General features: G+C 36.8%; 1 protein-coding gene and 2 pseudogenes across 2 annotated transcripts in view; 1 reads left to right on the top strand and 2 right to left on the bottom strand.

Annotated features, from left to right (window-relative positions):
• LOC113075932 (intersectin-2) overlaps positions 1-16,968 on the top strand; it is a 34,949-nt gene extending 17,981 nt beyond the window's left edge. Inside the window, exons 15-39 of one of the 2 annotated variants that reach the window (XM_026248580.1) lie at positions 78-165; positions 306-445; positions 1,875-2,011; positions 2,095-2,843; positions 2,944-3,068; positions 4,921-5,078; positions 5,489-5,579; positions 5,666-5,862; positions 6,192-6,235; positions 7,115-7,281; positions 7,369-7,414; positions 7,488-7,609; positions 8,691-8,787; positions 8,862-9,056; positions 11,091-11,212; positions 11,870-11,976; positions 12,054-12,237; positions 12,698-12,796; positions 12,925-13,092; positions 13,773-13,985; positions 14,092-14,213; positions 14,571-14,653; positions 15,479-15,562; positions 15,637-15,810; positions 15,939-16,968. In XM_026248580.1, coding sequence (XP_026104365.1) covers positions 78-165; positions 306-445; positions 1,875-2,011; positions 2,095-2,843; positions 2,944-3,068; positions 4,921-5,078; positions 5,489-5,579; positions 5,666-5,862; positions 6,192-6,235; positions 7,115-7,281; positions 7,369-7,414; positions 7,488-7,609; positions 8,691-8,787; positions 8,862-9,056; positions 11,091-11,212; positions 11,870-11,976; positions 12,054-12,237; positions 12,698-12,796; positions 12,925-13,092; positions 13,773-13,985; positions 14,092-14,213; positions 14,571-14,653; positions 15,479-15,562; positions 15,637-15,810; positions 15,939-16,096 — 3,870 coding nt within the window. In that variant the 3' untranslated portion in view covers positions 16,097-16,968. The remainder of the gene's footprint in view (positions 1-77; positions 166-305; positions 446-1,874; positions 2,012-2,094; positions 2,844-2,943; positions 3,069-4,920; positions 5,079-5,488; positions 5,580-5,665; positions 5,863-6,191; positions 6,236-7,114; positions 7,282-7,368; positions 7,415-7,487; positions 7,610-8,690; positions 8,788-8,861; positions 9,057-11,090; positions 11,213-11,869; positions 11,977-12,053; positions 12,238-12,697; positions 12,797-12,924; positions 13,093-13,772; positions 13,986-14,091; positions 14,214-14,570; positions 14,654-15,478; positions 15,563-15,636; positions 15,811-15,938) is intronic. The other variant, XM_026248581.1, reaches the window with a different exon arrangement.
• Positions 16,969-20,780: 3,812 nt separating this feature from the next.
• Positions 20,781-41,230, bottom strand: LOC113075931 (phosphatidate phosphatase LPIN1-like; annotated as a pseudogene).
• A 2,412-nt stretch (positions 41,231-43,642) lies between these two features.
• LOC113075927 (protein GREB1-like) lies at positions 43,643-59,426 on the bottom strand (annotated as a pseudogene).
• Between the last annotated feature and the right edge of the window lie 12,663 nt (positions 59,427-72,089).

The raw sequence follows: 72,089 nt of genomic DNA, 5'->3' as shown, positions 1-72,089 counted from the left end.
TATATATTTAAACTACATTTTAGATTGCCTCACAAGAGCATAATAGTAATCATGATGACTGTATGTGATTTTTGCAGGAATTTAAGAGCAAGTTGGGACAGTCGACCATAGAACAGCAAAAACTCAATGACAGACTACGCAACCTCAATCTGAACAACCTCCCTAGTAAGACGCATTTGGCCAATTATGCCCCCCCCCCCCGATGTTGAATCTTAAAATTATAAGAATAAATCTTGTTCTCTGTTATTAAGAGAGCACCACCAATTTTTATGTAGTTGTTTAACTTTCTTTTTTTCTTGATTCAGCTGCGACAGTGAAAACTTTACGGAGTAATGTGGAAGAGAAGGATCTTACCTGTCGAAAGCTTAAAGAACAGCTTAATGCTTTGGAGAAGGAGACTGCAGTTAAATTGGCAGATATGGATCAGTATAAGAAAGAAATCCAGGTAAGCCTTTAATATCACTCAGCCCTGACTAATTAATGCATGCAATCCATTCAGAACAGCACAAACTGATCCATATGTTTAGCTAAACTAGTTACACTTTACAAGGTGCTAATTGACACTTTAATTTGAGTGATATGAAAATATTTAATTCCCCAGATATTTAGCAAATCTTTCTTAACCGATGAGTGCTAACAGCATATAGACTCTTCCTGATGACTCTAATGCGAATAACCCCTTATGCTTTTGTCCCTGTGTCTCTATCACTAGCTGTAGAGCTTTTCTGTCTGTCTGTCTACTTGTCTGTCTCTCCCTGGCTTTCGCTGCAGTTTGAGGAAATGGATGACTGCATGCTTAAAGGCCTGCTCTCTTTACTGAGTTGCCTCAGCAATCTCTTCTTCCTTTTGAAGGTCTCTTTTTTTTTTCCCTTTTCCTGCTCACTCTCACTGTGGCAGCTTCACCTTTAGAATGTTTCCCAAGGATCTTTACTGTACATATCATCAGGGATGGATTGAAGACATAAAATAAAATAAAATAAAAAATCATTCACAAAGCGTTTTACTTCCATAATGTGACAAATTTCTGGGTGAAACGATTTATTCACAATTTATCAATTATTTATATATTTATTTAAAAAAGTGTCCGTTTGGAGCATCATTTTAGCATCATTGTGATACTGCTATATAGTTTTTATTAATATTTTGAACCAGGGTTTAATTGTATGTATATATATATATATATATATATATATATATATATATAAAAGAAACTATAAAATTAAAATAAAAACTTACAATTGAACCAGGGTTTAATTGTAAGTTTTTATTTTAATTTTATAGTTTCTTTTATTTATATATATATATATATATATATATATATATATATATATATATATATATATATATATATATATATAATTTTTTAATTTGTAATTTTCATGTAGTTTGTAAAATTGTATTAGTTTCAGTTTTTTTTTTTTTTTTTTTTTTTACTAAATGAAAATTAGAAGTTTCTTTGGCAATTAGCTGAAATTAAGTTTTAGTTCAATATAACAGCACTGCTTTAGACTGCATTCTGGCTTTCAAGTCAACATGAATCCTTTTATTGCGATGTACTTCTGATTGAAAATGGATGTTAAACTAGTTTAAATTGATTTGGAATGTAACAAATTATGCATTACATATCAGAATGTAGTCAGATGTGTGAAAGTTTTGTAAGAAATAAAAAATACCTTATGGTCTTAATGACATTTTCACTTCAGAAGAAAACTTTGTCTTGGTTAAAAGATAAACTAAAAAGTCAGGTATCAGTGTTAAGAAAGTAAATTGGGTAAATTATTGATTTCAGTTTAATCTTAAGGTTGTTTTGGGTCTTTGCTACAATGGAGTACAATTGAGTTTAGTGTGCCATAATCTTGTGGTTTGTTAATTAGGATCTCCGAGAGAGCCAGAGGACACAACAGTCTGCTTTGGAAAAACTATGCACTATTAAGGAAGAAAAAATCAGAGAGCTAAAGAAACGCAAGCAGGAGGAACTGGAAAAGAAGAGGAGAGAAGAGGAAGAGCAGACGTAAGTATCTTTTTCCTATAGTATACTCGCACGTACATGGAAGTATTCAGGATTTCACAAGCAAAACTTCTTTCCCTATAAAGACGCATCAAACTGGAGAAGGAGCGGCAGTGGCAGGAGAAACTGCGGCGTGAAGAGGAGGAGAAACAGAGGAAAATACAGGAGGAGAGAGAAGCCAAACTTCGTGAGGAGGAGGAGAAGGAGAGACAAGCTCGTTTACAGGCCGCTAGAGAACAAGCTGAGCGAGAGCACAAAGCCCGGGAGGAGGAGGAGGAGAGGAGGCGCAGGGAGGAGGAGGAGGAGGAAAGGAGAGAACAAGAGCGACGCAGACTCGAGGAGAAAAGGAGGCAGGAGGAGGAAGAGGACCGCAGGCGGCGAGATGAGGAAAGGAGGAAACTGGAGGAGGAGAGGAGAAAACTGGAGGAAGAACGGAAAAAACTGGAGGAGGAAAGGAGGCGGCAGGAGGAGTTAAGATTGGAGGAGGAGCGCAGAAGAGCAGAGGAGGAGCGGAGGAGGAAAGAGGAGGAGAGACGGGAAGAGGAAAGAAGAAAGGAGCGGGAGGAGGAGGAGAGGAGGAGACAACGTGCACAAGACGCTGCCAAGAGAGATGCAGAGGAGAGAAAAAGAAAAGAGGAGGACCGGAAGAGGCAGGAAGAGGAGGACAGGAGGCGTCGGGAGGAGGAGCAGAGGAAACAGGATGAGGAGCGGAAGAAGAAACTGCAGGAGGAAGAGGCTGCAGCCACAAGACTGGGAGACAATGAACAGAACAAGAAGAACACTGTTAAATCAGACATTGTCGCTGCTCTTCTGCGCGGCCTGGAGGAGAGGAAAGGTAAGGAAAAGTGTACTGTGACTTTAATAATCAACTCTCATGGCTAGTTTGGTTATCTCTGAGTTGATTGGAGTTAATGAAATTATCCTTGTGGTTTCAGGCAGCAGACATCCTCTTGGCACACAGCACAGGAGATCAGCAGCACTGACGACGTTTAAAGCCCTCTACCCCTTCACTGCCAGAAACGATGAGGAGCTTTCCTTTGAAAGCGATGACCTGATTGAGGTCAGTTTGAGAGCAAATCTCACAAAACCCCCCAGTGGTCCGGGATACAGTGTACATTTTAGGACATCCTCAGTCTATCGGTCATGTGACAAAAAGGCATCGTACCTCAAGACTGAAAGGATTCAGTTGTCACGAAAAAATAATGTCAGGTGTCAGGTCTCATACAATTAGTCATCGGGCGAAACGGACTCAAAACCCTGATAAAATTCACAGCTTTTCCTGTTTAGGGGTAAAAAGTAGTTCAAAATATGGGACCAGTGCTACAGTAAGCGAACATCCCAGCACTGTGCACGCTGCAGAGAGCGGAGATTAGAAGAATATGTAATTATGTGCTGTGAGCTTTCCTCTTGATTACAAAATAAACACAACAAAATGACAGCGGAAAGAGGCAGTTATGAAAACATCTGATCATCATAGTGACACTAGCTCTGCAAGCGGCACTCCAGTAAAGGCACATCACATTTAAGCATATTTATATAGCAATTTATACAATCGATTACTAGGGACTGCTGCTTTTAAACATGGAGAAACTGTGACAGTATGGCTTTCGATTAGAATTACAACTTCTTTTCTACTATAAAGTAGATTAAGGCATTTTTTTTTATTCGGTTTGCTTTTATACCATCATAACATCATCCTTAAATTGTCTTTTTCTTAATCTCCCGCTCCACAATAAAATGATTGTGTGTGTGTGTCTGTGTCTGTGTGTGTGTGTGTTTTGTATATAATTTATTGGCATATATTTTATATATTTATATGTAATCCTCTGACAATGTACTTTATGTAAATGTCATTCGAGCATTAGAGAGAGAGAGAGACTGAAGTCAAGCAGTATCTGATATATTTTCTTACAGTTTTTATCATGTTTCACTGGTTATGTTCTATACAGGACTCAACATCCTGTTTGACATTAGTCAGCAGAAAAATTGCAACCGGCTGAATGATCTGACATTAGACGCGGAACAGCTAGCTGTTTCTCTAGTAACCTCTGTACACAAAGTTGCCCTGTGCTTATAACAATGCAGTGTAATAGACCCAAAAATCTCTTTAGCTTCACTATAGTTTGGCAACATACAAGTTAACAAAGTTACATGTTTTTTTTAGCAAACTTTCCTAAACGTGCTAATAAAATTTGCAAATAATACAAATGTACAGAATTCTAAAGTCTTATGCACGCAGATCAGAAGAAATATAGATTGAGACAGGTAGAGCATGTGACGTCACATTGAGGCAGGGCAACGCTAAACTTGAATCCATCTGAATACATTTCGCTTGATGAGTCTGTTTTGCCCGATGCCTAATAGCACAAAAGTGAAAGTCGTGACATTTGACAAGCATGGTAACCCATACTCTGAATTGGTGCTCTGCATTTAATCCATCCAAGTGCACGCACACAAGACCTGAGACCTGAAACCTTACAGTCTGAGCCGTGATGCCATTTAATCCAATGGCTGGAGCATTTTAGTCTGAGTCATGATGCCTTTCGTCATATGACTGAGGTATGAGGATGTCCTAAAATGTACACCATACCATGGCTTTATTTGTTCACTCCAAAATCTAAAGGACAAAATGTAAGGTGCTAGATCATGCCTTTCCTTTATTATATTTTGAAGAAAATCAACCCTTTATATACAATAAATTAATTAATTAATAAATAAACAATATTACATTGCATTATTATTTTTGATATAGCTTGTTGTCCATAAGTGTCTTTCAAAATTATAAATCTGTAAAAATGTTTCATTTGTAATTTCATAATCCTTTTTTTTTCTCTCTCTGTTTAAAGTGATTGTGATTGAATAGCATAGGGTTCAGGTTTAGAGTTTACTCAGCTGGATTTCTGTTTGTTTAGGTGGATGAGAGCATAGAGCGAGAGCAGGGCTGGCTGTACGGCAGTCGGCAGGGGAAGATGGGCTGGTTCCCTGAGAGCTATGTGGAGAAGCAGGCCAAATCTGAGGCTCCACTCGTGGCCAAACAAGCCCTAAAGCCACAGGTCTCCATCTCTGTCAGGTGTGATCTCCAATCTGACGACCTCATACTGTTCAAATGCTTCATTTACATCTCTTGCACAATCATTTGTACACACTTTCCCCTATTTGCACTAACAGACAAAGTGCATGTGGGTGCCGAGCCATCACAGAAAACATTCACAGCTACAAACCGCATGTCTTTCATATGAAACAAGCAAAATGCATTTTGAGTACACGTTCACATCAAGTCCTTAAGTATAAAATATTATGAAACGATTTTTCACATGAAGTCTAATGCAATGTTTTCGTTATTCTCTGAAACAAATAGAAAAAAAATCTATAAATAAAAGGACTTTGTGTGAAAGAGTTCATAAAGATGCACTGATTCATTTCAAAACTTGAGCATGATGGTAGAACATGTAGAATATTCTAAAACCCCTTCTTCACCAGCAAACCAAGTGACGGGGCGAGTGGATCACGGCTGAACTCCGCTTTCACCCCCACTCATGCCACAGGCTCCGCCTCTTCCAACCATGGTCAGGTATGCAGGATCCTTTGAGAATAATGACAATGTAAGCTACAACTTCCTCATGATAAAATGCAATGACATTTGCTGCATGGTTTCAGGTGGTGGGGAATGTGCAAGCTCAAGCTCTGTGCTCATGGACTGCAAAGACCGACAACCATCTCAACTTCTCCAAAGATGATGTAATCACAGTTCTGGAGCAGCAGGAGAACTGGTGGCTTGGAGAGCTCAGTGGGGTTCAGGGGTGGTTCCCCAAAACCTATGTTACAGTGCTGAGCGCCACTGATGCACAAGCAGAGTAAATACACACACTGTGCTGAAGTGGTTAAATATCAGTAATAACAATGCCAAAGTGTGTAGCTGTGAGTGTTACATGTACTTTGTCTGTGAAAAGTGTAAATATGAAATGGTTTGTTCAAACCAAACCAAGTGTTTCTTTGCATACTAAAACTCACTGGTGTACAGAGGTGCAGATGTTCCTTTTAAAAAGACTAATTCTAATGTAGTGTTGCTTTACTTTCTGTGTTTGAGGTTGTTATTAATTTGGCATCTAACAGCTTTGTCCTGAAACACTTTAATCATCTAATTTGGTGCTTGTTTAATGCTATATTTTTCTTTCCCCCATAGTTCCACTGAAGGATCTGATACAGCAGATGTATCCAACTATGAAGGTAAGAAAAAACTGAGTTTGTCCACCAGGAAACTTTGCAATTTTGAGACTCTGAAGCAGTTTGTGATTTTTCTCTTACAGCAAGAAAATATATAGTTTTTGCAATACTGCATTTGAACAACATGTTAAGTCATTTACGATTATATATTCAGGAACTCCAACAACATGTAATTTTGTGCATCCCTAAAATTTGCACTGTCACCTATTAATTGCATTTAGTTTTATTATTTATTAAAAAGTTTGGAGTTGGTAAGATGCTCTCCACTGCATTTATTTTATTAAAAACAGTAATATCTCAAAATATTGCTGCAATTTAAAATAACTTTGGTTTCTGTTTTAAAATGTCATTTATTGGTGGCAAAACTGAATTTTCTGAATTCCAGTCTTCAGTGTCACAGGATCCTTCAGAAATCATTCTAATATGCTGATTTGCTGCTGAAGAAACATCTCATACATTTTTGAAGAATAGAAAGTTAAAATGTTTTTTTTTTTAAGTGGCAATCTTTTATAACATTATTTATTTACTGTCATTTGTGATCAATTTAAAGCATTCTTGCTGCGTAAAAGTATTCATTTATTATTGTTTTAATCTGACCCCAAACTTTTGAACAGTGTAATTTATGTAATTAGTTCTCTGATAATTAGGTGTTTAGTGTGATTTAATTAGTCCTTGTGGGTGACCAAAACTTTTATTCGCGTGGATGTGTGTGTGCGTGCATGCGTGTGTGTGTGTGTGTCTGTGTATACACTATATTAATTTTAAGTATATTTTGTGTCTGTTATGCTTGTGAAGACATCACAGATTAATCTCTTGACATCAGTATTGTCCCAGTGTTCCACGTTACCCTGAACCGTGTTTGTATGTTGATACTGTCATCAGAATATGTGGCGCTGTACACTTACGAGAGCCCTGAGCCTGGAGACCTGACCTTCACCGAGGGAGACACCCTCCTGGTATCAGAGAGAGAAGGGGAGTGGTGGAGAGGCAGCATCGGAGACCGATCAGGAGTCTTCCCCTCCAATTATGTCAAGCCAAAGGAGACCGATGTAATTTTTATTTTTGAATTTAAGGATACTGGCATTTATACATGTTGTTATTTTATGATAAAAAAAAAAAAATTTCCCCCTTATTAGACGTCAAGTCTCCCTGGTAAACCTGGAACACCTGGAAGGAAACCAGGTAAGTAACAAAGGATAAATTGCTGTAATTAATCAAAGTTATTTAAACCTATAACATGTTATTTTGTTTGCAGAAGTGGCCCAGGTGACCACTGCGTACACGGCTGCAAGTGCAGAGCAGTTGAATCTAGCCCCAGGACAGCTCATCCTCATCCTCACCAAGAACCCCTCCGGCTGGTGGCTCGGGGAACTGCAAGTGAGTGGACAGTTTATTCTTAAAATTTTGTCATTAATCACTTTCCCCTCATTTCATTCCAAATCCGTAAAAGCTCAATTCGTCTTTGGAACACAATTCAAGATATTTTGGATGAAAACCGGGAGGCTTTTTACTGTCCCACAGACTGCCACTGTCAAAGTCCAGAAATGTATGAAAGACTCACTCAAACTGCCTACGCTCTTCTGTGTCAGCGTACAACAAGGATGCTCTGTTTTCTTTCAAATCAAAGCATAAATACACGTAGAAACAGTGCATCCTTGTGGCGCGGTAGGCAGTTTGAGTGATGTGCTGAGACACAGAGGAGACAAAGGAATTGTTGAATAAAGTTATTATTTTTATTTTCTTTGCTTAGAAACAGTATTATCGTCACTTCAAAACATTACAGTTGAAACAGTGATATCAAATGGACTATTCTGACAATGCTTTTCATAATTCATTCTGGACCTGGACAGTGTAACTTACTTGGCAGTCTATGGGACATTCAAAAGCCTCCCGGTTTTCATTCAAAATATCTTAAATTGTGTTCAGAAGATGAACAAAGCTTTTATTGGTTTGGAACGACATGGGGGTTAGTGATTTAATGACAAAATGTTCATTTTGGGGTGGAGTATCCCTTTAAATGAGCCATTACCGCCGCTTGTGTTAATCAAGGAACTAACAAAAGAACAGTTTTTAATAGTTTTACAGACTTTTTCCATGTATGCAATCATATGGCCCATACTGGTTAGGATACATTGGTTTATATCAGTTGAATATATATCTGTCAATAGTTATATCTGGAATTGTACACACAATAATTGATGATAATTAATTTCATGCTTAGGCCAGTTACCAGTAGTTAACCAAATTACTCACACATTTTTATCATAATTTTCGAATTTTGAATTTATTTTGACAAAACTGTGTGTGTGTATGTATGTATATATGTATATATATATATATATATATATAAGTAAATGTATTTTATTTACTTCCTCAAGCAAAATAACATTAAGCTAATTTGATAGACAGACAGATAGATTAAAAATTCTGCATTTTTTGTTTTTGTTTGTGTCCTCAGGCCAGGGGGAAGAAGCGTCAGAAGGGCTGGTTCCCTGCTTCACACGTCAAGCTTCTGGGCTCAAACAGTGGCAAATCTACACCTGCATCCGCGGCTGGTAAGAAACGGTTCAAGTTTCCAGGGTTGATATTTTTAATTTTTTTAAATCTCTCCTCATCGCTCTCCCTGTAGTCGGCCAAGTCATCGCCATATACGACTACACCGCAGCAAATGAGGATGAGCTGAGCTTCACGAAGAGTCAAGTTATCAACGTGCTGGACAAAAGCGATCCTGACTGGTGGAAAGGAGAGCTCAACGGGGTCACAGGCTTGATTCCTACCAACTATGTGAAAATGACCACCTCTGATTCTGACCCCAGTCAGCAGTGTAAGTAGAGACCCATAAACAGACCAGTCTATTTTGGTTCTGTGGGTTTTTTTTATTTTTTTTTACATCATGCCAGTTTTTGGTTGTGTTCACGACTATAAAATTTGCTTTAAGAGTCTTTAACTTATTTACATAGTTAAATTGGTTTAAGATGATTTAATCTAAAAAAAAAAAAGTTGCAGTCTATGCTTCTTGAATGTGGGTGTTTATTATGCAATGTTACAATTTCACTACATTATTATAATGACATTTTGGTTGATTTTATTTTTGCCGTTATACTGAAAAGGGTATTTCCAATCTTGAACTGTTGTATATGTAGTATCTAATCTAATGTTAGACTTTTCTTCTCGTCCTCCATATTTAGCCACACGTTTATTTCTCTCACAGTTTTTTTTTTTTCCCCCATTCGACTTTTTTCTTCTCATTTGTGTCTTTCTCTGTAGGGTGGTAGCACTTTTCCTTTCCTTCATCCATAAGAGACCCACTATCCCCCTCTCAAAGTGAAGGTGGTGCTGAAACCATCATTTATTCACCCTCTCACCTCCCTGTATCTTTCCTCACCAGTCTCTTTTAAACTAAAACAAGGCTTGTTGTTTAGTCGACTGGTAGTCTGGACCAGTCTTAACTGATTATTAGGGGCTTAGGGAATCTTTTTTTATAGTTTTTCTTTTTTGAATTCTCTTCAAGTTTTGTTTGCCTGAAGTTTCTTTAAAAGTAGCAGCTTCTTTTATACGGTCATTTTGGGACTGTGAGACATCACTGTAAAGCTGTTGCTCCCCAGTTTGGTCATTTTCAGAGACGTTACATTTTAAGAGATGTTACAAAGTGTGTAACTGCCTCATTATGTCATCGCAATCACAGTACTGATCCACTGTACATGAATACGCTGGCTATAATGCAACTTTAAGCTTAGTATCATTAGTCTCTGGTTATTGAAGGCGCTTTGACTTTTTAAAGAACAAAGAACTGTCACTTTTTTTTGAGGCAGTTTCATCTTGAATCTTTAGATGCTTTTCACTGTTTTGCATCTGTTGATTTATTTTCAGTTTGAGATCAATGTAAGAACTACAATGAAAGACAACTTGTGTTACAGTCTGTGGTGTATTTGGAAATCTAGTTCTGCTGCAGATGCTGTTTTTAGCACAATGCTTTGACCTTAGGTGGTGGTGTTACAGATTTACTGCGTTTTATGCAATGTTTGAGCATGACTCGTTTCTGTATAAACAGATTTGTTAATATTATATGGGAAACGATGCAAATAGTTGTGAACAAATGTTCGCCTCAATTTTATAGAATGTTATTAGTAATGCTTATAAAATATCTAAAATACTTGGATCTTGTACTTATTTGATTTGAAGAAATCTAGACATTAAAGTGTTTTAAAAAAACAAACATCGTTCAGTTTTAATATTTGTAAGAGTTAAAAATAAAATAAAAAACACTTTCAGGTATGCATTTTTTAAAAACTAAACAAAAAGCAATTTTATAATCTACAGTAAAATATAACTAATTTAATGATGCAATGATCTTATTGTTTGATCATCAGTTAAAAGTGTCTGATATATTGGACCACCTTAATTTGCGGTGACTTTCTGACAGTATTCCTCTAGATAATCTTCACTGCCATCTAGTTACGTTTGTCCTGCAGTTGTATTATGGGTGAAAACAGATTGAATAATCCTGCATGCTAGCAGTGTTCATCACAGTAAATGAGCAGGTTCATAAGGGACAGCTCATAAAAATGAGTGATCATTCAGGGGGTAAACTGCTATTTTTAAGGCTGTGGGATGTGGACGATGAAGACACCACTAAAGGCAACCCAGATGGTCAAACAGACAGACCATCAGCAGGTAAGGATTCACGCTGGAGCGGTTTGAAGTGTCATCAACACATTTCCATTATCCTGCTTTTGAGTGCGCTTGAGTGTGTTAGGACTAAGGTTGTTGAAGGATCCCCAGGAGCCGTTAATGTGTGCGTGTGATTTGTTGTGTATATGGGCTTCTGGGTGAGTTCACCTGTACCGTTTTCTTTTAGGGTGCACTGACCTGAGCACTCTGGATTCAATGAGCCCGCGGGAGAAGAAACGGCAAGGATACATCCATGAGCTCATTGAGACCGAGGAGAAATACATTGACGACCTACAGCTGGTTCTAGAGGTACAAAGTCACCTAATGAATTTATTTAGTATTAGTATTATTAATATTTATGTTATTAAATGAACATTAAAATTTTCAGTTGACTCATGATTTTAATTGCATAAATATTAATATTAAGTAGTGTACTGTAATAATATAGTACTGTAATTAATAGGGAAATAATATAATAATGAAATACTTTTTTTATTACTTTATAAAACAGCTTTTTATAAATTAATCTGTGTGTATGTGTGTGTATATGTGTGTATATATATATGTGTATATATACTTTTTGGGGGAAGTCGTGGCCTAATGGTTAGAGGGTTGGACTCCCAATCGAAGGGTTGTGGGTTCTAGTCTCGGGCCGGATGGAATTGTGGTTGGGGGGAGTGCATGTACAGTTCTCTCTCCACCTTCAATACCACGACTTAGGTGCCCTTGAGCAAGGCATCGAACCCCCAACTGCTCCTCGGGCGCCGCAGCATAAATGGCTGCCCACTGCTCCGTGTGTGTGTGTGTGTGTGTGTGTGTTCACTGCTCTGTGTGTGTGCATTTCGGATGGGTTAAATGCAGAGCACAAATTCTGAGTATGGGTCACCATACTTGGCTGAATGTCACTTTCACTTCACTTCACTTTTATGAAGATAAAATTATATTTTTGTTGTTGCCTGTCTTAAGGTCTTCTACAAGCCCATGTCTGAATCAGGACGTCTTACTGAGGATGAAATGAGCATGATATTTGTCAACTGGACGGAGCTAATCCAGTGCAACTCCAAGATGCTCAAGTGTGTGAGGTTAACTTGGAAGTAATCTTATCTTTTACCACTCTGCAGTGTATCATGCGTGATGTGTGTATTGTCAGGGCTCTGAAGACTAGGAAAAAGACGGGGGGTGAGAACATGCCTGTTCACATGATCGGGGATATTCTGGCCTCTGAGCTGCCACACATGCAGGCCTACATCCGCTTCTGCAGCTGCCAGCTGGACGGTGCCACACTGCTGCAACAGAGAACCGATCAGGAGCCAGACTTCAAAAACTTCCTTAAGGTAGCCTCACATATATCACTTTTTTTTTTTTTTTTTTTTTTTTTACAGATTTTCAGGACATTCATGTATTGATATATATGTGTGTGTGTGTGTTTGTGTGTATATTTATAATGTTCCCCTTTATTTATTATGTCTTTATTTATTTATTTGTATTTTCGGTTTAATTATTTTAATGAATTTCTTTATTTATTGAATTAATGCACTTTTTTGCAGTGCATAGTCCTTCAGTATGGGGCAAACATTTTTGAAAGTGCATATATCCCAAGTAGTGTAATAATACAGTGCAATGTAAAACAGTGTGATTAAAATATAATTATTAGACTTACAGATGATTAACAAAAACCTTTTATGACTCTTAGTTTTTGCATCATCAGTGTGAGATTTTGGAATGTTTTTTTTCTTGGTAGCAATGATAATTTCAACACTTTAATTATTTTTATTTATTTATTTATTTTTCCAGAAAATTGCTACAGACTACCGTTGTAAAGGAATGCCTTTGTCCAGCTTTTTACTCAAACCTATGCAACGGATCACTCGCTATCCTCTTCATATTAAACATGTGAGTAAATAAGTGTAAACAGCTTTTATTTTAGATCTGTTTTGTTATACGTATGATATATATATTGATAGTTGAAAATGATTAGCACATTGTTAACCGATACTTAATTGGTGTGTATCTGTGTCCAGATCCTGGAGCACACTCCAGAGAGTCACGTGGACCATGTTCATCTGCAAGAGGCTTTGGAGAAGGCAGAGCAGCTGTGCACTCAGGTGAACGACGGTGTCTGGGAGAAGGAGAACTCTGAAAAGCTGGAGTGGATCCAATCCCATGTGCAGTGTGAAGGCATCACAGAGGTAAGAAACACACCTTTGGAACGGTTTATATATACACATCTTTATTCTGATCAAAGAAATTTATGTTCAAAACATGCATTACAAGATCAGTCATAAGCTATCGTCTGGCTGTACATTACCATTCAAAAGTTTGGAGTCTGTAAGATTTTTTTTGACTGCTTTTGAAAAGGTTTCTTACGCTCACTTATGCTACATTTTTTTTTTTTTTTTTTTACAAAAAATTGAGAAACGGTAATACTGTTATATGTTATTACAATTTAAAGTGATTATTTTCTGTTTATCCCATGGCCAAGCTGAATTTTTAGTGGTCATAACTCTTCAGTGTGACATGATTCTTCAGAATTCATTCTAATATGCAACATTTCTTTTTATTGACCGTGTTGAAAAGAATGGGGTGCTTAATATTTGTTTGGTAACAGTGATATTTATTCATGTTCAATAGAAAATTCAAAAGAACAGCATTTGTTTGAAAACATTTTTATAACATTGTAAACTCTCCCTTTTGATCAGTGTAATGCAACCTTGTTCAATTAAAATTTTTAATTTCTTTAAAAAAAAATCTTACTGACTGAACTTTTGAATTGTACCGTAAAATGTGAGGGATGATTGGCTGGAAGACTTGGGCTTAAATGTTCATATAATGCTGTATAATAGATTTCTTACTCTTCTATTCTGTCTAGAATTTGACTTTTCACTCTCTGACCAACTGCTTGGGTCCGCGTAAATTGCTGCACAGCGGGAAAGTGTATAAGACCAAGGGCAATAAGGAGTTATACGCATTTCTGTTCAATGACTTTCTGCTGTTCACTCAAGCTGTCAAGCTGTTCACTTCCTCAGGAACAGACAGACTCTTTAGCCCCAAATCTAACACCCAGTACAAGATGTATAAGCAGGTAGGGTTCCACTCCTCTTCACAGAACAGTGCTCTTTTTTGGTTAAACCTTTGAACAACAACATAAGCACTGGGATATTGTGTAATGTGTATGTTTGTGTTCCCAGCCTGTGTTCCTCAATGAAGTTCTGGTGAAGCTTCCGTCAGATCCATCCAGCGATGAGCCTGTCTTCCACATTTCCCACATAGATCGTGTGTACACACTGAAGACTGAGCACATTAATGAGAGGTCAGTTTAAGCAATCGCTCTCTTTATCAGTCTTATCAGCAAGCCGCTATTTACTGGACACATGGGACATTTGATGAACTGTTAAAGGAATGTTGTTATTGCCACACTGTATGGGAAGAGAAAAAACAACTGCTTTTCATGCTGCTGAAATGCCAGCCCAAGTGGAATTGACAGAATTGACAGAATTTTAATGCAGATTAATCTGTGTGTGTGTGTGTGTGTGTGTCTATATATATATATATATATATATATATATATATATTAGACACACACACAAACGCACATACATACATACGTGTGGATTTTCTTAAATTGTAACAATTGAAAACATTTAATCTCTTATTGGTAACTTGTTAGGCTTGCATGGGTTCAGAAGATCAAAGCAGCATCAGAAGCATTCATTGAGACGGAGAAGAAGAAACGGGAAAAGAGTTATCAATGTAAGTTTTATTTATGTATGTATTTATTTATTTATGGACCACTGAATATGAGTGCAGTATATTGATCAAAAGTGACATTAAAGAATGAAATGCCTTTGTTTAAATAAATGCTTTTGTTTTGAACTTTCATCAAGGAATCCTGAAAAAATGTGTTGCAGAATTTTCACAAAAATATTAAGTAGCACATTTGTTTTGTGCATTGATAAGCATAACAAAAAAAAAATTGAGCACGAAATCAGCATATTAAATGGGGGTTTAAGAAAATATCGATACACGTGAGTATCGCAATATTTTGATTGGCGATACTGTATCACTTTTCAAAAATGGAATATCGATATTAAATATAAATATAAAATCGTACAAGATTCATGCCAGTTATTTCATTTTGAGTTTATATCCCCACCGTCTTCATCTCTGAACAAATCCTCAGTGTAAGGAAATACTAGCATTAGGGCACGCCACACAAAACATATCATATCACAACCCCGGTATCGTGATATGTATCGTAACCACAGATTCTTGGCATATACACCATTGAAGGATCATGTGATACTGAAGACTGGAGTAAAAGCTGAAAATTCAGCTTTGCCATCACAGGAATAAATTACCTGTGTATTAAATAGAAAGCAGTTATTTTAAATTTTAAGAATAATTCACAATATTACTGTTTTACTGCATTTTTTATCAAATAAATGCAGCCTTCAATAGAATAAGAGACTTCTTGCGAATAAATTACAAGTTCTTACTGACCTCAAACTTTTGATTGGCAGTGTATGTCATGGTATTTAAATAAATGTAAAGAATTATTACAATACTTTTTCACAGCTCGATCAATGAAAGCAAGTGGAATTGGTCGCCTGCTTGTCACCATCTTGGAAGCAACAGAGCTAAAATCTTCCAAACCAAATGGTGAGTGGTTTAATTAAACAAATAATAAAAATGATTAAAAAAAATAGTTTAATACTTGTGCAATTTGTTTTTAGGAAAGAGTAATCCATACTGTGAAGTGACCATGGGTTCTCAGTGCTACACTTCCCGGACCATCAATGACACCGTCAACCCCAAGTGGAGCTTCAATTGTCAGTTTCACATTAAAGACGTGTATCAAGATGTCCTCTGTATTACGATTTTTGAGCGGGAACAATATTCACCAGATGGTGAGTATGAAAACTAGCAAGTATAATACTATTTCTAAATTATATCATTGAATTATTCTTAAACTGAGCTCTCTTTAAATTTTAGAATGTATTAATACACATTCCCATTTGTCTTTCTCCCTTTATAGAGTTTTTAGGTCGCACTGAGGTTCCTGTAGCCACTATTAAGAAAGAGCTTGAGAATAAAGGTCCGTCCACTAGGAGACTGCTGCTTCATGAAGTTCCCACTGGAGAGGTTTGGGTTCGGCTCGACTTGCAGCTGTTTGACCACAAAGCCCCCAAATGATGAGGAGAGAGGATGTCCCTGTAAATCTGCACATCAAGCACAGCTTCTCACCACTAGCTTCTCAAGATTTTCAAGACTAACCATTGCCTTAAAATGTTCTTAACTACTGAGGAGCGTAGACATGGATGTGTGACCATGAGGAAGACGAGTTAACGTTCACACTTTTGCCAAGTTTGATTTTTGACCAAGTGACATGGGAATGAAAAGGGATAATTATTTTTTTTTTTTGTATTGCCTAAATAATTTACCACTGGATGTAGAGATATCTCAGGACCTATATTTTGCTTCAAATATACTGTCTTTATTGCTGTACAGAAAGCTAGATTTGCTAAATCATGGCTTGCCTAGATCTGAAGTTGATGAGAACTTTTTTTGAACTTGAATATTCTCATCAGCAACACTAAACCATGTGGTGTTGTTTTATTAATTAATTGTCCATCTGCCTTACCTGCCAGTTCATCCATTTAACTTCACCATGGTAGAATTAATTTGCACCAGCCGTTTGATCTTCTATAAAATCTTATAACTGTGTAAAATGGAAGGAACTTTTCTGCAGAGCTTACTAGTTGTTCTGTATGAAGGTACTCATGAGGTGATTAACCAGGGATGATTGGTTAAAGGTCTAATCTCTGTTGATTTTGTGTGCTTGACTGAGTTTATTTATGTTAATTTATGCGTCTTGGACTATCTGCACATTTTACGCTGCCTACGATATCTGGATTGCCATAAAGCATTCAGATAAGGTCTTAATATTGTGTATTTTTTTGCAGTTGTAGTATGGACGTTTACTCAAGAGACCGAGTTGCTGAGTGTCTCTCCCAAGTTTTATTTGTTTTTGTTTTAAATATAAATGTAATAAAGTTTGAGTATTTTGAAAGTTTTTTTTTTTTCTTACGTACATTTTTTTTTTAGTATTAGTTTTGAAAAAAGGTCTAATATTGTATTTTTCCAAAAGACCTCACAAAAAGCTATGCAACAAAATCAGGTTTCATATGCAAATAAAATTAAAATGCTGTAAAGTATACTGGATGATTGTCTTCACTTCGAAAGAAAACACTATTAACTTTAAAAGGGGAGTTTATTTTTTTCTCTGTAATATATGGTCATAGTCATGAATATTAATTAGGGTTCTGTTGATATTCATGAGGGGCGACCAAACCAGTCACTTCAGCAACACATTTGTGAATGTAGCCAACATACGTCTTGAGAACTTCTGATGTAATTTGTTAATGTTACATACAAATATGAAACCATTTCCAAAGTTATTAGAAGAACGTATCATTGACACATGTTGAGTGCGCAGCGATACTGGTGTCGAAAACTGGCGACGTAACGGCTGCGTTCAACTTTACAGTAAGTTTACTGCAACCCTGTGCGTTCCTAACAGACACACATATGTTATTTTAAGTTTTATCGATAATATTTGTTTAGAACAGGCGTGTCTATTTAGGTGAATCGCTTCAATCTCTTCAAACAGGTGTGTCCAGAACAAACAGGTGTGTGGGAGGCCGTTTGAGACGAAACTCATAGAAACACTTGCAATACACATAGAAAACTTGCACATACATGTGAATAACTTTCTATCTTCAGACAGCAATAAACAACATCAGTTTTAACAATACTTTTAAGTTTTTTTTTTGAACTGATCCAGACAAAAATGTGCATCACTTTTTCAAAATGTAATCACATCAGAATGTATTCACTGATTTTCTATATTCTGTGGCCTGATATTGGTGAGAACTGCACTGTACGTCATCGTTGCCAAATACTCAAAGAGCATGTATCCAAGAGTCTGTGTGGAAGCAGTTGAGAAACTAGGTGTGCTAAAATTTTTGCCAAAAGTTTTCAAAATGAACTTCTCTGCTCTAGTTAAACTATTTTATTTTATTTAATACTAATGTTTCTATTCTAGCTGATGTTTCTACATGAAAAGGGAAAATTAGCTCAACATATCAGAACGGAAGAGGAGAAGCTATTCAGTGTGATTGTAGTATTATTGATGAGACACTATGAACTGTAAATCTGCTTAGCTACAGAATCAACAAGGTACTGTAGGTTGTTTAAAGGGGGGGGGGGGGATGCTATTTTATGCATACTGAGTTTTTTTATACTGTTAAAGAGTTGGATTCCCATGCTAAACATGGACAAAGTTTCAAAAATTAAGTTGAACGTTTGAATGAGTATTTCTGTTCCAAAAATACTCCTTCCAGTTTTTGATAAAGTTTCGGAAAGTTTTTTTCGAGTATGGCTCTGTGTGACGTTAGATGGAGCGGAATTTCCTTATATGGGTCCTAAGGGCACTTCTGCCGGAAGAGCTCGCGCTCCCATATAGCAGAACAGAGACATTCACTGACCAGAGCAAGAGACCGAATTGTCACAAAAGAAGTGTGTTTTTGGTTGCGAGGGCAAGACAACCCTGCACAGATTACAAAAAAAAAAAAAAAAAAACATTAAGGGACCAGTGGACGGAGTTTATTTTTACAGAGCATCGACGTAGTTGTGCAAGTGTTTTTGTTTGTTCCCTGCATTTCGAAGATGCTTGTTTTACAAACAAGGCCTAGTTTAACGCAGGATTTGCACATCGTTTATTTCTTAAGGATGATGCAATCCCAAATAAAAAGGGTCACGATTGTGTGTTGGAACCGCAGGCGGTGAGTAAAACTGCTTCAAATATCTCTGTGTTGTTAATTTAGCTATCGGCACGTAAGCACATCAAGTAAACCTTGTACACCTTTAAAGAAAAAAAAAAGACGACATAAAGAGGAACTTAGTCATTTTCCAAAACCGCTAAGCAAATATAAGCCCCTTTCACACTGCACGTTGGACATTGCCGGGTCGCCTTCTGTGTGAAAGCAACCATGTCCCGGGATTGATTACCGAATTGAACCCGGGTCGGGGACCTAGTAACATTGCGGGGTTCGACCCGGGAGGAGCGCTGTGTGAACAAAAGCCAGATCTAATTCTGTGTCGAAGTGATGACACGCGTTATCGCGTGACTCTTTTACCGGCTGTTTTGAAGGAAGATCAACGTTCGCGACGGAAATCTATGTGCAAACTGTAATGAAGCAGAGATCAAGTTAGTTCCTCACTTTCCGCGCTGACACCGAGATCGTTTGCTTGCTTCAGTGAAAGTATAACGTGCCTAGCGTTGTCGACTCGTACATTACACGTCACACGCTGATGTCACGTGTCGTTACGGGATCTTCAAGGGTTGTGTGTGAAAGCACGCACATATCCTGGGTCATCACTGGCAGTGTGAAAGTTCAAAATCTAGCGACCAGGGAAAAATTGCAGGAAAACTTTACCCCTGTATTTGCTGGAATGGCAGTGTGAAAGGGGCTATAGAGACGTCCTGCTGTAGTCGTTGCTGCTGCTGCTCTCGTTCAGTTTCAGCCTCGGGATCTGATTCTGGATCATAAATAAACGGCTGAATCTGACTGTTAGCCATGGTTTGTTTGTCACAACTTCCAAATGCTCTCAACGCAAAAGCCTACTCACACTTGTGATTCTTTAGCTCCGCCCACACGTCACGCCTACAGCTGCTCGTGTTTTTCCGAAAAAAATCGGCACAGACTATTTTTCTCTTATAAATATAATAAAATTAAAGACTTTTTGGAGATATGAAGGATGCAGTACTACTCTATAGGTTGAGTGGAAATGAGCATTTCACCCCCCCCCCCCCCCTTTAAGTACAGCTCAGACAAACAAGGAAGCATGTTTTTTGATTCATGTTATGAGATTTTAATTTACTTACTGAGATTTGGCATCTTAAAATATACATGCAACCAAAGTTTTTACATCTCGACAAACAAACTAACCGCCACAACCTAGGCAACAAGATCTTTCACAGAAAGATTATAAAACTCCATAGAGACTGCAAACAGAACAAAAGCTATTGCAACTGAATGTTATTGGTGTTACAATTCAAGTGAACAGAAAACATATTACACAGTCTTATATTATTCAGGTTTCTTTTTTTGTTTTTTTGTATAAAGTAATAAATCTCAATGAACTGAAGATGTAAGACAGGTAGAAAGAGCAGAAACAATCTACAATGTTTGACCTGATCATTCACAGTGTTTGTAGCAGTCATCTGACATTATAATCATTTTGTATTACGAACTGAACCAATTAGAGATCAGTACAAATTGCATTTTCACGTTGCACACATACATTTCATATACTCTTTTTTTTTTTTTATTTTTTTTTTTTTGCGGAATAATAAGACGGTTAACATTAAAATACACATAAATCAATCCCTAAAGCCCCTTCATCATTCATGCATCACATCAGTGCTTATTTAATGTGCTTCTTTATAACCATGGAAAACCACAGACTTGAGAATACACAAGAGCTTGTCCATTTATGCATCACACAAGTCTTATATTTCATTATACAGTGCTTTTATAATACAGTCCGTTTCATCCTTTAATTTAAAGACAAAAACAATACACAATTGGGTAGAGGTGTTAGTGGTGGTAGAATATAAAGATTATATATATAAAAAAAATTAACAATAGCATTCAGTATGAATCGGGAGATTTTATATTCTTAATTACTGAAATAAGCAAAAAAAAAACTTTTTTTTTCTCAGGTGTGTTTTTTATATATATATATATATATATATATATATATATATATATATATATATATATATATATATATATATATATATATATATATATTTATTGAAAGGGATTAAGATGTAATAGATATCTCGTTAATATAAAGGAATTAATACAGGTAGGAAATACTTCATGACCTGAGTGATCTTTGCATTGAGGTTTGCTTTTGTCTAGTTTGTTTTTCTTTAACATGCTAATAGGTATGAGGTATGACAAAATCAGTTCCTGCATGATTCATATTTGCTGGTAAGAGTTGCGAACTTAACATACACACATATAATAAGGAATGCAAAGTTACCTCATAATAATATGTTTTTTGGCAAAACGTAAAGTGTGTATATGGTAAAATGTTGTCCAGGATGACACAATTACACCGATCCACTTGCATTTGTTGTTTTGTTGTTAAGGAAATGGAGTAGTAAAATAATTTATGAAAGGTCACTTTAAGTTTTAAAAGAGTACCTTGTGTAAATTCTGTATCACCTGAGATATACAGTACTAAAGCTGGCTTTTATACCTACAGCTGAGTTTATTTATTATTATTATTATTATTATTATTTAATTTAATGAAAATCTCTCATCATGTTTTAATGCTCAAAAACGTTTTATACTATGTACTAAAATAACTGTATTCCCTCATATATCTTTACTACCTTGGAAAAAGCCAATAGACCATTTTTTTAATAGCATAATGTAATTACCTTGGTTATGAATAATGCATTTGGCACTTTAAAATAGCTGTAACCTCATTAATAAAAAGTATATATATATAATAATATCCTACCAGATTCAGATTATTTCAAGTTAAAAAAAAAAACTAGCACAAACTAAAAATGTAAAATAATATTAAAAGGACAGGCAGAGGGCGGCATGCGGTCTGCAAAGTGCTAAGTTGCTTGTGCGAAGAGGAATACCTATGGCAGTGCAGTGTTAAGAGCTGAGTTTGTAGGGCATTTGATCTTTTTTCAGCTGCTCTTGGCATGTTGATCCTGCTTGTCTACCTCTGGTAACTGCTCTCTCCAGAAGGTGAACTGGCTGAAGGTGTCTGAACAGGGGAAGTCAGTGGTGTTCCCTCTTATCAGAAGAGGGAAGACATGATCCACAACCTCACACAGACGTTCATAACTGTAAAATACACAAGAATATATGAATTAATTTACTGTCAGACTGATAAACTCCAAACTATTGGACACCTAATGTTAGTGTATAACAAGAATAATTGATAATAATGGAAATTACAAAAATATTAAAATGTGAAATGTCCAGATGCATTAATTATAGGGGTGTGACGAGATACTTATCCCACGAGAGGAGACGAGACAACTGAAAAACACAAAATGCAAAAAAGTAGGTGCATTTTGAAATCAGATGGTACTTTATGAAATTAAACATCTATTTTAATATTTTTTTCTATTTTAAAAGATTTTTCCACAAACACAACTGACAGGCAAGTAGTTGCACAATATAAATAGTATAAATATAATTGACAACACACACACACACACATATATATATGATCTTGGCTAATCTTAACTGATCTTAACGTCTGTTAACTAATGACTCAAGCAGCCGTTTGCGCCGTGGTGATTTTTTAAAAAAATGGAACGTAGGCCTATTTTTACTTTGCACGTGACTGTTTTGAAACCGTGTTTAGACCCATGTTTCCCTGTGTCCGACCCGACCCGAACCCGTATCCGACACAGTTGGATATTTTTCACCCGTTTCAGCCAAATTTGGTTGCCAAATTTTTTCTAGTTTACAAATTCCATGACATTCTGCGTAAAACTGTGAATTCTGTATTTATGACTGGAATAAAGAATACATTGCAGAATTTTCCTGCTTATCATGCGGCCACTTGCCTGATGTGAACATAATATACCAGTGGTGAAAGGACCAGTGTAATGCAAATATATCTGAAAGCTCTGCATGAGGATATTGTCACGTGGCACGATAACTCATCACACCCCTAATTAATTATATTACGGTAACGTGTGATTTTTCTATTTTATTTATTATTCTGTTTTTTACAATGAGAAAAGAAATGTTTTCATCAGATCCAGAACAGTTGCATTCACTTACGATGATATGTTGGTCTTTGCATGTTCTTGGATGAGCTCTCCCTTAGGATTCACAGTGAATATTCTGTTTAAAGGCACTCCAACCTCTTTATATGAATAAACATCCTGGAGAGAAGAACATTCGTTAGAAATTTGGATATGCGACCCTGGACCACAAAACCAGTCATAAGGGTCTATATTTATACATCATCTGAAAGTTAATTAAATAAGATTTCCATTAATGTATGATTTGTTAAGAAAGGACAATATGTCCGAGATACAATGATTTGAAAATCTGGAATCTGAGGGTGCAATCTAAATCTAAATATTGAGAAAATCTCCTTTAAAGTTGTCCAAATTAAGTTCTAAGCAATGCATATTACTAATCAGAAATTACGTTTTGATATTTTCAAGATAGGAAATTTACAAAATGTCTTTATGGAACATGATCTTTACTTAATATCCTAATGATTTTTGACGTAAAAGAAAAAATCAATCATTTTGACCCATACAGTGTATTTTTGGCTATTGCTATATATATACACATATAACCCATTGACTTAAAGACACATATATCAGCTGAAGGTAATGTTAGCAGTTGTTGCTACTATTACTTACTGTGGCTCTGTTTCCAAAAGCAGCATAGAAGGGTTCTGTGTTTGGATAGAACAGGTTTTTAATGTCGGTCAGACATTCAATTTTAAACTTTTCTGGCTTCTTCTCAATGACCTCCCTGAAATTAAAAGAAAAAAAATCAGTTACAATATGGCATTCTCACAGTTTTGTAAATCCTATACATGTTTTGTGTGTACAACCTGTGAAATGCAGAGAACAGACTACTGGGACTAAGCAGCACAGGTCCCATGGGTAGCATGGTGCCTCTCTCATTAACCCAGTGCAGGTAACCCCGGGTCATATCAGCCATGCCAATCGCCCGAGCTGAACAGTACATAAACTTGTAGCCATTCCTGATGCCAAAGATAATAAGATATATTAGACATTTCAAAGTGAGCTAACATTTAATAGATGTGCAGGCTCTCTATGTGGTGTGGGACTCACTGGCTGACTCTGTGGTAGAGACGGGCAATGCCCTGATGGGTCCAGTCTTTACCCAGAGTGGGTAAAATGTGGCCAAGGGTGTCAGACCTGAAGGAGATTTAGAAATTTAATCCGACGAAACCCATTACATTGCCATAAAAAGTTGTCTTGAGTAGTCTCACCTTGTGATGGTGCCATCAATATCTGAAATCACTATCTTGTCATCCCAGTTCCACAGATAAATCATGCCCTCACAGCGGCACGTGCCCTGGTACTGGGTGGTGACACTGAAGACCACATCATTGGGGCCATCTTTTAAGTGCAGACTGGCCTGTAAAGAATATGTTTGTAGCGTGGGTTTCTATAGCATAGTCTGTGACTGACTTTACAGGCTTTGTGGAAAATGAGATGCTTACTAGCTCTTCTGAAGACAAACGAAGAGTCTTCCTGTAGCAGTGGCCTCCAGTGCTGTGGAGAACTTCAGGCTGATTGCTCACAGGATTCTCTTTAGCACCTCCACTGTCATCTTCACTGGATGATGATTCATCCTTCAATCTATGAAAAACACCACCAGCCAGTCCACAGTTAAAATCAAAGTGTTGTGTACCTTATAAATAATCTACATTCTCAGTATTGGATGTGAGAGACCTTAATGAAAGACATGTTCACACCAATATGAACGTTTAGTGCAAAAAATATGGTGCAATAAACGTTTTAATTTGAATGAAAGGCTGTCAATGTATCTGTACAGATACAAAAATGTGCATGCCATAATGCAACACCTTTTAAAGGAAAGTAAAACAATCTCATTTCCACTGCACCTCAAAGAAACTGGCCACCCAATAAAATGTAGTGCTCACAAACTATTTTTCTGTACTCTTTTATTTGGTGTTGTGTTATAAACACCATGCTGTTTTTGGTTAGAATATATATATATATATCAAGTGCAAAAACTGAACCAAATGTTCATGCCAAAAATTCAAGCTAGTGTTGGTGTGAACAGGACCTAACAACATCATATTTATAACTTCACTTAAGCTGAAAAATTCTCAAAAAGTGCAGAAGATGAGCCTGTCATCTAATAGCCAAAAACTACAGTTGCAATCAAAATTATTTGACCTGCATGGCATTTTGCTGCAACAAATTTTTTTAATGAAAACAATTTAACAAAGGCATCAGTAAAGTATTAGAGAAAGTTTGTTAAAACACCTTTTTAGTGATTATGAGAATGGAATGCTGATGAATCATGATGAAATTCAAATTGGCTCTAAACGATTCTGTTCAAAATTATTCAACCCCCCAAAACTCAAATTTTGTGTAGAATCTTTTATTCTTTAAAATCACCAATAAGCGCTGTCTGTAAGTGCTTAGAAGCTTCTGTCACCTCTCTACTACAGTCTTGGCCCATTCATTGCCTGAAAAAGCTTCCAGATCACTGCTTTCACATTGACCACTGCTTTCTTTAAATTCAACCAGATATTTTCAATGAGAATTAAGCCTGGAGACTGAACAGGCCACTTAAGAACATTCTATGACTGATCCCTGAACCAAGCAGAAGTAGATTTGGATTGTAATTTGGGATGAATGTCCTGCAGGAAATTCCACTGAACATCAGCTTCAGTCTTTGCCCCAAAGGCATCACAATTCTTGTCAAAATGGCCTGATACTTCAAAGAATCCATGATGTCCATCATACAGTCATGGTTTCTACTTCCTGCTACAGTTAAGAAACCCCATAACAGGACTGATCCACCTCCATAACAACACTGATCCACCTGAGCTTTGCCTGTTCTGCAGTAGACATACAGCTGATCCATGGATCCAAAAAGTTTTGACCAGTTTGGTCACATCACCCCATACAACATTCCCCCAGAGCTCCACATGCCTACACAAATTGATTTCATCAAGTTCAAGTCTGCCTTTTGTTCTTCTTGATCAAGAGTGGTATTCTGCAAGATGCCTCAACATAAAGGCCACACTTGTCTAGTGTTCTTCTTACACGCTGCATTGAAATGGTTTTCCTCCTTTCATCGAGTCATCTTGCAAGTCTATGGCTTAACATTGCAGATTTTCTGATTAAACATTTTATGATATTGTGCTTTTTCTTCAACGCCCTCAAAGGTTTTCTGGTAAAACACACTTTAAGCTAATGAAAAAGGCTGAGAACTGTGTCTCTAGGAGTTTTTAATGTCTTAGAAATCTTCATATAGCCTTAGCCTTTCTAAAGTAATACAATATTTATTCTCTTTAGCTATTGTGAGATCTCTGTTGACATTTTTGGTACTCAACTTCAGCACATGCATGGGCTAACTGTATGTATGTGTAACAGCTCAAGCTAACTCTGTTTTTAATAGAGTTTCTAAAAGCTTAATTGTGTTTTGAGACTGTTTTTTTTCTAAATATGATTCATTAGGTACCTGCTCACAGATGCTGTTCTTATAGAATCCTCTCCACCTTCAATCTGGTCAGATGCTGATTCCTGTTGCGGTATGAATGATAGTAATTCTGTTACATTTTGATTTGCGTGCTTTTTTGCATATATAATATTTGCAAACCTGCAAAGTCTGGAAGTATTGGAATAACATTCACTGGTAACATTTCACCATTATATTCAATGCACAATTATTTCCTATATAAAATAATGCAAACATACGGATTTGGAGCTGTTGTTTCTGCCTCTCCATGAAAACCACCAGCGTCCTCCTTTCTTGGGCATCTTCTCCTTCATGATATTCTCCACAGTGGCCTGGAGCAAATGCACAGAGCCCCTGATACTCAAAACTCAAAAACTAAATGATTAAATGGATGACTGTGATTGAACAAACATGCAGCTAATAAATCAACAAAAAATTCATAAAGACGTACAGGACTAGAGCCGAACACACTAGGAAAACAGTATGTGAAGAAACCAAGAGCAGAATAGACATAACTCAGGCAGGAATACTTAGTGCAATGGTGCACAATGGGATGGGATGGGGGAGATCAATTAAAAAAAAAGAAACGAAAAGCAAGGAGGAGGGAAGAGACAAATTTAAATGCCCTGGAGTGCCATGAGAGCCGGGGTGTAGTATACACAAGGACTTTAAAAAGCCATGAAACACTAGCTAGACACTTGAGAAGACAAACAATACAGAAACAAAACAGTATTTTCAATCACTGTGATGTATTTCATCATCTATTTAATCCATGCTATGCATTTGGTAATAGTTAGTAATGAGTTTTAAATAAAAAGGTGTCCAAATAATTATAAATATTAAAAAGTGAGACACATCCAATGATTTTTTTTAATTGTATATGCAGGACAATGATGTTTCCAAATGAACAGTTTCTTTGTTTTAATCCACCTGCAGGGGGCACATGAATTCCACCCTCAAATACATAAAGTTATTAGTTTAATTGCAAATCACTGTAATTTATTTATTTCAAATATTTTACTTCGAATGGCATTACTATAATGTCTGACTTTGACATTAACAAGTTCAGATGTTAAGCTTTATTTAAACTAATATAAGACGACATGGTCAGTGTTGGTTGAAGAGCTGAAGAGCTTTATGTACATGAAGGTGTTGTTTATGCAGTCCTTACCTTTGGCAAGGGCTTCTGGAAAACCTGCATGGCGAGTACAAAAGGAGCAGCTGTGGTCCAGTTATAATACCTTTGTGGAGAGAACAAAATGTGTGAAATAACTGAGAAATGTAATAAATGACTTAAGTAAGAGTATTTTGTCAGCATTTTAATAAAAGACATTATATATGTTTTTAGGATTTAAGGATTATGACATACTTGGTGCCAATCTTTACGACCAGGTTTGGATCATCAATGATAGATGGATTATCTGCAAACTCCTGATAAGATATGGCTCGTTCTTCGAATTCCTCTGTGAATGAAAGATTTAATGGCTTAGTGACTTCCCCAGCAAATAAAATCTAGAAAAAACTGGATGTTAATACAGAGCCTACAGAATCACAGAACAGCTGCTGAAAATACATGATTTTACACTACCACTGAAAGGTTTGGGCTCAGTAAGATTAAATGCATACTCGGTGAAAAGTAATTCACCAAGTTCAAAGGTGACAGTAATGACATTTTACATCAAAATAATTTTTTAAATATATTAAATTATAAAACAAAAAGGAATATATCTTAAATTGTAATAATATTTTCACATTATTGCTGCAATTTACTGCATTTTTTTTAATTAAAAAAAGCAGTTTTGCTCAGCTTAAATAGACCTCTTTTGAAAACATTAATATTACCTTCTCCAAACTTCTCAATAGTTGTTTAAAGGTACATCATAACTTGTCCTTTTACCTCTGGTGATCTCTCTGTTTTCTGACAGTCCTCCACAGAGAGAGATTGCAATATGAGGCAAGTCTCCTAACTGGTCAGAAAAGCTGTCCACCCCACTGTCCATCCCACTGCTGCCCACTGACTGAGGGGACTGATTGGCACTTCTCGGATCTGCCCCACCCCTCACAGAAGTTGCTCCATCACTGAGCAACAAAAAAATACATTTGACAATTAAAAATCATTTTTAAATATTTGGATTACATCTGGATCATAAATGAACAAGTGAAAATGTACCTCTTTGGAAAGTACAAGGCTGCCACCTCAGGCTCCAACTCTGTGATGTCATCCAGATATACTCCATCTGATCCCAGGTGCCGGCTCCTTTTGTCTAGGAATTGATGTAGTATGGCATTAGATGTTTTAAAAAGTAGCCTAATATGTTTTGCTTTGTAACTTTATCATGAAAGGTTACATACCTTTTTTCTTGGATGGAGAGTCTGTCTTGCTAATGGCATGAGCTCCAGGACTGTGCCGCCCCTCCTCTAGGTCTGTGATGAGATGGGCTGCAGCACTGATGGCCTCCGCATCTACAGCAGCGGCAGATGTTGCCTCTTCATCCTTGAGATCAGGCACATACACATCACTGCCCTGAGACTCCGCCATTGCATCTCCAGTGATGGCTCTGAAGTGTCTGCTTTCAGATGGTGGGATTGATCTTTGGGTCACCACCATAGGCTCTGAAATGGGCTGCAGGAATGATGGCTGTGGAAAAAGAAAGACGTTGAGTTAGCTGCTTCACATTTGTTAATGTGGCATGTCTAGTGAATATTGTACCTTTGCAGCATGAGGCAGCTCTCCCCACGTCCAGAGCATCTCAGGGTTGTCCGGTTTCCCTTCCTCTCCTCTGACTGGTCAGCAATTCGGAGTCACTCTTGGGTGTGGATGGCAAGGAGCCATTTGGGCTGCTGTAAGGAGGAATGAGAGACGTTGAGAAACATTTGGATTAACTGTAGATTTGTATTTATACAGCTGTTGTGAAATACGATAGGAACAATGCCTTCAACTGTTAATTACTTGTATTGCAAAACTGAATACCATGCTTGACAAACAGTAAAAATCATGACAATAAATTAGAGAAATGTAAGGCTTTTAAAGCTTAAGTTACTGTTTATGGCTTTGTTTAAAGTTGAATTACATTGTATAGCGATTTACCTGTGTGTGGACTGAAACATGGCTGTTTGTTGAGGGCAGGAAATGGATAATCCTGAACTGGTGGGAATGGGTAAAGAGCAGGTCTTCCCCAACACTTTGCTGTTGCTCAGAAAACAAAGGTTTATTTTCAAATGTCCATGATCTTGAATTTCATATATAAAATAAATAATATACTGTATAAGCATAATAATAAGTCTGACATACACATTATGGAATTTCAGTTTTTTTTCCACGTCACAGGCTTAATTGTTGTCTCTTTTGCTATGTATTATATATGTGGTATGTTAATTCTCTTTACTTCAAATTTGTGACTGTATTTTGCAATTGTTACTTAGTTTTTCATAATATGTAATGTGGGTGCAAGTAGGAAGTCTTAAGTGGCATACCTTTGAACAGCAGTCCAGTTCTCTTCAGACTGTGTGTATGTGCTGCTAGTTCCTTTCACCTGCTCAGCAAATAGCTCATGTGACATGGCTCTGAAAACACTTACAGTATAAGCAAACATGCAGGACGTAAAAGTAAGACATTGTATACATTTAGTACATTTAGTCAAGTACATTTACGTTCCATGCATATAGATTTAGCCAGGGATAATCTGCAGTGCTTGTCTTCAACAGACTCATTATTCTAGGAAGACAGAGAGCATTGTGGGGTTTCCAAAGAGCTGGATTCAAACTGCTGCTTTGCCGAGCAACACATTCTTGAGTTTAGATTCATTCCCAGCTGACTCTTTTTGGCCTTGTGAGCAGTGTTTTCCCAGCGGTCTTTACTGTCACTTTTTAAATCGATTACTGGAACCTGGGAAGCAGGTTCTTGGTAATGCAAAGCATGCAGTGCACTTCAAGATTGACTTTTAACTTGCTTATCCAGATTGAACAGATAAAATACATAACTTGTGGTCCACTGGGAGTGAAAGAAGGGAAAAGGATGTTTATGTTGTTAAACTGGCTTATATTGCAAATCATTTCTTTTCTCAGATATGCGGGGGTATTGCTAGATTGCCCAGCATTACAAAGGACTCCCCTCGAGCCGAGGCCAGAACTGGCATGGTTTCATGAATTTCGTGGAAAAACATTGGAGGGGGTGTTTGAGCCGCTTGTTTTACTTGAGCAATAGGACTGGCGACCTCTTTTTCTCGACTTAGCCTCTCTCTCTCCATTGCAGAGCTTATTCGAAGAGTGAACAAACAGACACAGCCGACATCACAAGACCACTGCAATCGGATTCATTCCAGCAAACAAATTTTGCCACTGCAATCACATAATATGCAGTGTTTTCAAATTAGTCAAGAGGAGGAGGATCTCTCTGCATTCTCAGATCCATCTGTCCTAAATGTTGCATGTTCTATGCTCTTTACAGGAAATAAGTTAAGCTCCACATCTCTTGTTAGGCTAGGCTGAACTGAAAAGTGGGATTTAGATTCAGTGTGAGATCTTGGTAAGACCACTATCCCCTTTAACCCACATACAGCGAAAGTGAATGGTGACCAGGGGCTGACATGTTTCAAAGACACCATCGATCTCAGCTCTCAAAACTAATTTTTTTTAAGTTTGACACCCCCTGGTATAGAAAAGAGTGGCATGGACATTGTTCAAAATTTCTGCTTTTGTGTTGCATGGAAAATACAGCTTTAGAATGGCATGAAAGTCATGTGTAATATTACTTCTCAAATAAAAAACGTTCTCCATATCTACTGTTTGTTCTGACCTGCTTCCTGCAGCCACTGTATCATCATCAGAACTCATTTCAATGGGAAACATGTCCTCGTCTTCAGAAAAGTCTCCGTTGTCTTCTCGCTTTATGCTGTCTACTTGAGATTTTCTTCTCCTCTTCCTTCGCTTCTTCATTAATGAACTTTCACCAGGGGCCTGCATGGGGCCCAGGGTTTGAATGGAGGTTCCGTTTCCAGACTCAGACAGACGGGACAGGCCTTTTCCAACTTGGGCCTGCATGAGGGCAGAGCCCTCTGAAATTATGGGCGATGTAGCCAAGTGCAACGGCACCATCTCCTGAAGAGAGAGAAATTATAGTACTAAATGTAGGCATTCTTTAGGGAGTTTCTGCATTTTAAAGGTTTTTATTTTTCAATCTTTGGAGGAAAACATCTAGATCTATTTGGAGCAAATATTCTAAAAAAAAAAAAATATTCAAAGTAAAATATTGGTGAAAAAAATTAAATAATGTTAACTATGTAGTTCCATTACCACTGAGAAATATTTATGGCCTGTAAAATGTCATAATTCACCCACTACTGGCAGGTGTTGCAAAAAGTTAATATTAGACCCTGGTAGAGTGTGTTGTAGGCAAACAGTTCCCTTACAAAAACACTGTATATTTACAAACACAACCACTTACTCATATAACCATGAATGTAGACTCTAGCCATTTATTTAGTTTGACTGTGTCCACCTTAATTCCAGAAGCACAACACTGTGACCCTAATGCCTTGTGACAGATCACTGCATCTTTCATTACAGACAAATGCATGCACGTGCCACAGCTCTGAACTGTCTCTAAGTCATGGTTTTAGAAGACATAAGTGCATGGCTGCAAATAAATATATGATAACATAATGTTCAGTTGTTTAAGTCACTCAATTGCCCTTGAGAACCAGACGGCCAACACTGCCGGCTCATATATCAGTTATCACTCCCATTGAAGCAGACAGACCATAATCAAGTCTAGCTCTGCTTAACATTATCACCACAACACAAATAGATACACTGACTATACAACAGCTGGAACCATCACATTAACTAATACAGAAAACCAGAGTTGTTGAGCACTTTAAAATCACTTTTCATTAAAGGAGGAGAGGATAAAGTTAGTCGGACCACAAACTAATGCCATTGGTTGAGGTTGGCAGAGGTTACATTCTCAGGATACTCATTTGAGTAATATAATCTGACATTTTGTGTATGGTATTCCATGAAAAAGAAATCCCCCTCAGCAGCTTTAATCTTTTGTACCGACAACAAGACAATCCCAAGTTCACTGCACTTCAGTGAAAAAGGCTCTTCTGCATTAAAAATGATATTTTAAAATTGCTAAAAGACTAAACACAGTATGTTGAGGTAAAACTGTCATACATCATTACAAGGATATGAAGTGTGTATGTATGTATGTGTCATACTTGTTTAAAACACACTTTCTCCACTGTCATTGGTAATAAAGGAGAAAATAATAATGGTAATAAAGCAAAAAATGCCCCCCCCCCCAAAAAAAAAACAGCAACAACCAGTTTATGTATGAAAGTAATATTGCATGAAAAGTAGCTAATGTTTAACATATAAAACATTTACATTTTCTAACAATTTTGTTTCATGTGATACATTTAGAATTATATTTAATTGTATTTATTGTTCATTGCTAATAAATCACATAAAGAGATTTAAACATTTAATCTGATTACATTTTTTTAATGTGGATGTTTATTTAATGTTCACTGCTAATAAATAAAGGGTTTTAATAATTTATGTTTAAAACATTTGCATTTTATTTACAATTAGATGTGCATTGCTAAGAAATCAAAGAGTATTAAAATTATATGAATATGAAACTTACAAGCCATTACATCTGTAGAACATCATCTCCTAAAATGCCACACCATAGTATCCAATGTGTTAAATGTCCTTTTCTAGAAGTGTTACACTTGTATTCATAACAGAATATCATATTAACATAAATGACGCCATTCAGGAGTTTAGCATTCCTGTGAATGCAACCCGGTGATAGCTCTCTGCTTGCTACTGGCTATATTTAGTCAAATGAAGCACAAACATCTAAACCGGTTCAGACAAATAGACAGTGATTCTGCTGGCATAAAGAATGACATAATTTAGCAAGCACATAATATTTTACACAGCTGTATGTAGAGAGAGCATTATTTTAGTAACACTAGCACAAGTGCATCTCTCTTTTTAAAAAAAGGAGACAGAATGTTCCACATGAGGGCAACCATTCTAGCACTTACCGAACGCAATGTACCTCAACAGATATTCATTTCAGGCATTTGTTCCTGTGATGAGCAAGAAACCATCTGTGGTCAGAAAGTAATGGGGACGTGTTTCAGGGCTTTTCTCCGGTGCATTACTTTGCCCTTTAAATTGGCGGGCTTTTTCTTTCAAGCTTGGGAAGCATAAAGACGGGTGCTGTTTTAGACAGGACAACAGTGGCCTTGGCAGAAAGGGTCTGTTCTAGAGCAAAGTGTTCACGCTCGGGTCGCAGAATGCATGTGGTAGGATTGTTTCCAGTAAGCAAGTTCAGATTTCAAGATATGGTATTCATGAGGAGACATGCATACGTACTGTACATACTTGCATATGTTACATTTCTCAGTACACAATGAACCTTGGCTGCAATAAAACAATGCAACAATTTATTGTTTGGTACAGGACCCCAGTACTCACCTCATCACTTTCTGTTTCTTTGACAAAGAATGCTTCTCCATTTTCACCTAGTTTCATATGTAAACTGACTGGCTCCCCATTTATCTCAATGTCAACCTGAGGAGAAAGGGAACATGCACTGCTGTCACTATAATAAAGACAATTTACAACAGTAAGCCATGTGCAACACAAGGCCAATGACAATGCTAGTTTTATCCCATCATAAAACAACATTTTTCCTACAAGTCTAAAACTTCAAAGACTATATTTATGACCATATGTCCATGGCTTTGATAAAAGTTATGTATGTATAGCAGAAATGTACGGTTCAAAGATTAATCAAATTATGTCACTTTTTTTCTGTTAATCTTCAGAAGACAAATTAAGATATTTTTTAACCCTTTTGACCGAAGAATTTTACATTTTGAATATTTAAACATTGTAGCTTCATTGGAATGGTATGAAACTTGGTGACTTTCAGGGCACTTGATATGTGAACAACCAAAAAAAATTGAAAGCGTGATTCAAAAAAGCTAAGTGCTCATAGAAAATAGTCACACTCATGGTCTTCAGTCAAAAATGACCAACCATAGGAAATGAATGGGAAATGGCCAAAAAAATAAAATAATACAAATAATAATAATACAGAACATTTTTGTGCGTACAATCTACAAATCCACCTGTCCTTTGGCTGCAATGGGCTTTTTTTATATATTTCTTGGGTCAAGAAAAAGTCAGAGTTTGAGTCAGAGCTTAAATCTGCCATATAAGGGCGCTTTCCAGTTACATATCGCACATGAGCACTTGAGTAAGCCAATTGGGTGCAGGTTAATAAAGTGTTTGCATGCCAGGTGAAATAAGGGTAATGGATAAATATCTAGTGTTGATCAGTTTATTCTCAAGCCATTTATGTCATTATGTCAATAAAGGGAAGTTACATGACCACATGCATTTTCACAAGCATAATCGGTTCAAAAATATGCATATAAATGCATTCATTGGTTCTCCCAGAGGCTCCCAGAATGTGCTTCTGTAACATGGCAAACAACCTCAAAAGCAAATAATGAGGGGGTGTGAAATAACAATTTAACACACACGAGTTGAATCAATGAAATGGTAAGCTGCAAAAATATGAAAAATTCCATATGCTGCCACCATAAAACATGTCTAAGCTAGTGCTTACCACTTTCTCCCGGGAGCGCAGCACTCCCATCTTGCCGAAACGGACGTGAAAAGGTGAACACTGCAGACTTCCGTCGGGCTGACGCACCACAATAACATCGATGCAGCCGGACAGGGTGGCGGGGTTAAGGCCTCTGTACAGCTCCTTCACCTGCACAAAAACCTGACCGGCTAGCTGACCCACGTAATTCATGGTCTGGCTCTGAAATAGAGAGATGTCAAGCTTTTAAAGGCAAACATGAAACTGCTCAAATAAACACCTTAAAATCATCTTAAAATCTCTCTCTTTTTTTTTGTTTTGTTACTATGTTCCAGAAATGTTCATGTTTAATAAAAGTTTAGATGATTCAAACAAGAGTTTTGAGCAGTTTAGAGTAGCGCTTGTTGTTTGTCGTTTCTCTGATCACAAAAGTAAGACAATGTTTTATGTTTACGCAGCGCGATGCAGCGCATAAAAAGACAGTATTAGTCATTATAATTAGTAATTATGTCCCCACTGGATGCTACAAATACCTCGTTTGTAATGGGTTTTGTTGGTTTTGTCTCGTTGGACCGGGAGACGGCATCACAGTATGGTAAGGGGTGTAACATTTCCATCACATGTTTGAGGTATTTGGCCAATCACAATGACATGAATAGCTGGCCAATCAGCTTACACCTCACTTTTCATGTATTTTTTTTTTTTTTTTTTTACCTTAAACTGCATTAACACATTTCACTAAACCAAATACACAAAATAATGTAATTTTTTAGCAACATCAGCCCCTTTAGCTGTCTGTGTGAAAGTGCACAATTAAGTATGTAAAGGCAACTGTGATGTTGATGAGCCATCTGTGAGTGTTTAGTGAGAATGATAAAATTAAACATCTCTACAATAAACAGTATTCGATTGTGTGAAATTTTGCAGCTGCAGCCTAAATGGAGAAGAAAAAACCTATAGCGTGAACTAGCTCTAATAAAAACATGCTGTCTTGCTCAACTCGAGCCAAGATCTCTTTGGCTATTTAGGTGAAAGGTAAAATATCATAGAACCCCCTAAGACTGCAAGCGGTAGATACAATGACATTGCTCAAAAAAGGTGTTCCTTAAGCATTGCTAAGGGTTTATTAATAATGCCTGCTTCTGGCATGCTCTACAAACCCAGAAAACTACTGCCTCTGTAGTGCACAACATGTATTGTTTAAAGAAATTAGATAATTGCAAATGTCTGCAATAATAATAATAAAAAAATCCTATTAGTACTATTACAATAGGGCGTTTGTAATTCTAACAGGGCAGAGCAACTTGTCATTAATGGGAAGAATGAAAAATATTTTTTGTTTGTATGGATGCAGAATTCCCACACTTTTTGAACAATTAATTTAATCCCTTACCCATGACCTTTCCAGCTGTTCATGATTACTAAAAGGATTTATTTACAATTTATTTTACAGAGATTGCTGGGCAGATTTGCATTTGTTTGTCAGGTGACAACAGAATTAAACATTTATATTTAGTTCTGTACAAATGACCCTCAGAGGACAGAGTGAAGCTGCCTGTAGTCAAACATTTCAAGCCAAATACATATTTTAGGGGGAATACAGAACTAGAATGCATATTCACTACAGACTTGCAGGAAATCACAGTCACTAATCTTTTTAGGATTTCCATGACTGTGAAAACTCTGGCTTTTAGAAAAACCTGACAATCTTCTTAACCCAAATAATTTGTTCCCCTAGATGTAACCCTGGTATTGTGTAAAAACCTTCAAGCAAGTCTTCATTGTTTATACACAACAGACTGATCCTTCACATTTAGACAGATGCACACAGTCACATGGGACTGACATGGCTCCAATAGTTCTGCTGTTAGATAGTGGTGCCAATAATAGTACAATCATTCAAATGTACAATGCTTCTATAATGTTTAATTTGACACTAGAGCTGCAGGATAACTACTGCATGATAGCTTATAATCACAAACACTTTAAGACTCATTTCATCTAATTATAACATAATATCTTCCAGACAAGGAGGTCACTGCTAAGGTCATTAAAAAGGAATAATGCACACACACACACACACACATTGCAATCACCACTGAATCATGGATAATATATCAAATACAGAAATGACATAGACGTTAAAAAACCGTAGTTAATAGAAATTAAATCCACCTTTAGAATTGCTTCAGAAACCGAATGTCACGGATCATTACAGTCAGACCCAATGAATGTAAACAATCATCCGCTGTGCTGTAAAAAACAAGCCCCCTTCACAGTGCATATACATATGTTTATCCAAACAAGTGTATGCATTTACGTTTGCTAATGGTTATAAACAGGATGGATATGAGGGGCCAGGAAGGGATGAAATTCCTTGTAAATACATACGTGGGACGCGGCAGAGATGTTAGGATGACAGCCATTCAAAAGTACTTAGTGGATCCTCGGAAGCGACTGAATCCGGTCGATGTTCGCTGCTTTTCGCTCATGTATTTTGTCGCTAGCGTTTGACACCCTGTCTGACTGTGCTGGTGTTTTATTTAAAGCAATGTGGAAACTGTTTGCGGTGAGTAGCAGCCCCTGCCTCTGCAGCTGACATCACAGTTAACCCTTTGCTCGCATCTACATTGCTAGCTACGGGACACGACAAACAGCAGTACAGTCGAAGCTGCCTACTGTATCGAATAGAACGCGCGCGACGCGTCTTGCACGTTTGTAGTTGGAGTCGTGACGTCTCACACAGTGAACCAATAAAACACTGATGCGACGCAACGCGACAAGAACGCTACCGTGCTATTCGACACCGCAAACAAGGGGTGTAGTACAAGACATTATAGGTATTTCTTTTTTATTTTAACGCAATTAACGTTTATTCGAGACTATTATAACGGCGAGCAGCTCGTTGTACTTGCGTATTAAATCATAGATCAGTTAATGCATCGACTGAAATCTACAATTATCTGCCTAATTTTTATTTCATTCTAATTGTTTGCTGAAAATGCCCTCGAGGTGGTGAAATATAATGCTGACAATGAATTAATTTTAATGCACGCGTTTAATGGATTTAGCACACACACACACACACACACACACACACACACACAATCTGCTCACGTGGCAGGAAAGCAGCAGCAGCTGAACTGGCATTCGAATGTTTACAGTAGAACGAGTTTCTGTCTGTGGCTATAAGTCATAGAAAAGATATGTTGGTGCTTCAGTGGAGATTTACTGATTATTATTCCACCACCATTGCATGCTATCTACATTTAAATGTTGTAATTACATGTATTTTATGTCTCATACAGCTAGTTTGCTCATACTTGCAGATTGGGAAAATTTTGCTTATTAGCATTCATATTATTATCATATTGGCTGTTTATTAGTATTTATAAAGCACATATTCTGCATGACCATATTCTACATACCTAATCCTACCCAATAAACATAGCAACTACTGTACCTTACTAACTACTGATACGCAGCAAACTAAGGGTTTATTTAAGCAAAAGTTGTAGTTAATGGTTAGCAAGAACTGGACTTTAAAGTAAAGTGTGTTTCTATGAAGTGCTATTCAGGCAATTTACAACCTAAGAGAATTTGCCCATGTTAAAGCAAGGACTGCCCAGCTATCCGATTACACAGCGTACTGTCAGCATGCACTCTATGAACTGTTGTTTTCTCCACAGGATACACCAGAACACTAGAGTACGTTCCAGTTACACTGGCGGGGTTTCTAGGAATCGGAGAATGTGATTTAGATGGTCTGGGCTGGAGACTCAGGAGACTACCGATGCTTTGTTTGATTACAATAAAAGTTAAAAGAACTTTATATGAATAAAATGTATTGGTGGTCAAGATATTAACACTTGTGCATATATATTAACATTGTTATAATGTATCTTGATTAGTTTTGCTGTCTCTTGTTAGTCATTATATTATAACATAATACAATGTTTACTATATTTAGCTGTAATTCTTATCGTATCTACCCTAAAGACTGCCCATATGGTTCTTTACAGTGCAGTCTATAAGCTTAAAGCACGTGACTGATTGTGGAAATACATTCCCAAGAAAACCAGTGAATGTGTTTATGGGGAGGAAGGGGGAGTCGCCTGGGATGGGCCATTTCCACCAATCAGAGACAGAGCAGTCTGTGACACAGGGGTCATGTTTTGACTAAACTGCTGACCTTACCATTGTACAAGAGAAGACTGACACTGAGACTCTTCGGTGAAGTGGGGCCTGTTTTTCATTGTATTTCTGACATCCCAGGGCAGTACATCGTGTACCATAGGCATGTAAAACAATTCAATACAAAACAAATCAATATATGCTAAAAAAGCACCCAAATTAAGATGATTTAAAAGACTAGCAAATCAATGAACAGGCAGTATGATTGCAGACTGTCAAAAACTCAAAAGTGCTAAACTGAAATGCTTAGATGGTAATTAATATAATTGTTAACACTTTAGAATAAGGTTCCATTAGTTAATGTTATAGTATACAGATGTCATTTCACAATAATTTACTGTAAAAATGTTACAGTAACTTACTGTGAAAGTCATGCAATTATTAACCTGCAATTTATTGTAAATTTACAGTCAAATAATTAACAGTGTAGTTAATGTATTAATTAACATGAACAAACAATGAATAATACATTTATTACTGTATTTATTCATCTTCGTTAATGTTAGTTAATGAAAATACAGTTATTCATTGTTAGTTCATGGTAATTCACAGTGCATTAACTAATGTTAACAAGCACAACTTTTGATTTAAATAATGCATTAGTAAATGTTGAAATTAACATGAACTAAGACTTATAAATGCTGTAGAAGGATTGTTCTTGCTTAGTTTATGTTAACGAAAGTAGTTAACTAACATTAACTAATGGAACCTTATTCTAAAGTGTTACCATATAATTACTAAATGTTTATTAAACTTTCATGCTAAAATAGTTTTTAGCCAATTTTAAATATGTTTACTTATTTATTATTATCATTATTATTATTTTATAATTCCTTGGTTGAGAACCTTGAGAACCTAGCCAGAACACACAGAAGGAACATGAGTGGAAATAGATATTTGTACCATCTTGTCTCTCAAGTGGAGTGTAAAAGTGGAAACGGAAGAACAGGCTTGGCTGGAAGATCATGCTGATGTTTGTTTATAGTCAATCAAGCTAAAGACCCTGTTCTCAAAAACCAGCAGAACAGTTTCCTTTGGGTCAGCACAAGCAGACTCTTGCTCTGCTGCACTGGTAGCTTTACATCATTTATTTCAGCCTTGATGTAGCACTGGCCATATTTAACTGCAGAAAGGGGTTTGATTACACCAATCATTACAAACCTGCATCTGTGTTGCTTTTTAAAATTCAATTGAATGTAGCAACCACAAGCTAGCATTATTATAAATGAATCATTCATGAATCATGAATCCTAACCATTAAGTGGCTTCTTTAATGACAGCGGCTGTGATTATGCAACAGCATACAGCTCCTGACCTTCACTGATATCTGGAGATATTGCCTGACTTTGAATTAAACATCTTATGTTACCGCTTATTAAAAAAGCTCTGGTTTAATGACAACATTGTACAAACATCCAGACACTTTGAAGGATGGATTTGTTTAGCGGTTGAACGCAAACAGCGACTGGACAGTCTGCCCTGGTCAAATGCTCGTGTAATGTGACACAGTGACGCACTCAGTGCTCTTTGGTTCTAGGTCACATAACAGGCTCTAGAAGCAGCTCATGGTGTCCCTATCTATGACTGTCCCGGAACAGACATTTGATACGCAGGTGCCAAAACTCCTCGTATTTCACAGACTAATTAATAAACATCAGAATATAATAAATATTCAAATCATATGTTAAATTATGCATTAGAACATTTATCTCAAACCCATGCATATTATATGTACTTTTGTTATAACATACTAATAATTCATTCTTGAAATGAGAAACATATTTTGAAAACCAGTTTAGAATAATCATTCAGGCCACAATCAACACAAAATTAATTGAGAGTAAGCAATGAAGCTGCACTAAAGCTATTTGAAAAGTTATTAAAAACTACAGTAAAACTTTAAACACAGTAAACCTATTAAATTATGTTTTTGTATCAGGCCCAGACAGACATTTTTCTGTATTTTATTTCATCATACTGAATATTGAACTGATAAATCACAGTCTGTTACCCATGTCCAGCTCGTCTCATTTGGGCTGAATCTCTCATTGTATCCTTCCACTTGATCCTCCGCTATCATGATTCCATTATCCACTCCAGTATATGAAATAAGCCTTTACTACTAAGCTGAGACGAGTCTTTATGCAATGCTTGTGCCAATGGCTGAGCAGTGAGTTATATACCGGGCTTGAATGTGTTTTCGTATACTAATTTTACCAAGTGTGTTCTTGGAATGGTGTCCACAAGCGAAACTTGAGAGGACTGGCATGAAGAGCCTCAAGCGGTCAGCCCCTTTCTGAGAGAGGGGATAACACTACAGCTTTCTCACAATTAGCATATATATGTGTGTGTGTGTGTATAGATATGCACTTAAGCATTAACGAAGATGCACACATGATATAGACTAATTCCATTCATGTGCACAACCAATTCAACAACTGAGAAATTGTAAAAATTTTAGACCTCTGAAACCTGTTTTTTTTTTTGCATATTTTATGTGCATAATTTGACTTAAACACAGCTTGATTGAAAGCAATGTACAGTATTAAATAAAAAGTGTAATTGTCTTTATTTTTTCTTTTCTCTCTTGTATTTAATTGTATACAACAGTTAGTTCCTGTTTTCAAATTTGATTGGCCGAGTGGCATTCTGCTCACTGCAAGCTGCCCGGGTGTGTGTTCACAGTGTGTGTGTGTGTGTGTGTACCCTACTCACTGCTGTTTGTGTGCACTTGGATGGGTTAAATGCAGATCACCAATTCCAAGTATGGGTTACCATACTTGGCAAATGTCATGACTTTCACTTTCATTCCAAGAGCCCTGATATTTCAAAAAGCACTTGATTTCTGGGTTCCAGACAGACTTTTTTTTTTTTTTTTTTATGGACGAGTCATTAAATCATTCATTTAAAAAAAATTGTTCTAAACACTAATTAATTCACAAACCAATACACCCATTCTGTGTTTCTCTTAGACGCGCTGAATTTGATTCTGCTTCGACTTGGTTTGGCAGTAATGGAATTATTGGTTTGGATGTAAGTAGCAATATATTATTTAAAACCTAAGTTAGTATAACTTCTCGTTTATTGAACTGTTGTAGGAAACATTACCATACTTGCAATCACACTGTTGATCTGAATATCAAAACTGTGATTTCTAACTACCTTGTGCCTATGGTAGATTTATACTTATACACATTCGATGAAACATTCGTTTTTAGCAAAACAAAACAAAGTACCACAAGAAGTTAGAAAACCAAACTTTTAACAAAGTGCTTGTAATTGAATGTTTCCTGCAGCTGGATAAAATAACTAATGTTAAAATTATTAAAAAGACATTAACTTACAGTTATGGCTGCAACAACTGTGAGTCTAAGAATAGTCATGTTATTTTTAAGTTGTACATGTTACAGTTCCAGGGACCCATCAGATCATGTCACATCATTTCAGAAGGGGGGGGGGGCTTTGTGATGTTCCTGTGACTCTATGAGACTGACCCTTACCCCGCAGAGACTCCCAGAATGTACACTTACAACACGAATCACATGCTTCAGAGAAGATGACATAAACATTCATACCAGATGACAGCGACTGTGTGTGTTCTTAGTCAACTGTTTATCTAGAGATAGTGATTCAATTGTGTAACATTTGAATGGCTGAAGATAAAAAGTGGCCTGCACAGATATACAATGTTCCATATTAAATACCTCATCTCATATACCATAATACAAGCATGATGGGTAATATTTCAGTTAAGCTCAGCTCAAAGGTTGAGGTTTAGATTCATTTCCAAATGATTTGTGATTGAAAGATATGTATGGGTGACACCGATGTGGATTGAAATATAAAGTATCATGTGTGAATTTAACTGAAAGCTGTGGACGGTCATAACCTAAGGATCCACAGAAACATGACACATGCCGTGGGTGCTATAAACATTTTGGGTGACACATTGATCCCTTATTAACAGAATGATCAATGGTACATGCTGTTAACTTGTTTCGTAACATGCCTAGCAGGTAATTAATGCACCCATCCTGCCCTACAGAGTATGATGATGAGGAGATGTGTTGTCATAGAAACTGCATTTATCAAAATATTACTATTAATAAATTCAGTTTGTGTAGGCATGAACAACTGAGATTTTTGTGAACTGCAATATACAAACATTATTTGGAAAACACTTGGAACAACCAGTTTACTCATACAATACAGCAAATATGAAGTTTAGTGCCCTCTGCTGGACCCTTTTAATTACACAAGGAAGCTCATGCATCTGTTATGATCATAGATATGATAAAGAACACATATGATTTTTAAGCCCGTTAAATCATAACCTTCAGCTCTAATAAAATAGTAAATGTTTTCTTTTTAGTATCTCTACCACATCACTTCTTAACTGGTAAAAAAATAAAAAATAAATAAAATTTCTATAATTACCGTGTAATTAAGCTAATAGTCTGTCTACAAGAAAACAATCAGTAGTAATGGAAAATTGCTGTAATTAAGGCAGAGATTATCATAAATAAATCATAACAGTTAAGTGACAGATATTAAAAGTTTTGTTTCTTTATAGCACTGATACTCATTTTCAAACATATCTTTATGAACTAAGACCAAGAGGTTTACTTTAATAAAATGCATGCCCAATACACAAGATTTATACTTTTCTTTCAGGGGGTAAAAATATGACTGTTCTGCATTCATGTGTTCATACAGACGTACAGCAGTACAAGCAAAGCATTGTTGAGCAGAGGTTGTAAAGATTCGAAATGTAAGACATAAGTACTTTAATACCGTTACGCCTTCATCCACACGCCAAACACAACTACAAAAATACTCTTTTCTACAAAATACTTCAATGTGTTCTTTTAACACTTCATAACTGTGCATTAAGCTGACGTTAAAAGATCTGTATGTGACAGAAAAAAAGATTAAAATGCCAAACAATAAAACACAGAAAGTGTTTTTTTTTTTTTAGAAATGTCACAGACTCATGGTAAATAAATACATTTTAAACATTGATAGGTGTGAGTAAATCCAGTTTTGAGGGTCTGTTTTATATTGAATGTAATAATCAGAGACTTTTCCTGCATGATCTTAAAAAGAGAAAGAAAACAACAACAAGCAAGCAGTAAATTTAGAGCACATCCTGTGCATTATTTACAGAGCTACTGTTACATACAGACAGGACAGGTGATAAGACCAAAGTGCTGAGTCTTCAGGCTTTGAGAGTCATATGTGTTTTCCTGTAAGGAAAAAGAGAGGCTGGTCCTCTTTAGCATTGGCAGTCTGAAACTCATCACTGAGACGAACACGCCACTCATCCTCCAGTTCCAGCCGAACAACAGTGTGACGTAGAGAGCTCCGGTCAGGACAGATCACACACAGAGTTGTCCCTGGAGCAGAAAAGAGCAAATGATGACTTACACAGAGGATCATTTCCTAATGTTTTCATGTGCTAAGTGGACAGACAGATTGATGGATTTATTATTTTTCTGCCTGGTCTTTACCTTTCAGGAACTGGAACTTTTTAAGGAATCCAGGAGTCACAAAGGAATCACAGAAGTATAGGAGGAGGCCACTGAAGAGCAGACCAGTAGTGCTGAAGTTAATGGAGTGAGGTTTGGAGCTGACAAAACAAACAGTCACCTGGGAACAGAAAAAAGCAACAACAAAAAAAAATTAATGTGAAAGGAAGCAGCTAGGTCACACAGTAGCTATACAACAGGTAATCCTTCATTTTCAAACATTAAAGCAACAAGCTTTTATTTTGGCAGAAAACTGCAGGTAGCCCTCAAAAAGCTTCACTTTAGTTGACAGCAGCAGGTTTATTTACTATGTTGTTTACAAAATGCACTTTACAAGCAACCCATACTCTGAGCACATGCAGAGATGGAGTTCTGTGATTCTCTCTGAATCATGTAACACATCTATTTATTTCATTAAATTGCAGTCTTTGTGATTTGATTTCAGTTGAGATGTTTCGGTTATATTTCAATTAATTCCCCAGCTCTACACCAGTCTACTATGGAATGTTTTAAGCTAGTAATAGTCTGTTGAAGTACCTCTGGGCTGAGGTTCAGGTAGCAGTCGACAGAGAGGACCGGGTGGCTGTAGTTTTGGGCACTGAGGGGGAAGAGGCGATGGCTGGTGTGCTGGAGGTATTTCTCCAGGAGTAGCTGAGCTGGTGTGGCCAGGAACAAGTGCTTGCTGTCTGGAGCACAGATGTACTGTGATGGCTGGATTGTGGTGGGGACATCGGTCATCTGTGGAGAATTCAGTTCAATTGTTTTATTAGTTTCAAGGAATATGACTTTTATCATACATCTATACAGTAAAGCATGAGTACAGTTTTGGACGTTTGCTAGAAACTTACCTTAGTCTTGATGATAAAGTTCCCATATCCACCAATGGCGATCTGCTTCTTCATCACGCTGAAGTTGTTAAACCTGCAGATGAGGAGCCCTGCACTGTGGGCACCGAGGTTGAAGTCCACATCATCACATTTGAAACTAGTGTGGAGAGAGCGAGATGTGAATATTTGGACAATAATGGAGGAAAAAACAACCAGATTAGTTGGACTTTCTCTCAGGACTCACCGGTTCTGGTTGTACTGCGCATTTTGTGTGAGGTCCACATTAAGGAGCAGGAAGTCATGTAAGTGTCCACGCGAGAAGGGCTCTTCCTGCTGTCCGGCCCCACCTCCACGACTGGACCACTTCCTCATTCCACATAAGCCATATTGAGTAACATCTGGAGAAGACTCTATGTGTTGAAGAACCTGTTTCAAGGACACATTTCTTTCTGTCCCTGCGGTACCACTGAAAGACATACAAATACACAAATTAAGACAGATGATCCAAAACAAACTTCCTATACTTCCTGATCAATGAAATTAAATCAGTCTGTTGTGATGACTGGATATATTTGTATTTATTTATTTGTAGTTACTTTAAGTTTTAATGTTATAAATAATAATCATAATAAAAATTATACTCAAAAAAACTAATTTCAAAGCTAAAAAAATACATTTAAAATTTTCTTTCTTTCTTCTTTCTTTCTTTCTTTCTTTCTTTCTTTCTTTCTTTCTTTCTTTCTTTCTTTCTTTCTTTCTTTAAACGCCATACCAGCTTCTAAGGCTATATTCATGGCGAGAATAAAGTGCAATCAATCAAAGGAAGAAAATGTCTTTTAAGTGTTAATTCATTTTAAGTATTAATGCACCTTTTTGAGTCCGGCATCTTTTTAGAAGATGAAGTTAAAAACATCCTGGGTTTTGCATGTAACCATGGTTCTCCGAGAGGGAATGAGACGCTGCGCTCCCTAGGGGGCATATTGGGGAACGCAGCCTGCATGATGGGTGTCTGAAGCATGTGTGCTTGTCCATTGGTCCACCTGGCCCATGACATCCTAGGCTGGGGTACCTGGAAGTTCATATGCAGGCAGTGTAAGCTCTTGCCACATGGATGCACTGTTTTCTTTCAAATCAAGTAACACTTTTAAGCCGCTAATCATGCAATCCAAGGTCTCACTGTGCTTTGACAGCAGCGGCACCCGAACTGCGAGACACAAATACCTGTCACTCATCACTCAAGAAGAGAGACAAATGCGAACAGAGCTTCTCATTGGAGACACTGGAGACCAATAGACTGGCGTTGTTTCACACGTGCTTCAGACATCGGTCATGCAGGCTGCATTCCCCAATGTGTGGAGTTCACCAGAAGGGGAACTATGGTTGTTAATAAAATAATAATAATAATAATAATAATAATAATAATAATAATAATAATATATTATTTATTTATTTATAATACTCACAAAAAGTAATTTTTAAGCTACCAAAAATAAAACAAAAATAATAAAATGAATATATGAAAAATGTAAAAACAAAAGTGTAAATAAATGTAAATACAAAATGAAGTACCTTTTTGGATCAATATCAACACTGTTCCACATCACACAAGAATCATCTGCAAGGATGATGAAGGGCCAGACATCTTATGGCCGACTGCCATGCTCCACTCTCCGGCTCCGCTCTAACTCCAGGTTATGATAAGACAGCTCTTTAATCAGAAAATGAGCTGCTCCTGAGAATGTGGGAGAAAAAGCAACTTTATTAAAGACCTCACTGACATCAACATCAATTAGACAGTATGATAATCTACTGATGGTTACCTATTCCAGCTCCATTGAAGATAGTGGGTAGGACAAGCATAATATGGTTGGGCCAGTATTTTTTGTAGACGGCCATCTCGTACTCTTTAATCACTAGAATATGCAGGTGGGCGGCTCCTTCCATGGCATGATACAGATTAAACAAGCCGTGCTCATGGCGACCGGTGGTGGGCATGAATATTGGACTTTTGATAGCATCAGGATTCTGCAAGCATCAAATCTAGCTTTAATTGTTGTTATTTTTATTACATATTAGTCAGTAAATATTCTGGAACTAGTCAAGCTTAGTAAACTAAACCCTTTAGAAGACGTTTGCTAGTTTGTTTTTTGAAACTATTAAGTGAAAATGTAGTTTTCATCATGCAGTCATGGCACGTTTGGCATCTACTAGTTGACTGCTGGTCAGTACCCAATCGGAAGTAAGAGGCAGTCTCATGCTCTCCAGCTGGCCTCCTGATTGGCTGAAGGAGAAGTAATGTTCTTTGGATTTGGGAATGATGAAGTAGAGCTGGATTTCCTCTCCCAGTAGAAGGTGAGAGAAAGTAAAGGCATGCAGGGTGGACTCGTACAGCTGCAAACAGATAATCAACATCCCAAAATACAGTCAGACAAAAATACATAAATTATAGATTATTCTATGGAGTAGAATTTCAAGGGGATCATATGATGCGATTTCAAGTTTTCCTTTCTCTTTGGAGCATTACAAGCTGATTGTGCATAGATAAGATCCCTGAAATTTGCAAAGACTAAAGTCTCAAAACCAAAGAGATATTCTTAATCTAAGTCAAGACTCTGCCCCCCCCAACACGGCTCATTCAAACACGCCCCTATATAATTATGTGGAAATATTTGCATAATGCCGCCCAAATGTTTACGCAAGTAAGACTGTGTGGTTTCATTAACCACAGTTAGTGTTGAAGCAGCCGTATCAGGGAGATGCTGTGTTTCTAAGCGAAAGCAAAAGCACTTTATTTGGCCTTCTGAAAGTTGATGCATTTAGGAATCTGTAGGGGGGGGGGGGGGGGTGAAATGCTCGTTTTCACTCAATATCCTGTTAATCTTGAGTACCTATAGAGTAGTACTGCATCCTTCATAACTCCAAAAAGTCTTTAGTTTTATTGTATTTATAAGAGAAAGATAGGAGAAAAGAGAATGTAAGAGAAAAACACGAGTGGCTGGAGGCGTGACGTGTGGGCGGAGCTAAAGAATCACACGCGCCAGTATGCTTTTGCGTTGAGAGCGTTTGGAAGCTGTGACACCGTGAGGAAAAAAACATCTAAAACAAACCATGGCTAACAGTCAGATTCAGCCGTTTATGATCCAGAATCAGATCCAGATGCTGAAATTTAACAAGAGCAGCATCGGCAACGACGTCTCTATGTGGTATGTACTGAAACTGTATATATTTGCTTAGCGGTTTTGGAAAATGACTAAGTTCCACTTTATGTCGTCTTATTTTTCTTTTTTTTTCTTTTAAGCTTTACATGTGGAAAGTGCAGTTTGATGACAACATTGCATGTTGTTTACTTGATGTGCTTACGTGCCGATAGCTAAGTTAACAACACAGAGATATTTGAAGCAGTTTTACTCACCACCTGCGGTTCCAACACCACGATCGTGACCCTTTTTCGTTGGGACTGCATTATCTTTAAGAAATAAACGATGTGCAAATCCGGCGTCAAACTGGGCCTTGTTTGTAAAACAAGCATCTTCGAAATGCAGGGAACAAACAAAAACACTTGCACAACTCCGTCGATGCTCTGTAAAAATAAACTCCATCCACTAATCTCTTAATGCTGGGTTTTTTTTTTGGTAATCTGTGCAGGGTTGTCTTGCCCTGGCAACCAAAAACACATTTATTTTGTGACAATTCGGTCTCTTGCTCTGGTCAGTGAATGTCTCTGCTCTGCTATACGGGAGCGCGTGCTCTTCCGGCAGAAGTGCCTTAGGACCCATATAAGGAAATTCCGCTCCATCTAACGTCACACAGAGCCATACTCGAAAAAAACTTTCCGAAACTTGTGACAAACCGGAAGATTTATTTTTGGAACAAAAATACTCCTTCAAACGTACAACTTAATTTTTGGAACTTTTTCCATGTTTAGCATGGGAATCCAACTCTTTAACAGTGTAAAAAACTCAGTATGCATAAAATAGCATTACACCCCCCCTTTAAGATTACTTACAAGTTACAACAGAACAGCAATGCATTTTATGGATGACCGTTTCATGAACCCAGGAGAGGAGGTAATTCTGACTTTGCTACGACAATCTCGCACTTCTAATCAGCTACTATATGTGTGTTTTGTTTTTAGTTGACGTATTTGCTATTGACTGTTCAAAAAAGACTTGTTGGAAGAGAAAATGACGTGTTTGAGAGAGGCGTGGCATAGAGGACCGACTTTAATCTACAGTATTTGAAAAAAAAAAAAATTAAACATTGAAGCATGTGAACATATTCAGAAACATCAAATACACAAAAAAATGATCTTTAAAAAAGCATTATATGAACCCTTTAATACTACCATTGACCAATCAGATTCAAGTATGCATGAGAGAGCTGTGTCATGAACTGTATTGGGGCTCACCTCATACTGCAGATTAAAACCCATATACTGATGGCACTGCTCACAATGATGTAAGCTGCATATTTAGAGAGTTTTATCCGTGCCGTTCACCTGTGTAGATACATATTTTCCTGCCTCCTGGAGTTTCCATCTAAAGCAGTAAAGACAAACCAAACAAATTTCAACAATACTTACCTAATAAAATGACCAGAACTACAATAGTAGAGCTCAACTAAACCATATATGATTGTCTTGATGGTCTCACCATTTAAATTTGGAGTGTCTGGTGAGTAGACAGAGCTAATGTCCTCGTATTTAGGGTCATGGATGGTGTAATCAAAGGGCATCCCACGCATAATATCTGTATTGGGCCATAATGCAACGGCCATTAAGTCTTTCTCGAAATCTGGAGAAAGAAATATAAAACTTCACTGATACCTATAGGACAATCAGACAGATTTAAGACTTAAAGCAAAAATGAAAAGCAGCACTAGTATAACATGATTTTGTTCTTTTTAGGGAAGTAAAAACAGCAGTGCAATTGGACTACTCTGAATCCTGCACAAATTACTCTTACGAGTTGCTTCTTTTCAGTCAATAAAAAACATACAGTGCAACCAATGTAGTCCGAATTATTCTTATGAGTCTATACTTTTCATTTAATCAAGACCTTACAGTGCAATAGTATAATCAAACTGATTCCCAAATGAAAAATGTGATTCCTTTCAAGTTTCATCCCTAAAGGACACGTCAGTCAACGCTTTTTGCTCTATTAGTGTCCATTCATACATATGCAAAATAGAGAAGGAAATGGGAAGACAGGAAACACAAACTTGTGTAAATTTCTCTGAATTCCAAAGTTCAAGTTGAAGTGGTGAAATTGGACCTGTGAATCTGTATCACGTGAAGATGTGTGACCAAAAGATAATTAAGCATTAATATGTGCTTTATAAGTACTAAAAAACAGCCAATATGCTAGTAATATGCTAGCAGTACTACTTAGAGGAAGTAGTACTATAATATAAAGGATATCATGACCTAATGGTTAGAGATTTGGACTCGTAATCCAAAGGTTGTGACTTCAAGTCTCGGGCCGGCAGGAATTGTAGGTGGGGGGATAGAATGTACAGCACTCTCTCCACCCTCAATACCTTCACCTTGGTGCCCTTGAGCAAGGCAACAAACCCCCAACTGTATTGGGCTGTATTGGGCCATAATGCAGCATGAATGGCTGCCCACTGCTCCGGGTGTGTGTGCATGGTGTGTGTGTGTTCACTGCTGTGTGTGCACTTTGGATGGGTTAAATGCAGAGCCCAAATTCCAAGTTTGGGTCACCATACTTGGCTGTATGTCATGTCACTTTCCCTTTTTAATACTTACTGCAGTTGATGTTCTCCTCATCGTAGATGTCCACCTCCATCAGTCTGATCAGCATGCGAGAGAGAATACCCAGAAACTGCAGATATGCCCGTCTTTCCCACCTGGACACACACAACAAATTCCTATTTTAACCCACCAGCCAAATACAGACAGTGGCATCCAGTGTTCCAGATGCTCGTTTACCTGTGGTGGCCCACACAGCAGCAGTTTTCGAGGGTGGAAGTTATCAGTGCGTCCTTGCGCTCGGTTACTGCTGTACTGCTGGGGTTTGGGGACTGTCCACTGGCGATAGTACAGCGACTGCTCGGTGCAGGTCATCATTTTGCTGAGGACAGGTCTAAAGGAGCTGACCCACTCTACTGAAGAGTGTGGGAGGAAGGAAGTCGACTTGGGCAGGCCACTGGAATCCATTGTGGAGATGAGGTCGTAGACAGCCTTAGGGAGCAGCACCACAGGTGGGCGGCTGAGATTGCGTGCCCAGGAGCAGCTCTGCCGTAGAGGAGACGCCCGTGTGGACGAAGACCAGATGAAGTGGATTTGGATTGCCGCCTCTGGTTGGGCTGCTTGTCTTTATCCAAAGGTGTCCAGTCAGAATGGAGGTGCTGAGAGCCAGCTGGGGAGGACTGGTTACCCAGTCTAGGGAGATCGTTGTTTACTACAGACCACCAGAGAGAGGTACGGTCAGTAAGTATGTATGTCAAACCTTTGAATTTGCTTGTTTCAGGAATCTTTTCGAAAGCAATGCCCCACTTCACCATCCCAAGTCCCAAATCCCAAAACACACCTGTTCTGTTTTATTAGTATTAAAGCAAAATTAAACATACCTCTCAGGTTATCAGTTTATTTGATTAGTATATCAGTTATAATCAGAACAAAATGTTTTGAAATTGAAAGAATGATGTGGCAACTTGCAAACATTTGCTCAAAGAATTACAATCACTTTTGTTAGTCATGAGTTTAACTAACAACCCAAAGTTTTACAATTAAAGGACAACTTTTGCTGACAAATAAACATGGTCATCTGGGTCCAGGTAACATGAGAAATATTAGACATTGTACTTCTACATATACTAGAGACATTGAAACAATACAAAACTGGTTGAAAATCGGCAAAGTCATCCTTTAACTTGAAATCGATTAGATTTGGATATGTTTTGATTCATTGTGGTTTGGATTTCTGGAAATGTCCCTGAAGGAAGAAACAGTTCTACCTATGTGAATATTGCGGTCATTGAGGTGATACTCCATTTCCTCTTGTTTCCTTACATGAGGTGCTGATGGATAATGAGGAGATGCTGGAGTCTCAGGAGAGAATCCTCTTCCTTTTCAAAAGCTGTGTTTGAAGACTGTGTTAAAACACAGATGAGCTGACTAATAGCTTTACATTCTTATTCTCTGAGTATCTGAAGGATTGGGCCAGTTGTGGTGTGCCTTGTCCATGTTACCATCTAATTTAGTGTTTACATACCCTCATCACTCCTACATTTAAAACAAAATGGTTTATGCTCAGTTTAGTAAATACTTCATGTTTTCTGGCTTTGCCATACTGACCATCCACTACAACCTCCTCCTCGTTGTCAGTGCTGCTGAGTTTTTCAGGGTCACTCTCCGACAGGTCGCAGCGTGCGTGCTGGCCATCTTGTTTTGTCTTCAGTAGGTATGCGGCCAATCCCAGCTCCTGCTCGAGAGTGGTGCGCTGCAGAGGCCAGCAGCTGATAACACGCAGGTCACAGTACTTCAGAGATCTGAGGACAGAGGAACAACATGGTAAGCTTAAGTATAAACCATGAAAATAAAGTAAAGCTATTATTTTAAGATCTAATCCCAAGACTCTTGTCATTTCCATGACTTTTCCTTCTCTAGTCATTTGTGATTACTGATTTAATGAATAATGATTTGAAAACTTGCTCTGACAACACAGGAATAAATTACAACTGAAAATAGATTAAAACAGAAAGCCATTATTTTAAATTGTAATAATATCTCTCACAGTATTACTGTTACTGTACACAATATTACTATAGTTTGGATCAAATTAATGCGAGCATAAGAGACTTCTTTCAAATACTAATGAAAAAATCTTACTGATGCCAAACTGTACATTTGAATGGTAAATTTATTTACTATTTTAACAAATTTTAACTGTGGTAGCTATGGTATTTTTTGCAGAAACTATTCTTACGTTTTAAATTTTTCATAAAGGTCTAAAAATTCACTTTTATAAAAATTTATATTTGTTTTTCTCACAAAAGTTTATTTCAGAAAATTGCAATTCAACTTGGTGAGGAGATGCACATAAAAACTTAAGAGACAAGTGGAAAAACTCTCTGTATCTCTAAAAATGGGAACCTGAAGATCTGAAGCAGAAAGAAAGTGCTGCTTTCACTACTTTTTCCTTCTCTAAAGAAAATGGCAGAAGTGGGTGGATGGCTTTAAAGTTTAAAGACTTTAGCCTTGGGAGTTGTATGTGTAAGTGGGGGCTGGGGTCATTCCACGCTCCACATATAAAATAAAACCAAGCAGACGTCCAGTAGAAGAGCTGGAAACAGAGCAATGAATCAGTCAATGAATGACTGCCCTACTGTGGAAATACCGCTGGCCGCGTGTGATGATTTGATACTGCGAAAAGTACACCCCTCTCTCCTCGTGTGATAGTATCGCCCCATTAGCCTCTTCTGAGTTTATGTCACCCCTTTTCTCACTGCAGAGATGGTATCGCCTGACTTTACCGCTTGAGCGGTGCTGGTTTGGAAAGGCCTCGAGAGTTTATGGCAGACCAAGGCATAAGCGAACTATGCCAGGGCCCCTTGGGCCCCTTGGCCATCAGGGGGTCCCTAAGAGTACATGAAATGCTTGGTTTTTGTACAAATAGCCTATTTGGCAGAGATTATTTACATTAACTCCACCCACCAAAGTGCAAATTAACACCTGGCCACTCTTGTGGGTTTGATACTGTTACAATTAAAAATCACAGAAGGTAAAAACATTGGTGTGATGTAATCAACATGGCTACAACAAATAAAACCAATAATGGGTGTGTTAGATTTATAGTGTGTGAATAATCAAGCATTGACAATATTCAGTCGTATTGGTGACACTGAAGAGCACCCAGATAAAATTCTGCTTAGGGCCCCATAAAGGCTTGGGCTGGCCCCGGTTTATGAAAACAGTCAGGTGTGTTTGAATGTTTTTTTTTTTACTGAGTTTTTCATAAACCATGCAAACAGACCCAAGTGTATGAATATGTAATTTATTTATGTGACAATGGATTGTAATACAACGAGCATGCATACAAACATAAGTGCATCCATCAACTCTTTATGGCCATCTGTTGGACAAAGAGAGTTACAACACAATCTGTGTTTAGAGTTTTCTTTTCTAACACAGGTCCCTTTCAGTAACTGATACTATATTACCACTTTACAATATATTTGTTTATTCAAATTAATTAAGGCATGAAGTAAATTAAGTTTTTAAAGCATTTCTTTTTTATACAGCATAAATTAATGTTTATAATAAGTATAAAGAAACATTCAGTTACAACACAACTGAATTATAGGCTGCTAAAAGGTAATTTTAAGTTCATAGGTGTATAGAATGTCACAGTTTATATAAAAGAAATTGAAATATGCTGCTTGACTGCTAATTATTAGATTCTGACCAATTAAGCTGGAAGTCAAGTAATCTTCAGGCACATCACATCCCTGTGGAAATACTGTAGTAAAACCATGGGCTGCATTTCTGCCCTAAACACATTCATAAAACTTGAAATGTTTAATGTGTATTGACCGAGATGATATGATCATAAAGCAATACATTAATCATATCTCTAAATTAGATAAAGATTGTTTATTAAAGGGCAAACACTCTTATATTTCTAATTCCTTTTCTATAATCCATGCAGACTTTTATAGTGCTGAATGCTGTTCTGTGGGCCTGAAGATAGGACAGGTATTTCTAATTTACGCACGGTGATTACCAAAGTCATTTTAATGAATATCATTGCGATTTTGCAAGCAGTAAAGCATATCATTACCATTAGGCTTTTACACACTAGCTTAACTAGGGATGTATTCAGCAAAGCCTTAACAAAGTCATTAAATCCATTTAAAAAGAGCCTTATTTGAGGAGCAATAAAAATTTTAAATATTTTATTACCGAAAGAGTGTTTAACAAGTAGCTGATTAAATGCCAAAGGCAGATTATCTAAGTTTAACCTTCAGAAGAGAAAATGATCAGAGTCTGCCTCTGGCATTGTTGTATAGAAATATCTATCCCCCATTGTCCCGCCACACCTGAAGTTGCAAATGGCCTTTTGTTGAGGCAGGGAGGAAAATTATGTGATTCAGTTAATGACTGTCTTAGTGTGGCACATTGTATGGACAGTATGGAGTGTTGGGGGCTGAAACGGATTTCCTTATTTTTAGGAAAACCTATAAATTAGTAAAACTATAAAGAGGAAACATACTGTAAAATGCATGTTATTATTATTTATCAATTTAATTATGATAATACAATAAAATATTGTATACAGATATTGCTTTATTTTAACCTATAATTCTATCTGGTTTTGAGTATATGCATGATAAATACAAGTATTTTTCTTTTTTTTTTTTTTTTTACAACAAAGTTGCTCAAAATGCCACTCACGGTTAGTTAAAAAGTGCTTATCTGCATTCAAAATACATTTAAACTTAATAATAAATATACAATCATCTATGAAATATGACTCCTTTCTTGCTGACTATTCATAATTATTATTTTATTTATCTGATGAGTGCTGTGGCTTTCAGGGTTGCATAAATAAAGAACAATGTGACAGCTGACTCTTAATTAAGCAGGAAACACCAAGACCAGATCAGGTCCGGACCACCAGTTCAGTAACACCGTCTAATCATGCACTTAGTTTGTACTTGCTCATTCATTTATTTAAAATATGGTAATTAATGTAAATTAATAACATTGATGAATTGATCCAACAAATAAGCAAAAGTATTTTCCAAAACATTGTGATTATAAATGATGGGACTTTTGCGAATCCCTGTTAAGCAACACAATAAGTCCTACCAACTGTTAATTGCTGTGTATAAAGAATCATATCTAAATATAAAAATATTACTGTTGTTATAAATTCACTTGATTTTAACACTGGGATATTGTGTCTGTAAGCAGTGTGTCAGGTGCTCTCAGTCTCTCCTGTGAGGCTATGGCTAGATGATGAAGTATCAAATGTTAGCTGGCCTCTGTGATGAAAGTCTGAAGCAATAAGGTCCAGTAGCTAAAAGGATCTGGTTCAATAGCGATTTACCCCTAAACTGCTTAAGGGTATCTCACAGGTGCCAAGAAGCTTTTTATTTGATACAGTATACAGTAGTATTAATTCAGGTTTCTTGTTTTCATTTTTATCTCAATTTATATCGTATGCTGTGAGTCTCCCTGGGAAAACATTGCCTCAAAGCGCTGTCATATGAAATGAATAACAATGGGTTGTTTGACCTGGCTGTAACAAGGTTAATTATATTTTGCCTTCTCTCTTTTCAATTTTTCTGCCCGATGAATGAGTGATATGTGAGCTCTTGAATATTTCAAGGTGAGCCGAAACAGAATAATAGCTAGCAGTGTTTTGAAATACTTCATGTCACTGTGATCCGAATGTAATTAGGTCTAGGATTTTTCCTCAAGCTTTTAGCCTGGACTGTCAGGCATGCATTTGATAACACGGTCCACATATTTTAAGGTTAAACTGAGTTAACTTTTGCCTGCAGAGACACAATTCATTGAAATAATTGGTCACTGCCATAACAAAATGGAATATTGCAGTATGCAAAATAATAGTTGGCCTCAGAAAACTTCCAAAGTGAATGCTGGGTGACTTAAAATGATTCAAGTGAATATATTATTATTAATACAATTAATACTATTATTAATAATATTAAATTATCTTAAAAAAAATATTATTTTTATAAAAAATAATTAAAAAAAAACGCTAGAAAAAAATGTTGAATGGGACAAAAACACTGCTAACAATAAACATGATGTTTAACAGATTTAAATGTGCATTAACTATTTATCTGCATTATATGCCTTTATAATTGTCTCAATAATGCACATCAATTAAGTTACCAGTTATTTGTAGCTTATGTTCTAAAAAAGAGCAAAAATAAACGTAAATTGTTGCACTTTAAGCTATTAAAGCCTACACAGCAGCATTCTTCCTTATTGTCAATGGGTAATTAAAGTCCAACACGCCATTGGTGTGACGCCTTTAATTGCCCTTTTAAACAAAATACATTGTAATTAAGCGCAGGACGCGAAGGGTGGAGGGTGAAGGTGACAAACGGATGGCAAATGATCTGAGGATACGCGGATTTGATCCACAAGTTTAATAAGATGTCATGCTCGTTCTCCGCCTCGCTAGCGTCTGCTAATTTCGGCGCGCGCGAGCATTCTCCGGAGGTATATCAGCGCGCACGGCCCAGAGCTCCCACACAACTCTTTTTTCTTTTCTATTCGGAGAGAAAACAGACTGCATTGCCCTGCAGGTATCGCAGGCACACGCTTTCACCTTCACTCTTTCTCTCCGGTCAAGTCCCAGAAGAGACAGAGAGCGCGAAAAACTTTTGCTCCTTCTGCCCATTTTTCCGCGCGTATGCCGCGCGCAGGCAACGGTGCGTGGCCTCGCTCAGCCTTATTAAGCGTGGAAGGTGATATTTCACCCTCAAGGAAATGTAAAAAGATAGACAAGTGAGCAAAGCTAATCCTGGGATGAAATTAGCAGGCAGAGTCCGGGGCCTGCTGGAGATGATGAACGAGGTTGAACTACCTCACACAGGCACGTGTCCGCTGGGATAATTACGCCACTGCTCCCGGGCTTGAATCTGTCGGCGGGACTTTTTGATGGCTCTATTTCAGTGAGAGTCTGTGAAATACATAGTAAAAGCTATTAAAATTGAAATTGTTCTTGGGATGGTGCTGGGAGAGCGGGCTATTGACCCGATCGGGTAGTGTTTAATAAGGTGTGCCTTGCGTGGGGATTGCAGGGCGCTCGGCATGTCTTTGACAATTTCGCGCGCGCGGCACTCACTCATACTCATGCTCTCCGGTCATCACATTCAACTTTTGCAAGTGAGACAAAATTAATAAAAATTTGTATTTACGACTAAATGTTATCGATAACTAGACCACTCAACTGACTTAAATGGGATAAAAATTCCGCGAATCTTCTCCTAAATCTGATATATAGCGTTGTTTCAATTACATTAGGTTTATAAAAATGTATATGCAGTTATTTTTAAAGTTCTACAATATGTTAATATCTTTAAATGGATATATGAATTCTTAATCTACATCATCATTCAATAAGTTGTTTTAATGATACCACATGGTTACATGTTGTAAATATATTTTAATTATTGTTATATCTAAATATTATTTACTAAAATAAATATTAACTATATAGCTGTTATAGTTTTCTATATACAATTTTGTGATAAAAAATGATGGATGTATATATCAAACAAATACAGCCACAGATTAAAATAGCTGAAAACATGTTTTGACAGAATAAATAATTGACTGTAAGAATATTTATCACGTAGTATTAAAATGTGCTTAATTTGGTAAAATCTCAGTTAACATCATTCAATTCAAAGGCCAATTTATCTATAGGTTACACCAAATAAGTACGTTTTAGGAATCATACCATAAATAGATCTTTAAGATAAAAATACCACAGTTTGACTATTGCCGGTGTGTTATGGTTTAAAACCAAGGTGTTTGCGTTATTTTACACGCTTTTACCTTACGCAGTCTATGGCTTTTATCCAGTCAGGTGTCTTTAAATGACTAACCTAACCAAGTTAAACGTACACGGCTCATGGGACCACGTCATGATCCGTTATCGCTTTACTGATATACCAGATTCAGAATCTCTTCTACAAAGGCACACAAAAGACAATATTAATGCAGGTAAACATCAGAGGACGCATTGCAAACATCAAGGAGATGTTTGTGCATACGCTGCAGTTGGGAGGGAGATTTTACTGGAAATAAATATGAGAATCCTCAGCGCTTTACTCTGGGTGGAGGTGGTTGGGTGCACATGAGGATAAAGCACAGTAGAGTCGCATCAGGCTTTGACCAATACGCTGACCCGTCTCCAGGGGAACAATGACTTTGAACATTTCTGCACCCGGCCCTGGCACCTTCATTGTACGAGCGATGGCGCCAGCAAACCTATTCATCACTTTCCACTAAGTTACCTACTCTTTTTATTTATTTTTTAGTTCACAAATGTAGGTGGAGAGTAACGAATGCTGAGAAACGCACATGAATTTACTTCGCATATAGGCTACACAAAAACAAACAGATCAGTGTGTCTGCTATACGGGGAGTTTGAATCTTCATTAGAGTTAGTCTATCAGTTAATAGTTACAAAGATGTGAACCACTGAATGACAAATGACATGATTCGTTTTTTTTTATGTGCTTATGCATTTTAATATGCATGGCACATAAATCACCAATAGGCTTATATAAAATACAATATAAATAAGCGTATTCTTGGATAAAATTGAAGAACGCTTTGGAAAATTTGTTGTTTAATATGACCAGCAGAGGGCTCCCCCTACCATGAAATGGTAATTATTTTTTTTCACAAGCACCTTTGCAAACAAAATAAAAAATTACCTTTCAATTTAGAAAAAGCAAAAACTGTTGTTTAGAAGGATGGTCCCACTAATAATTTATGGAGTCTTGCAAAACTCCTGTCTTTTGTCCTTGGAAAATCGTTTAAAGTGAAAATATGCAAGCTTTCACAATGATACACTGCATGTGCCTAAGTTTTGTCCTTCTACACTTCTAAACATTTTCAAAAACCGAGTTGTTGGTTTTTTCTGCAACATAAAACTACTGCTTCTATAATTGTGTGTGTGAGAAAACTAATTTAAAATGTTATAGTTTTGGTTGCTAAAGTTCTAAATGCTGACAGAGGTATTCTCGTGACATTTTTCTTCCGTAACATTTGTTTGCATTTCAAATTCCCTGTTAATCATATCTGTTTATTTGAGTTATGACAGGGCAGTCTATTTGAATCTTACTATTATGTTAAAAAATGTCTTCACATAAAAAATGTTGCTTTGTTTTCAGAATGTTTGTGGTTGAAGTCAAGCTTTTTCGTTTTTTTCTTTTGACAAGTCTGCATGTTTATGCAAATGAAAAGCTTGTAAATTGTATCCATCGTAGTTTTGTGGGTTTCCACAATTTAAGCTGCCTGGTAAGTGTCTACCTTCAGATATCCATATCCTTGGAGAACTTTTTGCTCATAACATTTCATTGAGGATTACAGTTGTTGATAGTGCTTAATTTAGTCAAAAATTAACAAGGAGAACATAATGTAGATTAAACGGAGACGGAGTTGAAATTTTGTTTTGTGTGAAATTTACATTGTTAGGACATTATTATATTAAAAAGCACGTACAGTTCGCAGGTAAAAACTAAAATATAAAGACACATTTGTGTATTTAATGTTAAATGTTAAATGTGGATGATGATTAAAAAAAAAAAAAAAAAAAAATGAATTTGTCCAAATCAAGTCAAAAACTTTCCCTTAGAGATGGATTCTTGTGGACAGCTGCCAGTGAGAGTAGATGAGAAAGTGGGTTTGCGGCTCCTGCCACACTTAGCAGTTACGCAAATCCAATTTAATTCCCTCTCATATGCTCTCACAGGTATCTTTTGTCCTTTAATCAAATTCTGTTTACGGTTGAGGCAATTATTTCCAATTTACCCACTTAAAGGAGAATGAAAGTGGTCCACCAGGAGACTTGTGGAGAGGAGGGGTGCAGTGCGTGAAAGTACACTACTTGCAGACAGGTAACCTCTAAAAGAGCATTTTTGCTTTATCTATGCTCATTTCCCTCTGCTATGATTTAATTTCCCTGCCTTTAAACGTGACGAATTACTGCTCTTGTCTTCACTTAATGCTTTTAACAGATCTCAGTAAACTGCATTAATTGCATTAATAACTTGAGCCCATAACCAGGTGGATAATCTCCCAGCTTTACTGCTTTAATTATGCAATAATCAGTGCAGCGGTTGGCCCCGTTCAAAAGCAGCCAGGAGCGATACCTCACTCATACTTCGTCTCTCACCGCTAGCCCATATTCTCTATGTCACAGCCAAGCTCCTCTTTGATGAAGCATGATGAAGGGCACTAACTTTGTAGGACAGGACAAAGCTCAGACATATGGCCAGAATCCCCCAGGTGCCATCTTCAAGAGGCATGGTCTGTGATCCTTCCACAGCTCAATGCTGTTCCATGCTCAAACTCTTTCCTCTTGAACATATACCATTGGCTCTCTTATGCATGACCAAATTGCATTTTTTGGTCTTGCATCAAGTTCCAGAACCTTTATATGGTAAAAGGCATACAGTATGGCTGGCTAAAAAGCTGCACATTCTGTGAGGGTCTTAATGGCTTAATGAGAATGTAGAAGCTTATCAGTGAGCCGTATGCTCAACATGGCAACATTTCATTTCAATATTTACATTTGTTTCCTCAGTTTATCTTATTAAAGGCTTTAGTAAAATGTTTTAGGCCAAGAAATAAATATCTACTATTCAATTTCATTATTATAAATCAAATTAGCACTTTCCAGTGCGCTAATGAAGACAAAGTGAAATATGGATGTTTTTCTCATTGCATTCGATACCAATTAAGTGGCCCATTTAAAGCTAATTAGCCTCTAAACTTCAATTTGTGTCAAGCTATTCACATTTATTTTGAATTTCTCTGCAGTCATATATTAGTTTCTGAAAAAAATCCAATCAACAGACATTGGTTTAGAAAATATTCACAAATGTTAGACTACTCATAAACAGAAAGCACACTCAAAACTACTGAGACAAGCTAATAGTCTTAACACCAAAATTTGTCTGACAGTCTTCACATCAAAGTGCATTTCTAGTCTTTGAGAATTGTATTTACAGGTACCTCAACATTTGTCAGGTCCTTTTATCACCTTTCCCATTATAAAAGCTTAAATAGACATCATTTTGATATTAAGGGCAATGTCAACCCTGACATGCACTTTCAAAGTCAACCAAGTAAGTCAAATAATATTTTAGCTAAACTGACAGTTGTAATTTGAGCAGTCAGTTAGGCAATATGGTAAACGCTCTCACTGGAATCTCTTTAAACAGTCAGAATCTGTTAAGACAGATTTGTGACAGCCACAGATATCTGCAACCCTGGTTCAGTTTCATCACTTGACATTTTCACAGTAGGTGCTGGTAATAACACAGAGCCATCCAAGATTAAAACAAGCACACTGATGCATGCTTATTCAAGTATTTGATGTAGCTGCGCAGTTGTCAGTGTTGGGGAGTAACTTAACTGTAAAAAACTGTATCTGTAATCTGTTACAGTTACTGAGAAAGGTGTAATTAAATTACAGTGACTAAAATATGAGACACCGATGTTCAAGGAGTTTAAGACACAGAATAGGAAACATGCTTATTCAATAATTTTATTCAGTAGTTTTATTTTTTAAGATTAACTGTTTTTTCCAAAGCATTGTTAGACGCCATTGTTTCCTGGCATATTTGCTAAGCAAAGATTTGATTTCAAAAACAGTATCATACTGTAGCTACTAAACTATCTTATGATTTATGTATGAAACCTGTATTTAACCTAAGAACGAACTTTGGGAGAATTTTGTGGTGCCTCTGCTTTAAAATAAAATTTAAGTGGACCTTTGAAGGATTGTGAAAGTCTGACAGTAATCAGTGTTGAGTACTGTAAGGTTATCCTAGGTTTAAATGTTTGAAAAGATTAACAGTTGAAAACATTAATTATAGAAATGTAAACATATAATCAAAAATAATGTAATCAGTTACATTACTTCAATAAAGTAATTGAAATAGTTCCACTACTTATTACATTTTAAATGGGATAACTGTAATCTGTAACCTATTAGATTTCCAAGGTAACCTTCCCAACACTGACAGTTATAGTGTGTGCCTTTAGACATGCAAAACACTCCTGAGGTTTTACATTCAAGCCCTTCCCCCCCTTTCTAGACAGTCAGTGGGAAAGAGTCATATGGTAATTCTTCTGGATGAGTTTTTGATGGCATGCCAGCAGTTTTCTTTTCTGCTGAGTAATTTTCCCTCAATAAAGTGTAATCCTCCTTTCGTCTGACTTGCTGCGAGCTTAACACTGCCAGAGAGAAAGCAAGAGGGACGTGCCCAATATTTTGACATTTATAGATGCCATGAATTGGAGAAGTGACGCCTAGTTAAGTGAAGCTTTTTTTTGGTGGAGAATGCAGCTGTTAAATTATATTGTCAATGGGTTTATTAAGTTACCTTCATGAGTATGCAGGAATTGATGAGAGAATATTTCACTTGAAATACACATATAAAAAATTTGTCAAATTAAATGGACTCCATTTTAGTTAGATTCATGTGTAGTTTATGAAATCTGTGAGCACAAATCTCATTAAATACACATACATCTAAAAAAGGTTTAGAGTCAATTTACTGTTTTGTAAAAATTAGGAATTAAAATGAGAACATTGGGTGCAAAGAAATAAAAATATGGGTAAAATTTGGTAAAAAAAAAAGTGATCCAAGAGTTTATGATGTATGGATTTAAATGTAACGCAATTTGTGTAAAACATTAACATTTAAATGTTTGATTTTATTATTAATTAGGTAGATGACCTTTTCTACATGATAAGTGGTAAAAGGTATAAAAGTGAAATAATGTAGATTTACTGTACTACAGTATCTACAGTACTATGGCAAAATTGGTCACAGTTTTCATGTTTTTAGTAGCAAGGTGGTTATAGATCTCATCTGTGAAGCTGATGTTATAAAATATTGAAATGTGATATATATCACACATAAAGCGTTTTATAAGTGGTATATGTTGCTTTCTTAGAGTTAGCCATAAAATGTCTCAAAATTCATTTGAATTAAATTATTCTGTAAACCTGACATTCTCCAAATAAAAAAGACAATATTTTCAAGTGATTTGATCTCTGACAAGAATAGACAGAAAAAACAATTACGGAAACATCTGCATGAAAGGATGGAGCAGAGGGACGTGTTTTATCACTCCCATGTGCACCCTCACTCTTTCTCTTAGCCCTTCACCTGCTCTTCTCCTGGAGGGCTACAAATGCAGCGCTGATATGCATGGAGCTCCACAGTTCCCCCTCCTCCATCATCCAGTGGCAGGGGAGGCAGGTTCTCTGTGTCGACTCGACATGATCGATAGGCTAGGGGATGCTGTGGTTTGGGTGGCTAGTAGGGTGCAGTTATCAGGAGGGTTGACAGGTTTGCTATAGCTTGACACTGGTGCTCTGGTGGGGTGCATGGCGTGAGAGTAAAAGCCCCATCACTACGGTTCTGTCACGAGGGTCCTCTGAACTACAGACCACAGAGAGACCTGGCAACTGCCGTCAATTTTGCTGTGAGGTCATTTTTAAATTATTTAGATATTATTTATGAACAATAACAAAATCCTAAAAATTCTCGCTTAAATTATAGCCTCTGTAAGACTATGTTATGATTGAAAAATAAATATTAATAAAAACTTGAATAAAACTCAATGTGAGTTTCATTTACATTATGAAAAAAAATACAATGGTTAATTTACTGTATAGCCAAAAAAGGGGGTATTCATTTTTAAGATAACTAAGAAATTAGTTTTTAAACATAAGCTTGATAAATGAGGGCTAATGATATCTAGATGTAAATTTAATTTATGAAAAAGTGATATCCATTTTAGAGATTTAGTAACAATTACATTTAACAGTTTTATTAATATATGACCAGTAGATGGTGACAAATGTAATCTAAATGTAAAAATTAAGGGTGTAAAGGTACGCAAAAATCAAGGTTCGGTACGTACCTCAGTTTTAACGTCACGGTTCCATTCATTTAGGTTCATCCAAAGTGTAAAGTGCAGCATCAACACTTTCAGTTTTTAGGCCTGCTCAGATTTCGTTATTGCGTTGGCCCGATCGGAATTAAGAGCAAAGGTCTGTTTAAATGCGGACAGGAGCTGCGTTTGAATTACGGTAATTTTTTTCCTAGTTGTAGTGATGTTCACACTCGCATGATGCCTTTTGAAAACTTTAGGATCAGCTGCAGGGCAGGATTTGCGGTGAACGCGGAGACTTCCGCCACTTAATTTGTTCGTGTGGAAACAGGAAAATGTACCTATGTTCCGCACGCAAAATATTACATTCGGTCATTCGGTACACACGTGCACCGTACCGAAAGCCCTGTACCGAAACGGTCCGGTACGAATACACGTACCGTTACACCCCTAGTAAATATATATAATTTTCATGTTATGTGAGCAAGGCAGTGTAATGCAAAAAACATGTGTTGATGTGTTAGAATGTGTTGATCATGGTGCAGCTTTGAGCAGCATGTGATTTGGACATGCATCTGCCGGAGGGCTTGGTTTGCGTAGTAGCAAGTGGTGATTTTTTTTATGCAGTTTTGCATGTTTGAAATACGATGGTGAAAAATTTAATCAGAGAATTCGGGAAGATATAGTGGTCACATGGGAGTTTTTTTTCTATTCTAGTGTTACTCATGTCACTGTACTGTAATTCACAATAAGAAAAAATCACAGAATAATCACATATTATTACTTTTGTTTAGAATCGAATTATTTTAATAATTTTATGCTGTAATAAAAACACTTTGAAGTTTACTTTGAAAATCCAAAGCTCAATTACTCAAACTCTCACTAGACAGAGCACTTGTAACTATAGGAAACATTAGGTAAAGAGAAAGAAAAAGGGAAACGTCCTACTGAAGAGGCACAGGGCGGTAGCCGGGAACTTTGCGGGATTTGCTGGACTGCAGTATTTCCAGTGGAGTGTTTCAGCAGACCGGGTTCTGGGGGGCTACTGTGTCCAGAGGGGATGGGTGCCACTGAGTAATGGCACTATCAGCTCGCCGTTGTGATCCATCATGCACAGCGGCCATGACCAGCACAGGAATCACAAGCACAGCAACATATCATTACACAAGGTTATCACTGCCCCATTACAAGCCCTGATCAATCTACTCTTCCAATGGGCCCTCCGCTCTCGTTTTCTTCCCTTTTCTTATTTTATAAAATTATGCAAGTAGTTTAATACTTGCTAAATATTTCTTTTCGGAAGGGCAGATGCAAAGGCTATGTAAGTTGTTGTCTGGCTTTTACAGACTGATGTTTTAGTCCTCCTTTCACTGCTTTTGACAGAACAATGGGTGTCATTCACCAATTTATGTGTGAAATATGCAAACAAATCATGATTCACTAGTTGACCTCAGTCAAACTGGCAGCTGAAGGTCTGGACTTCATAGCAGCATTTGTTGGTCAAGGACCGCCAAAGTCTTGGCCATCTGACTGACGTGTAAAGCAACCAGCCATAGTTGTGTTTATCGGCATCATTTTTAGGGGTGTGAAATGTAAAGTTGATGTCCCTGTGATAATGGTCCGGCTATCTATATTTGCCTTTTTTTTGCGTTTTTTTTTTTTTTGCTTATTTTTCCAGAAACAAGTTTCCTTAGCCGAATAATATTTATTAAAAAATTATTTTTTTTAAAGTGAGTTGTGAAAATTCAGCCAGTGTAAAGACCGTAAATCTATCCCTTACAAACTTGTGTTCAGGTGACAGGCACGTCTTAAGAGAGCATCATGTTTGCTGATAGTAATGATAGGCTGTTAAGGATAGGTTCTATAGAAAGTTTTTTATGCTCATATGGTTGCTCATTTAGAATACTCCGAATTCAGCAACGCTAAGAAAAAAGTCATGCGCATATGTATGTTGTGAATTAGATGCATTTTTCGTGAGATGTTCTCTTGTGTGTACAAACATTTACTCAAACTATGCATATTGTACTCAGAGTGATGACTGCTAATAGTTGTTGACTGAATAATGGCTTTGAATAGCTCTCTTCGTCCTTTGAGGCTGAATGAAGCATTCGAAAAAGTTAATGCATTGAAAAAAGCCTAGTGAAAAGTGAAATTTGATTTATATCAGTTTCAAAGGAAAGCTCTAGTTTCCCATGCAAATTAAACAACTATGAACCCCAAAACAATTGTTTATTTTTAATATTTTAAATGAGAAGTAAAGCATTGCTTTATCAGCTTCAGCCTCTCCATATGTAGCTGAGTGCACTTTACAACAAAAGGCAAAAAGTCATTATCTAAAGGGGGTATTATAATTAGCCAAACAATAAAAGTTTATTAATGAACATTAAAATGCAAAATAGTAAAAAGAGATCCTATCAATCAAAGTTGACTCCCTTTTTTAGTTTTAATTAGATATTACAGTTAATGGCATGAGGGGGGAGTTTTGAGCAACTTAATTTCAGTGGTTTAATGGACCAACATCTTTTAAAAGTTGAAGATTAAAAAAAAAAAAGTCATTCATAGAATAATGTCATTTTTATTTCTGCTGCTACTAATAAAGACTCAAAGTACAGATCCCCCATGCTCCGAAACCAGTGAGGCTTGAGGTTCATTTTCTTGTTGCTTTATTTATTGTAACCAGCCAAATTATATTGTTTAATCACTTAGATGCAAAGTTTTATTTATTTATTTATATTGTTGGCCTTCTTCTTTTTTTTCTTCTTCTACATTTCATTCCACTCTCAAGCTCCACATGTTTTGGGCTTTAAATATTTCAAACAGTACATCAGCTCTGCTGAAATGTTGAATTGGACCTAAGTAGCTATTTCAGAAACAGGGCAAATTGAAATCAGAGCGCTCTACTTTTCATAGCTGGACAGTAATTAGGACGTGATTTGAACTCTCTTTAGCACTTACTTGAGAAGACAAAAGGTGCTGGCTAATGGATTTCAGAAAACTTGCTATGATATTGCTTATCAATCATTCATGCTTCTGTACATCTGTTTTCTTAGTAGTGTTTTTTTTTTATTATTATTTAAAATTGTAATAGACCACATTATTAAGTCAATAAATACTTAATATAAGGGTGGAGTAGTAGCAATGGAGGAATGTTAGATCAGCCCTTGTGTTGTGCCTCTTTCCAAACATTTGTTTAGGACTCCACAAATGTTTATTTTAGTTAGAAAAACGTATTATTAATTGAAAATATGTATTTGTTGCTTTTGGTATTTCAAAAGACCATTCAAAATTACTTTTATGTATTTTCAATAAAAAAAAAATCTTTTTACTTAAAATCAGTTAATGTAGAGATGAAGCACAATTAAATGTTGCTTAAATTAGTTTTTGGAAAATATTTAGTAAAAAAATATTATAATATTAATTTACAAGTATGCTGGCACTCATGTGCTTGACAGCCCTTTTTTTTCTTTATGCAATTATTTTTCTACTATAAATGTGACAATATTTTATGGAAAATAGTTATGCTGTGGTATAATTTGTTTATTGCAGATGAAGTGCATAGTCTTGAAGGGCATAAGTTTATTTCAAAAGGCACCCCTGATAGTAGCCATAAAAAGATCCTCCTGTAATGGCTCACACAGAGTCCCTGATGAGTTCAGGTATGAAGAGAGTCTAAAACCCACTTTTCTGCATTTCCCTCTGTCCTGATTTAGCCTCTTGTCTGGGCTCCCCTTCGGCCAGCCCGATTCATCTGTCAAAATCGCACCTTTTTGCAGTCTGCGTCTCCTTTTGTCCCAGCTCGCCCTTACACAGCAGGAAAAAAGTAACAAACACAAAGCAATGGAACAAGCACAACAGCGGCATGTTCACTCTATTTTTCGCCTGTTCTTTCAGCCAGAGCCACAGGCCGCTGCACGTATCTGCCACAATGTAGAATTCATGTGACACCCGACTCCAGCACACACTCGCTGACTTTCAGCCGCCCTTGTGTGGAACATAGAGCCAGTTTCAGTTCGTGCTGTTGTTGAAGGGAGAGAAAAATCAGGATTAAAGAAACACAAGCATCCATCTAGTGAAAGTAGATGATTTTATCCAAAATTAAGTGTACTTAAGAAAGTAATCTGTTACAGTATACAACAGTTAGTTCAGGTCACTGTATTTGACAGTCTGAAAGACCATTCAGATTATTAGACTGGAACTGTTGTTAAATTAAGGAAAATAGGGAAAAGTATACAAATAATAATATATAATAATATCTGTAAAAATAGATATATAATGACAAAAACACCTGTACTAGGATGGATACATGCGTTTAAAGCAGCTGCATTATTATTTATATGAATAATCGTATTATGCATGTCAGAATTTATTAACATTTATTAAAATTATATTATAAATATAAAATAGTGAAGTGAAGAAACTTCTTACACATGAACCATGTAAACAAAAACGTTTCCTCATTGAAAGCCATCAAGGTAACTCTTTTTCTGTGGCTACTTTTTGACTAGTAACTTGTGTAGAGTGCAAAGATCAGAGAGAGAGAGAGAGACAGAATACAAAAGAAAAAATGGAGTGAGACGTCAAAATGAATCTTCACAAACAGAAACAGTACACAGCAGATATCTGGCCTAAAGCCATGTAACTTGTAGCTGGAGCGTCTGTGTGACTGCTGTGTCCTTGAAGGCTTCAGGTAAAGATGAAGTGCTGGGAGTTATGGCCACCAGAACGATCACAATGTTTTAATGAACAGTCCTTCCCTTATGAAACAAAAATATGTTGCAGTATATTGGAAATATCATGTAATATATTAGGCATATATTCTTACATATATTTATTTTTTCCAATATATTGCAATATATTGAAAGCGGCAATCATTTGTATATTTTGCAATATATTATATAATATATGTGTCATCAATATATTATTAAATGTATTCAAATATATAAAAAATTAAAAATAAAAATGGAAAATAATATATTACAATATATCACAATATATTTTAAGAAATATATTGGTAAATATATTTTCCTTTCGTAAGGGTTTACACTGTCACGCAAAATGAACACGCGACTCGAACAGTGCTCCCCGTAATCCCGACATTCTTGTGTAAATTGATCTGTAGTTTCAGTGTGTATTTAAACATTGTGGCAAATATACAGTAATTAATTGGATCTGAATGTCTTGTGTCATTCTAGTTTTTCTTCAGCAAATGGCCAGTGAAAATAAGTACTTAACCTTTCAGGAAATATTAATCATCAACATGAGGTGGAAAGAACTATAAATGAGTTCTTGCAACCCTATTTACAATAAATAAATAAATAAAAATAAACTTTTTAGGGCATATATAATTCTAAATATTTTATGATAATACATTGCATATCATCAAAATAACGTTTAATCAAAATGACAATGTTTGAGTCAAGATCTGAGATATTACCATTTTGGCATGTTATAGTAAGACATAGAAGAAATAAATATTATTCCGGAGAAAAATTTGTTATTTTTGCACTTCTTTAAAGAATTACAAACTGGTTCAAAAGTCTGTGAAAGCTGAAGAATATGAAATAAATCTAAATGCAAAATTTGGTATTATCATTTAGAAATGTTCAACCAGTAATTTCTGTTAGAATTTATTACAGCATATACAGTACCAGAGTATATAAAAAGTACATTTTTATTCACAAGCCTAAGTATTAATGTGACAAATTGCCCTTTGGCAGATTTTAGGGTAAATTGATCAGCTTGTTGCCTCACGGATTCAAAAGAAATACATACAAAATAATTATAATATGAAATATGATGTTTATTGTTATGTTTATTTAACATTATTGTTTAATTGTTTATTGTTAAAAAAATAACTAAATGTATTGTTGTGGTAGCTATATACAGTGTGTGTGTGTGTGTGTGTGTGTGTGTGTGTGTGTGTGTGTGTGTATGTGTATATATATATATATATATATATATATATATATATATATATATATATATATAGAGAGAGAGAGAGAGAGAGAGAGAGAGAGAGAGAGAGAGAGAGAGAGAGAGTTTTCGGTATACCTGTTGACCACTTTTAGTGAGTATCAGATCCAGGTCAGTGGTACGTCCTGCCAAAAAATCTCATATAGCTCCCCTGGAAGCTTTATGGGAAACACAGGAAGGAGCGATAAATTAATCATTCCTTACCTCAGTGATTGACTACTTTATATGCGCTGGGATGCAAAGACAGATTTCTTTGCAATAGAAATGAGGGTAGACTGGTACCCAAGGAAAACATTTTCATTAAAATGTGTAACCTCATGTCACTGGCAGGGAAAGCCTTAGGGATCCAGAGGAAATTTCCCTTTATGAGAGCATATAAACCAGCAGACGTTGTCATGTTAGTAGTTGGACAGCATGAGTGCAGTAGTATAGTATATGTATATAGTATATGTATATAGTATATCAGTATATGTATATATTTACATTTTGGTTAATTTTCTCAGAATAAAGCTGTCTTAGATTCTACAATGGTGTCTGAGACCTACCTGTCCACTTAGCTCAGTTCACCCTCATCTTTAACTTATATGAACACTCAATTTTGCAAACAGTTTAAGCTATCATCTACTCCCACTGTGGAGGAAACCTTGAAAAGCGCTTGGGGGCAAGACTGTACCTGTAGAGACTGTAGTGTAGATGTGAAAAAGGATCTGACAGGCCCCAAAACGCAGAAAATCGATGCATTTGTGAATGAATGCGTGAGCTCATAAAATGTGACACAAGGACTCAGAGGCCTTGATTTTCTCCATCCGATTTGTCTTTCACAAGTTCATGTGACATTTAGAAAAAGAGAACATCTCTGACTTGTCTCTTCACATTGTGTCTGAGTGGGGCCAGCTGCCAGATTGAGGAGGAGCGCAGGGACGAAGGCAGGCGCTCTGCCGGTGACATCCTGTCCACTCCTGTCACCTCCCGCTGGACAGCACCTCGGCTGTGCCACCCTGTTTCCCCAGGCTGGTGTGATCCACCAGGCTGCTGGCCTGCTT

Source organism: Carassius auratus, unplaced genomic scaffold, assembly GCF_003368295.1.
Source record: "Carassius auratus strain Wakin unplaced genomic scaffold, ASM336829v1 scaf_tig00018063, whole genome shotgun sequence".
Taxonomy (NCBI): Eukaryota; Metazoa; Chordata; class Actinopteri; order Cypriniformes; family Cyprinidae; genus Carassius; species Carassius auratus.
Note: the sequence above shows the minus strand (reverse complement) of the source record. Positions and strands in the feature narration are given on the sequence as shown.